The sequence below is a fragment of the Oncorhynchus gorbuscha genome, unplaced genomic scaffold (assembly GCF_021184085.1).
Source record: "Oncorhynchus gorbuscha isolate QuinsamMale2020 ecotype Even-year unplaced genomic scaffold, OgorEven_v1.0 Un_scaffold_2289, whole genome shotgun sequence".
NCBI lineage: Eukaryota > Metazoa > Chordata > Actinopteri > Salmoniformes > Salmonidae > Oncorhynchus > Oncorhynchus gorbuscha.
In genome coordinates this window covers 229-72,317 of record NW_025746842.1, presented here as the reverse complement: position 1 = coordinate 72,317, position 72,089 = coordinate 229, and the positions used below count along the sequence as shown (strand labels likewise).

The 72,089-nt window shown below is 45.2% G+C and overlaps 3 protein-coding genes across 3 annotated transcripts in view; 1 reads left to right on the top strand and 2 right to left on the bottom strand.

Annotated features, from left to right (window-relative positions):
* The window catches only part of LOC124025561 (fibronectin-like), a 34,385-nt gene extending 7,257 nt beyond the window's left edge, over window positions 1-27,128 (top strand). Inside the window, 32 exon segments of the mRNA XM_046338948.1 lie at window positions 1,544-1,687; window positions 3,038-3,159; window positions 4,672-4,840; window positions 5,011-5,190; window positions 5,739-5,855; window positions 9,404-9,688; window positions 10,626-10,904; window positions 11,126-11,389; window positions 12,611-12,874; window positions 13,150-13,236; window positions 13,748-13,939; window positions 15,519-15,800; window positions 17,262-17,283; window positions 17,285-17,451; window positions 17,678-17,767; window positions 18,648-18,914; window positions 19,334-19,615; window positions 20,071-20,226; window positions 20,412-20,528; window positions 20,695-20,964; window positions 21,142-21,329; window positions 21,465-21,552; window positions 21,652-21,831; window positions 22,079-22,360; window positions 22,522-22,615; window positions 23,198-23,663; window positions 24,678-24,816; window positions 25,031-25,195; window positions 25,401-25,526; window positions 26,377-26,483; window positions 26,599-26,700; window positions 26,820-27,128. Of these exon segments, the coding sequence (XP_046194904.1) occupies window positions 1,544-1,687; window positions 3,038-3,159; window positions 4,672-4,840; window positions 5,011-5,190; window positions 5,739-5,855; window positions 9,404-9,688; window positions 10,626-10,904; window positions 11,126-11,389; window positions 12,611-12,874; window positions 13,150-13,236; window positions 13,748-13,939; window positions 15,519-15,800; window positions 17,262-17,283; window positions 17,285-17,451; window positions 17,678-17,767; window positions 18,648-18,914; window positions 19,334-19,615; window positions 20,071-20,226; window positions 20,412-20,528; window positions 20,695-20,964; window positions 21,142-21,329; window positions 21,465-21,552; window positions 21,652-21,831; window positions 22,079-22,360; window positions 22,522-22,615; window positions 23,198-23,663; window positions 24,678-24,816; window positions 25,031-25,195; window positions 25,401-25,526; window positions 26,377-26,483; window positions 26,599-26,700; window positions 26,820-26,909 (5,783 nt within the window). The 3' untranslated portion in view covers window positions 26,910-27,128.
* A 4,460-nt stretch (window positions 27,129-31,588) lies between these two features.
* On the bottom strand, window positions 31,589-37,777 carry LOC124025562 (bifunctional purine biosynthesis protein ATIC-like). Its single transcript, XM_046338949.1, has 14 exons — window positions 37,640-37,777; window positions 37,131-37,257; window positions 36,705-36,848; window positions 35,870-35,958; window positions 35,263-35,414; window positions 34,055-34,211; window positions 33,745-33,870; window positions 33,462-33,655; window positions 33,299-33,388; window positions 33,047-33,172; window positions 32,865-32,957; window positions 32,499-32,681; window positions 32,170-32,325; window positions 31,589-32,036 (listed from the first exon to the last, which is right to left on the bottom strand). Exons 1-14 carry the CDS (start codon window positions 37,656-37,658, stop codon window positions 31,917-31,919), a joined length of 1,776 nt encoding a protein of 591 aa, XP_046194905.1. The 5' UTR covers window positions 37,659-37,777; the 3' UTR covers window positions 31,589-31,916.
* A 6,864-nt stretch (window positions 37,778-44,641) lies between these two features.
* Window positions 44,642-52,793, bottom strand: LOC124025559 (motor neuron and pancreas homeobox protein 1-like). Its single transcript, XM_046338947.1, has 3 exons — window positions 49,964-52,793; window positions 47,706-47,863; window positions 44,642-46,519 (listed from the first exon to the last, which is right to left on the bottom strand). The coding sequence occupies exons 1-3, from the start codon at window positions 50,469-50,471 to the stop codon at window positions 46,133-46,135; spliced, it is 1,053 nt and encodes a 350-aa protein (XP_046194903.1). The 5' UTR covers window positions 50,472-52,793; the 3' UTR covers window positions 44,642-46,132.
* Window positions 52,794-72,089: the final 19,296 nt, after the last annotated feature.

Genomic DNA, 72,089 nt, shown 5'->3' with positions numbered 1-72,089 from the left:
TCTCGGTCTCTCTCTCCCCTCCTCTCTCTCTGTCTCTCTCTCTGTCTCTCTCTGTCTCTCTCTCCCCTCCTCTCTCTCTGTCTCTCTCTGTCTCTCTCTCCCCTCGTCTCTCTCTCCTCTCCTCTCTCTCTGTCTCTCTGTCTCTCTCTCCTCTCTCTCTGTCTCTCTCTCCCTCGTCTCTCCTCTCTCTCTGTCTCTCTCTGTCTCTCTCTGTCTCTGTCTCTCTCTCTCTCTCTCCCTCTCCTCTCTCTCTGTCTCTCTCTGTCTCTGTCTCTCTCTGTCTCTCTCTGTCTCTCTCTCCTCTCTGTCTCTCTCTGTCTCTCTCTGTCTCTCTCTCCCCTCCTCTCTCTCTGTCTCTCTCTGTCTCTCTCTCTCCTCCTCTCTCTGTCTCTCTCTCCCCTCCTCTCTCCCCTCCTCTCTCTCTGTCTCTCTCTGTCTCTCTCTGTCTCTCTCTGTCTCTCTCTCTGTCTCTCTCTGTCTCTCTCTCCCCCTCCTCTCTCTCTGTCTCTCCTCTCTCTCTGTCTCTCTCCCTCTCTCTCTGTCTCTCTCTCCCCTCCTCCCTCTCTGTCTCTCTCTCCCCTCCTCCTCTCTCTGTCTCTCTCTCCCCTCTCTCTCTCTCTGTCTCTCTCTCCCCTCCTCTCTCTCTGTCTCCTCCTCTCTCTCTCCCTCTCTCTGTCTCTGTCTCCCTCTCCTCTCTCCACTCTCTCTCTCTGTCTCTCTCTCCCCTCTGTCTCTCTGTCTCTCTGTCTCTCTGTCTCCTCTCTCTCTCTGTCTCTCTCTCCCCTCCTCTCTCTCTGTCTCTCTCTCTCCCCTCCTCTCTCTCTGTCTCTCTCTGTCTCTCTCTGTCTCTCTCTCCCTCTGTCTCCTCTCCTCTCTCTGTCTCTCTCTCCCCTCCTCTCTCTCTGTCTCTCTCTCCCCTCCTCTCTCTCTCTGTCTCTCTCTCCCCTCCTCTCTCTCTCTGTCTCCCCTCCTCTCTCTCTCTCTGTCTCCCCTCCTCTGTCTCTGTCTCTCTCTCCCCTCTCTCTCTCTCCTCTCTGTCTCTCTCTCTCTCTCTGTCTCTCCTCTCTCTCTCTCTGTCTCTCTCTCTCCCCTCCTCTCTCTCTGTCTCTCTCCTCTCCTCTCTCTCTGTCTCTCTCTCTCCCCTCCTCCGTCTCTGTCTCTCTCTCTCTCCTCTCTCTGTCTCTCTCTCCCCTCTCTCTCCATTTAATTTCAATGTAAGGGCTTTATTGGCATGGAAACCAAAGCAAGTGAAATAGATAACAAACAAAAGTGAAATCAATAATACATGTACAGTAAACATTACACTCACAAGTTACAACGGAATAAAGACATTACAAATGTCATATTATGTACAAATAGTTCAAGTACAAAAGGGAAAATAAATAAACATAAATATAGGTTGTATTTACAATGGTGTTTGTTCTTCACTGGTTGCCCTTTTCTTTTGGAAACGGGTCACAAATCTTGCTGCTGTGATGTCACACTGTAGTATTTCACCCAATAGATATGGGAGTTTATCTCTCTCCTCTCTCTCTCCCTCCAGACCAGTGCCAGGAGCCTGAGAGCAGGGCGTTCTATCAGATTGGAGAGACCTGGGACAAAACCATCCACCAAGTCCTCTACCGCTGCTATTGCTACGGCAACGGTATTGGTGAGATGAGCTGCGAGCCACAGCAGACCTTCCCAGGTAAGGAGAGAAGTCTGATTGGCTAACAGAAGTGTGACCAGTGAAGCAAAAGTGGAACTGTCTGAGTGTGTCCTCTGGGCAGATAACCCAGGTCAGGGCTGTCTTCAGTGGGGTGTTGACATTACCCCTCCCTCTCCGTCTATGCCCACCCCCTTCTCTTTACGCTTGGGACACCTGCTGGGAGTTAATCGTTGTTAGCTCTTCTTTTTAACTCTCCCATTCACTCCCTCCTTTAAATACCCTCCATCCCCCTCTATCGGAAAGGCCCTTTCAAATTATACGAGGGGCGGTGTGTCACCCCTTCACCACCTCTGCAGGGAGGGGGGAAGGGACTGCTAAACGTTGATGTGGGGCAAATGGAGAGGGGTGCGTCCGTTTAGCCCCCCCCCCCTGGGTCTTTGTAGTTTCGGAGGTCTTTGTTGGCTCTCCCCTATTGTTGTTCTACCCAGCTGGGCAGGGAGGGCCGAGAGGTTGGGGGACTTAATTACCTGCGCACACTACCTGTCTCTCTCTCAATCTACTGGGTGGTAACGCGCTTTGGGTGAAACAGTCCCAACTCCACCTCCTAAGAGGCCCCTCACAGCACTGGCTCGTCCTGCACTGAGCCAGTGCTCTATAGGTGACGGTGTCAATCAGAAAAGCTCAGCTGAGCTGTGTTCAGAACACACCAACCAGGAGTTACCAACTGGCCACTTTGATGCAGTGTTCTGAAACACTTTGACCCCAGTCTAAATTCTGAATCCTGCATCCTGTTATCCTGCCCTAGTTTTCCCATGTGGCCTGTTACAGATACAGAGGAATAAATGTATGTTTTGATTGATTAGAGTTATGTTTGGTGCAGGCCAGAGACCTTAAGAGTGCAGGTCAAATGACTCCCCGCTGTTGCTGTGAGTTGCTCACCTGTGACAGGGAGGTGTTTGTATGTATGGTGTGTGTGAGTGAATGTGAGTGAGTGGGGGTGGACATATTGCCCTGGTGCGATTTCAGACACTGAAGACACCTAGTGATTTACAGGCCCAGTGGGTGTCATAGTTGGTTGAGACCAGAGAGTGGAGCGACTTCTGGTTCAGACTAGTTTCCATCCAAGCCACTGTACTGACAAGTTAGTCTAGGATCATTTTTGGTCAGGTCTGTCTGGTGTGAACAGTGAACCAATTGACACTGAAAAGCGAATGTGACTTTTAACAATTGTGTGTTTATTTACAGAACCTTAATATAAAGTTGTTCAAGGAGAATACGTAGCATTTGTTCAGTACCATCTTGTCTGTGACATTTGGCTTGATCGTAGACTACAGACTTCTACTAAAAGATACTCTCTCTTCTTCCTCCTCCTCCTCCTCTCTCCCAAAGGTGGCCACCGCCCAGTCCAGGTGATTATCACAGAGGCAGGGAAGCAGCCTGACTCCCACCCCATCCAGTGGAACGCCCCAGCCTCCTCACACATCACCCAGTATATCCTCAAGTGGAGAGTGGTAAGTGGCTCTCTACATCTCATCCTAGATACTGGTCATTGGTGGTAGTGCAGCCACACTATTTTATTTAACTCGGCAAGTCAGTTGAGAACAAAGTCTTATTTACAGTGACGGCCTACCCCTTCACAGCACTCAGCCAATTGTGCACCGCCCTATGGGACTCCCGATCCCGGCCGGTTGTGATACAGCCCAGGATCAAACCTGAGTCTGTCGTGACGCCTCTAGCACTGCGAGGCAGTGCCTTAGACCGCTGCACCACTCGATAGCCCTTGAAGCCCTATGCCACTAGAGGTGGACTGACTGTCTTATAGGAAGCAGTACCACGAGAGTTGAACATACTCTCTTGAAGTGCTGCACCTGTTTGTAATTCTCCGATATCCAAAGTGGAAACAAGTTATTCCAGGTACTGTTTTTCACATGACGTTCTTTAAAAAAACTCCTGAATCACTTGAAGTGGATGTTCCTATTCCATTCCTGAAAGTGTTGCTGAAAAGTAATGCGTAAACCAGTGCCCAAACTGGAGGTTGCAACATTTAGTTGTCTGTGTGTCAACTCTGAAGAAGAGGACAGGTTTTGAGCACAGAAAAACAAGGTTGTGGGGGGTTCTTGAACTCCTGAAAAACACACACTCACATACACATAGATCCAAATGATATCGGACGGTCACAAACGACCCTCAACATCCTGCTGCAGTACAAATGCTGTGTGTTTCTCTCCTAAAGGAAAAATCCAGTTTCCTCTTGTCTCACACTCTCTCTGAAGGGGCCCTGATCTGCCAAGCTGTTAACCCTTATTTAATTCTAACATATTTCCTGCTAAGTGGTAGTGGTTTGTATGTTTTGGATGGGGGTCCTCTATTCCTTCTCTCTCCCTCTCTCTCTCTCCCTCTCTCTCTCTCTCTCTCTCTCTCTCTCTCTCTCTCTCTCTCTCTCTCTCTCTCTCTCTCTCTCCTCTCTCTCTCTCTCTCTCTCTCTCTCTCTCTCTCTCTCTCTCTCTCTCTCTCTCTCTCTCTCTCTCTCTCTCTCTCTCTCTCTCTCTCTCTCTCTCTCTCTCTCTCTCTCTCTCTCTCTCTCTCTCTCTCTCTCTCTCTCTCTCTCTCTCTCTCTCTCTCTCTCGTGTTGTGAAGAATCTGTAGTTTTCCGATCGTCCGAAGCCAAGTTGAATGTCCCCAGAAGCATAGAGACAGGGTGCCAGAGAGTCAATGGCAGTGACCACATTGGCCATAGGCTGGGCTTGGAGAGAGTGTTGGAATGAGTCTTAGTAGTGTAGACTGTAAATGTTGCCCACCGTTTTTCATTCCATATCATCTCGTTCATTCATAGTCCTGACACTGTAGGTTAAATATATATTTGTACCCATTTGTATCTGAAGTAATGTGTATATATATATACAGTACGTCAGATAGAAATCGGTTCGTATCACCATGATGTATTCAGCACTTTGACCCTTGCTATCTTTGAAGTTCACTCCCTGACCTCTCCCTTCTGTTCTCTGCCCTTTGATCCCTGGTAGAAAAACACCCGTGCCCCCTGGAGAGAGGCCACCATCCCAGGTAACCTGAACTCGTACACCATCGCTGGGCTGCGGCCAGGTATTACCTATGAGGGTCAGCTGATCAGCATCTTGCGCTATGGACGCCGCGAGGTCACCCGGTTTGACTTCACCACCACCTACGGCTCCCGTAAGTCTCCCAACTGGGTGTGTTTTGAGTGTATTAATGTTACACCGACCGTTGATTCCACTGTGTCCGTCTCTTCGGTTCCTCTATATAGCTACACTTTCACAAGCCTGTCTCTTTTTCTCTCCTACAAATCTGAAGTGTTATTAATGTGTTATTCCCCCCTTGTCCAGTTGGGGTGACCTCTGAAGGTGAGACGACCCAGCCTCCTCCCGTGGTGGACACGTCTGAGTCGGTGACAGAGATCACGTCCAGTAGCTTCATCATCTCCTGGGTGTCAGCCTCCGACACCGTGTCAGGCTTCAGAGTGGAGTATGAGCTGAGTGAGAACGGAGCCAAACCTCAGGTCCTGGGTGAGTAGCTCCATTTACTGGACTAACTCCTGCAGTATAGACCCTCCAGAAGAGTTTTCCAGTTTATTCCAGTCTTACTCCTGCAGTATAGACCATCCAGAAGAGTTTTCCAGTTTATTCCAGTCTTACTCCTGCAGTATAGACCATCCAGAAGAGTTTTCCAGTTTATTCCAGTCTTACTCCTGCAGTATAGACCATCCAGAAGAGTTTTCCAGTTTATTCCAGTCTTACTCCTGCAGTATAGACCATCCAGAAGAGTTTTCCAGTTTATTCCAGTCTTACTCCTGCAGTATAGACCCTCCAGAAGAGTTTTCCAGTTTATTCCAGTCTTACTCCTGCAGTATAGACCATCCAGAAGAGTTTTCCAGTTTATTCCAGTCTTACTCCTGCAGCATAGACCACCCAGAACAGTTTTCCAGTTTATTCCAGTCTTACTCCTGCAGTATAGACCATTAGAGTTGGTTGATTGGTTAATGTGTTAGGTTTCTAACCCGATTGGTTGATTGATGTTTTAATTGATTGATTGATTGATTGTCTCTGTCCATCAGACCTGCCCCGCCACCACCTCTGTGATATCAGTGACCTCCTGCCTGGCCGTAGAACAACGTCAGTTTGAGGTTTCCCCTCAGAACCCACCCTCATCCTCACCACCTCTCAGACCACAGGTATTATACCAGCTTTCACACACCCTTCATCACCGTTACTTACATCCCCTTTACCCTTCATAACCCTCACCCTTCATCCCCCTTCACCCTTCATCACCGAAGATCCCCTTTACCCTTCATAACCCTCACTTTATAACCCTCCAGTTCTTACCCTTCATCACCGCCCTTAGACCCTTCATAACCCTCACCCTTCAAACCCTCACCCTTCATCACTGTTTTCCAGTTTATTCCATCACCGTCTTCATCCCCTTTACCCTTCATAACCCTCACATAACCCTCACCCTTCATCAACCCTTTCATCCATCACTTTACTCTTCATCTTTACCCTGCCCTTCATCACCCTCAGATTCACCCTTCATCACCGTTACTCTTCCCCTTTACCCTTCATTACCTTTAACTTTCATCACCCTCACCCTTCATCACCGTTACTCTTCATCCCCTTTAACCTTCATAACCCTCACCCTTCATAACCCTCACCTTTCATCCCCTCACCCTTTTCACCCTTCATCACCCTCACCCTTCACCACCCTTCATAACAATGTGTTCATCACCTTTACCCTTCATAACCCTCACCCTTCATCACCGATTCATCCCCTTAACCTTCATAACCCTTTCATCACCTTCACTCTTCATAACCCTCACCTTTCATCACCCTCACCCTTCATAACCCACCCTCACACCTCACCTTCATCACCCTCACCATCACCCTCTTTCATCACCATTTCATCACCCTGACCTTCATCACCCTCACCCTTCATCACCCTCACCCTTCATCACCGTTACTCTTCATCCCCTTTATCCTTCATAACCCTCACCCTTCATCACCCTCACCCTTCATCACCGTTACTCTTCATCCCCTTTACCCTTCATAACCCTCACCCTTCATAACCTCACCCTTCATCACCAGCTCTTCATCCCCTTTACCCTTCATCACCCTCACCCTTCATCACCGTTACTCTTCATCCCCTTTACCCTTCATAACCCTCACCCTTCATAACCCTCACCCTTCATCACCGTTACTCTTCATCCCCTTTACCCTTCATAACCCTCACCCTTCATCACCCTCTTCATCCCCTTTACCCTTCATAACCCTCACTCTTCATCACCGTTACTCTTCATCCCCTTACCCATAACCCTCACCCTTCATCACCGTTTCATCCCTTCATCACCCTTCATCACCCTCACCCTTCATCACCTTTACCCTTCATAACCCTCACCCTTCATAACCCTTCATCACCGTTACTCTTCATCCCCTTAACCTTCATAACCCTCACCCTTCATCACTGTTACTCTTCATCCCCTTTACCCTTCATCACCCTCACCTTTCATCACCGTTACTCTTCATCCCCTTTACCCTTCATAACCCTCACCCTTCATAACCCTCACCCTTCATCACCCTCACCCTTCATAACCCTCACCCTTCATCACTGTTACTCTTCATCCCCTTTACCCTTCATAACCCTCACCCTTCATCACCCTCACCCTTCATCACCCTCACCCTTCATCACCGTTACTCTCATCCCCTTTACCTTCATTACCTTTAACTTTCATCACCTTTCATCACCGTTACTCTTCATCCCCTTTAACCTTCATAACCCTCACCCTTCATAACCCTTTCATCACCCTCACCCTTCATCACCCTTCATCACCCTCACCCTTCATAACCCTCACCCTTCATCACCTTTACCCTTCATAACCCTCACCCTTCATCACCGTTACTCTTCATCCCCTTAACCTTCATAACCCTCACCCTTCATCACCTTCACTCTTCATAACCCTCACCTTTCATCACCCTCACCCTTCATAACCCTACCTTTCAGCACCCTCACCTTTCATCACCCTCACCTTTCATCACCCTCACCTTTCATCACCCTCACCCTTCATCACCCTCACCCTTCATCACCGTTACTCTTCATCCCCTTTACCCTTCATAACCCCCACACTTCATCACCGTTACTCTTCATCCCCTTTATCCTTCATAACCCTCACCCTTCATCACCCTCACCCTTCATCACCGTTACTCTTCATCCCCTTTACCCTTCATAACCCTCACCCTTCATAACCGTCACCCTTCATCACCGTTACTCTTCATCCCCTTTACCCTTCATAACCCTCACCCTTCATCACCTTCATTCATCCCCTTTACCCTTCATAACCCTTCATCACACCTTTACCCTTCATAACCCTCACCCTTCATCACCGTTACTCTTCATCCCCTTAACCTTCATAACCCTCACCCTTCATCACCTTCACTCTTCATAACCCTCACCTTTCATCACCCTCACCCTTCATAACCCTACCTTTCAGCACCCTCCCTTTCAACCTTCACCTAACCCTCACCTTCATCACCCTCACCCTTCATCACCCTTTCATCACCGTCTCTTCATCCCCTTTACCCTTCATAACCCCCACACTTCATCACCGTTACTCTTCATCCCCTTTATCCTTCATAACCCTCACCCTTCATCACCCTCACCCTTCATCACCGTTACTCTTCATCCCCTTTACCCTTCATAACCCTCACCCTTCATAACCGTCACCCTTCATCACCGTTACTCTTCATCCCCTTTACCCTTCATAACCCTCACCCTTCATCACCGTTACTCTTCATCCCCTTTACCCTTCATAACCCTCACTCTTCATCACCGTTACTCTTCATCCCCTTAACCTTCATAACCCTCACCCTTCATCACCGCTACTCTTCATCCCCTTAACCTTCATAACCCCCACACTTCATCACCGTTACTCTTCATCCCCTTTATCCTTCATAACCCTCACCCTTCATCACCCTCACCCTTCATCACCGTTACTCTTCATCCCCTTTACCCTTCATAACCCTCACCCTTCATAACCCTCACCCTTCATCACCGTTACTCTTCATCCCCTTTACCCTTCATAACCCTCACCCTTCATCACCGTTACTCTTCATCCCCTTTACCCTTCATAACCCTTCTTCATCACCCCCCTTAACCTTCATAACCCTCACCCTTCATCACCGCTACTCTTCATCCCCTTAACCTTCATAACCCTCACCTTTCATCACCCTCATCTTTCATCACCCTCACCCTTCATCCCCTTCACCCTTCATAATCCTCACCTTTCATCACCCTTACCCTTCATAACCCTCACCTTTCATCACCCTTACCCTTCATAACCCTCACCTTTCATCACCCTTACCCTTCATAACCCTCACCTTTCACCATCATAATTCACTCTCTGACAGGAATACATTGACCTCTTCTCTAATCTAATTATTTTTTATTTCTACTGCACATTCTTCCACTGCAAATCTACCATTCCAGTGTTTTACTTGCTATATTGTATTTACTTTGCCACCATGGCCTTTTTTTGCCTTTACCTCCCTTATCTCACCTCATTTGATCACATCGTATATAGACTTATGTTTGTACTGTATTATTGACTGTATGTTTTGTTTATTCCATGTGTAACTCTGTGTTGTTGTATGTGTTGAACTGGCATACCTGGTTAAATAAAGGTGAAATAAAAGAGAAATAAATCAAACTCCAGTGCTCCTTATCCCCCCTCAGCTCCTGATGCCCCTGCTGAACATCAGATCAACCAGGTGGGAGAAACCTCTATCTCCATCAGCTGGTCCAAGCCCCAGGCCCCCATCACAGGCTACCGTTTGGTCTTCACCCCGTCAGTAGAGGGCAGCAGCACCGAGCTCATCCTCCCAGACACTGAGACCTCCGTGACCCTGGTTGACCTTCAACCTGGCCTGCTCTACAACATCAGCATTTACGCTGTGGAGGAGAACCAGGAGAGCGAGCCCATCTTCGTCCAGGTCAACACGGCCGGAGAGCCAGCACCAGGTAGAGAACTGGACAGCATACAGAACAACAGAACCAAACATGACCCTAACCCTACACACACTCTAACCATAACACAACCTAAGACTTGACCTACTTGACTTCAGCCCATGGCTCCTATAAGGAGCATAGGCCATTGACCAATGTCCTCCAGTTGAATTGGCTTGCAGTCATTTCTACCTCAGACTTGGTTTGAACTGACTTAGAGTTGATTTTGGCATGCACTTTATCACCCTTCCAACATTAGAATCAATTATTTCCTATACAGCTACATTCCTATTCAAAGGGTTCTCCTATGGCGACAGCCGAAGAACCCTTTTAGGTTCTAGATCGCATCTTTTCTTCTGAGAGTGTTGGCCCAGGCAGTACAATGATAGTTTGGAGCCATGGAGCCATTTCATGGAGTCAGTCCCTGCTATGAGTGACTGTTGGTAGAGTGTGAGCTTGGAGGAGCCTAGGGCTCTGCGCTAGCCATGTAGGGCCAGATGGAACCTGGGGTAGGGTTTCTCCTCTGTTTGGTTCTGGACTGGGCCTGTCAGACTGGTTCTCTCACCTCCCTCACTGATTTAAGTACTTTTACATGAGAAAGATACAGACTCACACACTTGCACGCGCACAGACACACACATAAAAAACACACTCGCTATCTGGGTCATTCTTGTTGATGTCTTATCCTCCCTTCAGCTCTAAATCCTTCTCATCTTGACAGCAGAGTTTCTCCATTTTCAATTTCCTGTCTGGCATTGTCTTTTCAACTTCCTCTCAGCTGGTAAAGTAGAAGTATGTTCCACATTACAATCCAACACTGACCTTAGATCAGCGTATAGTTTCAACTTCATCTGACTCCTTCTTTCTTGCACCGCAACACAAGGCAATAGGCCATCAACATACAAGATGGCCTCAGTCAACTCACGGACCACTTCCTACTTCCTGTCCACAGAGGAAGTCCGCTCCCCTACCGACCTTCAGTTCTACGAGGTGTCTGACGTGAAAATCATCATCACCTGGACCGGCCCTCCCAGCGAGGTGTCGGGTTACCGCGTGAGCTACGCCCCCGTTACCCCCGGTGACACGCCCCAGAGGCCCCTGCAGCTGCCCATGACGGCCAACGCGTACGCAGAGATCACCCACCTGCAGCCCGGAACCCTGTACCGCTTCAACATCTACGCCATCAACGGAGGAGTGGAGAGCGAGCCGCTGACGGGAGAGAGAGCCACCAGTGAGTATAATACGTTCAGACAATAACAGCGTGTTGAGGGGATCCGTTGAGGTGCATCAGGTTCTAAGTTGTTACTCTATGTGAGAAGGGTTGGTAGATCAGTGATGCTGAGCAGTCCGACTGCAGTGTCGTCCATTTCAAACCTGCAGATAGACTGAGATTCTCATAGATATACTGTGGTTGTACCCATGTTGTGACCCTACGTGTGTTACCCCTGTCAGAGCCCGACGCCCCCACCAACCTGCGTTTCACTGACATCGGCGAGGACGGTGTGATAATGATCTGGGAGGCTCCCAGGGCTAGCATCAGCGGCTACCGTCTGTTCCTGAGCGTGGAAGGCTCCAGCCCAACCCAGAAGAGAATCCCCGGCGGTCAGACCCAGTTCCCTCTGCGAGGCCTCCGCCCCGACACAGACTACACCGTCAAACTGCACTCTGAGCAGGACAACGTGTTGAGTGAGGAAGTCAATGGCATCTTCACCACCTGTGAGTACTGTAGTCTTCTGTTGAGTACTGTAGTCTTCTGTTGAGTACTGTAGTCTTCTGTTGAGTACTGTAGTCTTCTGTTGAGTACTGTAGTCTTCTGTTGAGTACTGTAGTCTTCTGTTGAGTACTGTAGTCTTCTGTTGAGTACTGTAGTCTTCTGTTGAGTACTGTAGTCTTCTGTTGAGTACTGTCGTCTTCTGTTGAGTACTGTCGTCTTCTGTTGAGTACTGTCGTCTTCTGTTGAGTACTGTCGTCTTCTGTTGAGTACTGTAGTCTTCTGTTGAGTACTGTAGTCTTCTGTTGAGTACTGTAGTCTTCTGTTGAGTACTGTAGTCTTCTGTTGAGTACTGTAGTCTTCTGTTGAGGACTGTAGTCTTCTGTTGAGGACTGTCGTCTTCTGTTGAGGACTGTCGTCTTCTGTTGAGGACTGTCGTCTTCTGTTGAGGACTGTCGTCTACTGTTGAGGACTGTCGTCTTCTGTTGAGGACTGTCGTCTTCTGTTGAGGACTGTCGTCTTCTGTTGAGGACTGTCGTCTTCTGTTGAGGACTGTCGTCTTCTGTTGAGGACTGTCGTCTTCTGTTGAGGACTGTCGTCTTCTGTTGAGGACTGTCGTCTTCTGTTGAGGACTGTCGTCTTCTGTTGAGGACTGTCGTCTTCTGTTGAGGACTGTCGTCTTCTGTTGAGGACTGTCGTCTTCTGTTGAGGACTGTCGTCTTCTGTTGAGGACTGTAGTCTTCTGTTCTGCTGAGCTTGTGGCAAGGTGTTTAAATGGTATTGATCAATTCAACTCCAGATTTGAGTTTATTTGAATTATGAAGCAGAAAAAGGAAAGACACTGATGTTATATTCTCTCCCCCTCTGTCTCTCTCCACCCACCCCCTTCTGTCTCTCTCCACCCCCTAAATGTCTCTCTCCACCCCCCTCTGTCTCTCTCCAGATCTGTCTCTCTCCACCCACCCCCTCTGTCTCTCTCCATTCCCCTCTGTCTCTCTCCACCCCCCTCTGTCTCTCTCCACCCCCTCTGTCTCTCTCCACCCCCCCAGATCTGTCTCTCTCCACCCACCCACCCTCTCTCTCTCTCACCTCCCCATCTCTCTCTTTTTTTCTGTCTCTCACTCCCTGTCTCTCTCTCTCTCTCTCTCTCTCTCTCTCTCTCTCTCTCTCTCTCTCTCTCTCTCTCTCTCTCTCTCTCTCTCTCTCTCTCTCTCTCCTCCCCTCAGCCCCAAAGATGGGTAATGCCCCTCGCTTCACCACTGATGTGACCGACACCTCCATCATCATCTCCTGGACCCCTGTCAGCAGGTTCAGCTTCAGGCTGTCTGTGAGGCCCAGTCAGGGAGGAGAGTCACCCAGGGAAGTGACCTCTGACTCAGGAAGTATCTTTGTGTCAGGCCTGACCCCTGGGACTGAGTACACTTACAGTGTACAGCCCATTATCAACGGACGTGACCGCGGCAACCCCATCACTAAAAACGTTGTCACTCGTAAGTAACCAAGAAAGAGAGAGAGACTCCGGTCAACGATTTATTTTATTGAGGTCAGAATGCCTTTTGTCCAAGGAAGACGTGTTGTTGCTGCAGGCATTTTGGGGTAAAAAACTAATCTATATAGATGTTGTACAGTCAGGGAGTAATGAGTTGTTTCAAGGTTTCTGCAGTCAGTTTACTTAAACCATGTAAGGTAGTCTGTCGTTTTTTAAATGTGCCACAGGGTGTTATTTTACCACATATAGACTTAAGTGATGTTTCTTCCCCTCCAGAACTGTCTCCCCCCACTGACCTCAGTACGCAGTCCAACGCGGACACGGGTGAGCTGACTGTCCTGTGGGGCGGCGCCAACACGCCAGGTAAATATTGACTCTGCTCCCTCCTACAGCCCACGCCACAGACACACTGCCCAAGGCCCAGGATCCAGGACAGGCTCACTGTGGCTCTGGATCACTCTGTCTGGACCTTGTCTTTCCTCAGAACGTTGTGCCAGCAGGAACAAGGCTTCTCTCTGTCTCTGTCTCTCTCTTTTGAATGGTTACAAGTACTTCCATGAAATCCTGGCAGATCTAAGTTGCTCACTTCCCTGTCTCCGCTGCTCACTTCCCTGTCTCCTCTGCCCTCCTGTCCCCTCCCCCAACAGACCCAGGCCGTGACCCCACTCTCTGAGGTTGTCTCAGGGGGAGATGGGATGTGCAAAAAACACATTTCCAATTTACACATGCGTATAATTCGTACTTGTACATATATGAAAGCACCCACCAAATTATAAGTGTATTATTATTGTTATTATTGTTATTATTATTGTTATTTGGATTGTTGTTGTTGTTATTATTATTATTATGATTATTATTATGATTATTATTACAGACATCACAGGCTACAGAGTGACATGCACCCCGACCAATGGGCAGCGAGGAAACTCCCTGGAGGAGTTAGTCCAGCCGGTCCAGAACCAGTTAATCCTGGAGAACCTGAGTCCAGGAGTGGAGTACAACGTCTCTGTCTACACTGTCAAGGACAACCTGGAGAGTGTCCCTGTGTCCACCACTGTCACCCAAGGTAGGACTCAGATCAGTGGACCTGAGCATGGGCTGAGGTTGAGCTGTGCTGTGTTGAAGGGTTAGACTGATTCTGGATCAGGTAGTGTCTGTTTGCTGTGGAGCTGGTGGTTCTGTTGCTCCGACAGATAGAAAGACACACAAAGATATAAACACACACACAGATTCAACACAAACACAGACACAGATTAAACACAAACACACACACAGATTCAACACAAACACAGACACAGATTAAACACAAACACACACACAGATTAAACACAAACACACACACACACAGATTCAACACAAACACAGACACAGATTAAACACAAACACACACACACACAGATTCAACACAAACATAGACACAGATTAAACACAAACACACACACACACAGATTCAACACAAACACAGACACAGATTAAACACAAACACACACACACACAGATTCAACACAAACACAAACACACACACACACACAGATTCAACACAAACATAGACACAGATTAAACACAAACACAAACACAGATTCAACAGACACAGATTAAACACAAACACACACACACACACACACAGACACAGATTAAACACAAACATACACACATTCAATGGTTTTGTCTTCGCTATTGGTTGATTTTAAGGGGAGTGTTTGAATGTGTGTGTGTGTGTGTTCACTATGGTGTGTTGCACAAGTGTGTGTGTGTGTGTGTGTGTGTGTGTGTGTGTGTGTGTGTGTGTGTGTGTGTGTGTGTGTGTGTGTGTGTGTGTGTGTGTGTGTGTGTGTGTGTGTGTGTGTGTGTGTGTGTGTGTGTGTGTGTGTGTGTGTGTGTGCTTATTGGATAGCTTTCCTTCTCAATCCGTGGCCTGGAAAGGTTGAAGCACGATTGGATACTTCTGCCACCCCTTCTTATATTCACCGTTCCCAACTCCGATTTATTCCCACGTCACACTCCGGTACACGTTCCATAAAAGTGGTATACCTGGACAGGCCCAGCTTCCCCTAAACCTCCCAGTCTGGCTTCTCTCTGAAGTACAGAATCTCCCTGCCAGCAAAACACACTGTCACGGCTGATCACGCTGAAAGCACTTTTCACTGAAGGATAATTCCTAAAATCACTCTTAATTTCAGTACAAATCCCCAGTTGTTCATTCTGCATTACCATTGCAGTACATGTTTGTCTTTTGTCCGTTGTGATGCCTCAATTGCACACTGTCCGGCTAACATGGTCATTGGCTGAACTGTAATTATGTTCCATGGCTGTTTGTTTGTAAGATATGCATGGAGAAGGTAGAGCTCTTAATTCATTGAGGATATCATGTGAATATGCCGGTTGAAAAACCATTTCTCTGAAAACCCATGAGCATCCTTTCCTGTCATTGATCTAGTCAACGTAATTAATGGGTCTGATAATCTAACTGTTACCAGCATGGCTACTGTTGTTCTGCTACAGGGTGTTGTGCTGTCTGTCCCACTGTATGGCTATGCATCACCAGGAACATTCATTCATCTGCTTTGATTCTGTCTGTCTGCTATGGTTTCTGTGTCTGTATGTCTTATTCTGCCTGCGCCTCGCTCTGCACTCAAACCTCTCAGACGTGCCCAAGCTAAACGACCTGGACTTTGTCGACGTCACCGACACCACTGTGGGCCTGCGCTGGACCGCCCTGGTAAACGTTAGCGCCATCACCAGTTACCGGGTAACGGTTATGGCGTCGGGCGAGAGTTTGCCCATCATCATGGATACGGTGGACTCGTCGACGGGCCATTATACGGTGCGCGGGCTGGAGCCCGGTGTGGATTATGACATCAGTGTCACTACGATAACGGAGGAAGGGGAGAGCGAGCCGGCCACACGCAGAACGCAAACCCAGACTGGTGATTTGAACCTTCAACTTTACAAGGGGAGGTGGTCGTTAGACAGGGTGGGTGGGGGGCTATGAGAGAAGCTAAATACTGAATATACTGCCTCACAAACCTTACATACTCACCATGTTGTAGATATATTCTCTGATCATAGCAGTAATGTCATTGTTGATTGCGTCCAGGTTTTTATTTCATACCTGTCATGCTCTCTAGTGTGTCCTCTCTTGTCTGGTTGACTTGTCCCATCTGGACATGCCACAGAAGGCCTGGAGGTAACTGTGAGGAGCTCCCTCTCCTTGGCATGCTCTTATATTACTTCTCATTGTAAATACCTGTTGGTTATGCTTTACTTTACAGTCAGCTATATATTACATGGTCAGATGGTAATAACCTGGTCATTACGTGGTCAGATGGTAATAACCTGGTCATTACGTGGTCAGATGGTAATAACCTGGTCATTACGTGGTCAGATGGTAATAACCTGGTCATTACGTGGTCAGATGGTAATAACCTGGTCATTACGTGGTCAGATGGTAATAACCTGGTCATTACGTGGTCAGATGGTAATAACCTGGTCATTACGTGGTCAGATGGTAATAACCTGGTCATTACGTGGTCAGATGGTAATAACCTGGTCATTACGTGGTCAGATGGTAATAACCTGGTCATTACGTGGTCAGATGGTAATAACCTGGTCATTACGTGGTCAGATGGTAATAACCTGGTCATTACGTGGTCAGATGGTAATAACCTGGTCATTACGTGGTCAGATGGTAATAACCTGGTCATTACGTGGTCAGATGGTAATAACCTGGTCATTACGTGGTCAGATGGTAATAACCTGGTCATTACGTGGTCAGATGGTAATAACCTGGTCATTGCGTGGTCAGATGGTAATAACCTGGTCATTGCGTGGTCAGATGGTAATAACCTGGTCATTGCGTGGTCAGATGGTAATAACCTGGTCATTGCGTGGTCAGATGGTAATAACCTGGTCATTGCGTGGTCAGATGGTAATAACCTGGTCATTGCGTGGTCAGATGGTAATAACCTGGTCATTGCGTGGTCAGATGGTAATAACCTGGTCATTGCGTGGTCAGATGGTAATAACCTGGTCATTGCGTGGTCAGATGGTAATAACCTGGTCATTGCGTGGTCAGATGGTAATAACCTGGTCATTGCGTGGTCAGATGGTAATAACCTGGTCATTGCGTGGTCAGATGGTAATAACCTGGTCATTGCGTGGTCAGATGGTAATAACCTGGTCATTGCGTGGTCAGATGGTAATAACCTGGTCATTACGTGGTCAGATGGTAATAACCTGGTCATTACGTGGTCATTAATCATTATCAAATACTATAATTTTGGTCTTCTTGGGAATAGAAGCAATCAAGTTAAATTCGTTAAAGGTATCTATTGTTACCACATCATTTCCTAGTTAGTATCCTAATTATCTCCCCTCTCCCACCCCAGCCGTCCCCGCCCCCACCAACCTGAACTGGAGGGGTGGGCCCCGATCACATGAGGGTCAGCTGGACCGTCCCCAACGTCCCCACGCCCAGTGACATCACACGCTTTGTCATCCGCTTCCACCCCAGCAGCAACGACGACGATGTCAAGGAGCTCAACGTGGGCGGAGCCACCAACACCTTCCTGCTGCAGAGTGAGTGACATCATCATGACCTATGACCTACCCCTGAACTAATATAATAATATAATATATGCCATTTAGCAGACGCTTTTATCCAAAGCGACTTACAGTCATGTGTGCAGTATTATTACCGTTGTATGTATTGTGTCATACACCTCACTGGTTCATGCAGTGTGTTGTGGCGTCGGACTAACTATGAGGTAACTAACAAGTGTTTTCCTGTCCATCTCTCCTCCAGACCTGCTGCCCAACACAGAGTACAGGGTGAGCGTGGTGTGTGTTTACGAGGAGAGAGAAAGCGCACCAGTCACTGGCACTCAGAGAACAAGTGAGTATGGACAGACACAGGACAGTTTGTCAGGCTAAATGTCTTCAAAAGAGAGATAAATGCACATGTATTTTTGCACAAATAGTAAATAATATGTATGCCTACAGGATGTAGTCAGTGATATGTATGCCTACAGGATGTAGTCAGTGATATGTATGCCTACAGGATGTAGTCAGTGATATGTATGCCTACAGGATGTAGTCAGTGATATGTATGCCTACAGGATGTAGTAAGTGATATGTATGCCTACAGGATGTGTAGTAAGTGATATGTATGCCTACAGGATGTGATATGTATGCCTACAGGATGTAGTAAGGATGTAGTAAGTGATGTGTAAGCATACAGGATGTAGTAAGTGATATGTATGCCTACAGGATGTAGTAAGTGATATGTATGCCTACAGGATGTAGTAAGTGATATGTATGCCTACAGGATGTAGTAAGTGATATGTATGCCTACAGGATGTAGTAAGTGATGTGTATGCCTACAGGATGTAGTAAGTGATGTGTATGCCTACAGGATGTAGTAAGTGATATGTATGCCTACAGGATGTAGTAAGTGATATGTATGCCTACAGGATGTAGTAAGTGATATGTATGCCTACAGGATGTAGTAAGTGATGTGTAAGTGGATGTAGTAGTATATGTATGCCTACAGGATGTAGTAAGTGATATGTATGCCTACAGGATGTAGTAAGTGATATGTATGCCTACAGGATGTAGTAAGTGATATGTATGCCTACAGGATGTAGTAAGTGATATGTATGCCTACAGGATGTAGTAAGTGATATGTATGCCTACAGGATGTAGTAAGTGATATGTATGCCTACAGCGTGTGTATCATGTAGATCATGGCTGTGTGTCTCTCTTCTCCTCCGTAGCCCTGGACTCTCCCACTGGCCTGGACTTTGCTGACGTCCTGACCAACTCCTTCACCATCCACTGGCTGGCCCCCAGCGCCGTGATCACCGGCTACCGTATCCATTACCAGATGACCAGCGGAGGCAGGGCCAAGGACGAGAGACTGCCCCCGACCAGGAGCCACTTCACCCTGACTGGCCTGGCTCCCGAGACAGAGTACAGTGTTGAGGTCTACGCTGTCAGCGGGAACCAGGAGAGTCTGCCTCTCACTGGCACTCAGGCTACTAGTGAGTAGTATTGACTGGTTTCATTTTTTAATTAACCTTTATTTAACTAGGCAAGTCAGTTAAGAAAAAAAATCTTATTTACAATGACGGCCTACCCCGGCCAAACCCAAAACCAGACGATGCTGAGTCAGTTGTGCGCCGCCCTATCGGACTCCCAATCACAGCCGGTTGTGATACAGCCTCATGTCTCTGTCTTTATCTGTTATCGTTCTATGCTTTCAGTCTCTCTGTCTGTCTGTCTGTCTGTCGCTCGCTCGTCTGTCTGTCTTTCTCACTCTCTCTCTCTTACTCTCTCTCACTCTCTGTCGGTCTGTCTGTCTCTGTCTGTCTCTCTCTCTCTCTGTCTGTCTCTCACCCTCCCTTCTCTTTGTTCTTACTAATCTGTCGAGGCTTATTTCCTGATCTCCTCTCTCCACTAGTCTCTGACGCCCCCACCGACCTGGAAGTGACCTCAACCAGCCCCACCAGCATCACCATCCGCTGGGACGCCCCCTCCGTCACCGTGAGGTACTACAGAATCACCCACGGAGAGACAGGTGGAGAAAGCCCTGCTAAGGAGTTCACTGTCCCCGGCTCCCAGTCCGAGGCCACCATCTCTAACCTGAACCCAGGGACAGACTACACCATCACCGTCTACGCTGTGACAGGGAGAGGGGACAGCCCGGCCTCCAGCACACCCATCTACGTCAGTCACAAGACTGGTACGGGGCTGATGGTTGAATGCACCTTTATTACATCAACATGTTGGTCATTTAGCAGACACAATTATCCACAGAGACTTACAGGAGGAGTTTGGGTTAAGTGTCATGCTCATGTTAATTACAGGTGATCAACTACATGTTTATAGACATGTTCATGTCTGGGACAGGCTCTGATCTGGTGTCGCCATCTAGTGTCCATTATTACAATTTCAGATTTCATATGTATTTGGTTATCTGGAAATGATGCCTTGATCTACCAGTAGTGAGGAATGATCAGATGAAGAAAATAGTTTTAGATTCATGTGTAGATCATTTGTAATGTATCTTCCTCCCATACCACAAGCATTTCACTACACTCGCATTAACATCTGCTAACCATGTGTATGTGACAAATAAAATTTGATTTGATTTATCTCCCTCGTTCACTCTCTCCCTCCCTCTTCCTTTCTCCGTAGACGTGGAGGGCCCCACCAACATGGACGTGACTGATGTGAAGGACAACACCATCACAGTGCGCTGGTCCGCGGCCCAGGGCCCCATCAAGGGCTACAGGGTCACCAGCGTCCCCAAGAATGGACAGGGCCCCTCTTTCTCTGAGGTGGTGGCCCCTGGTAAGACCTGCCCCTGCTCTCTCCCCTGCCCTCTGCCCGTCTGTGATCATTTGTATGGCAGCCATTTTGTGACTGTGTTGTGAGACATTGATAAAAAGGAGCTTTAGCCTCTGTTGTTCTACAGCTATACTCCTGTGCTCAACCTCTCTCTGTCTCTGTCTCTCTTTCTCTTGCCGTGGATCTAGATCAGACCGAGATTACGTTTACTGGCTTGATGCCCACGGTGGAGTACGTTCTGAGTGTGACCGCTCTGGGAACCGATGGAGAACCTTCCACACCTCTGGTAGAGAACGCCATCACAGGTGCGTGTGTGTGTGTACATGCGTGTATGCATGCATTCGGATTGTAAAATAGTTTAAAACATTGATCTGCCATGATAACAAAGGAAATAAATGTTCAAATGTATGTTACTCTGATGTTCCTTTCTTTCTGGCCTTCATCCGCCCCCGCCCCCCCATTTCCTTGCAGCAATGGACCATCCCAAGGCCCTATCCTTCTCTGAGGTGGACTCCACCTCCCTGAGGATCACATGGGACAGTCCGGACGGCACGGTGACATCATACCGCGTGCTGTACTCCAGCCCTGAGGAGGGCGAGAGAGAGCTGCGCCCGGCGCCCAGAGGGACAGACGATACCGTGGTACTGAGGAATCTCCGCCCCGGCACAGAGTACACTGTTAAGGTCATCGCTCTGCACGGACGCACCCCCAGCACCCCACTGGTGGGCACACAGGCCACAGGTAGGAGATACCAGACACACACACATACAGACACACACACACACACACACACACACACACACACACACACACACACACACACACACACACACACACACACACACACACACACACACACACACACACACACACACACACACACACACACAAATACTTAATGTCCATCTCTGCCCCCAGCTATCCCTGCTCCCACCAATCTGGACATCTCTGAGGTTGGTGACACCTCCTTCATTGTCTCGTGGCGCTCCCCCAGCTCCGGGCTGTCTGGGTACCGTGTGGTTGTCAACCCCAAGAACAACAATGGACCCACCAAGGAGATGACCATCGCCCCAGACACCACGCGCGCCGTGGTCCCAGGACTCATGGTAAATAACAGACTACAGTATTCTGAATGTATGTCATAACTGTGTTCTAGATAAAGGTGTCTGTTAAACGGTCTAAATTCAGGTCATGTATTGTCACTGTATTTATGTGTCTGTCAACATGTGTTTCTTGTGTAGGTGGCCACTCTGTACACAGTGCACGTTTACGCCCTGAAGAACTCTGTGACCAGCCGACCCCTGGAGGGAGAGGTCACCACGCTGGACAGTAAGCAGCTTTCACAGAGTTTTAACTCGACTGGCCACTGGTTTACTCACTGTAAACTCACCCTCTCTTTCTCCCTCTCCCTTCCTCTCTCTCTCCCAGACATCAGTCCTCCTCGGCGTGTGCGTATCTCTGACGTGAAGGACTCGGCCATCACGCTGACCTGGCGTGCTAAGGTTGAGACCATCACCGGGTACCTTATCGAAGCTCAGCCCCTCGGCGGCAGCCGCCCCGCCATCAAGAAGACAATCCCCGGAGAGCAACGCACCTACACCATCACTGGTACTGTACAGTAGACTACATTACCCAGCTATCACCACTCTCATCTACAGTAGACTACATCACACAACTCACCACTCTCATCTATAAATGAACTACATTACCTATTATCGCCCCATCTACATTCAACTACATTATCCATCCTCACTTTCACCTAAACTATCGTAGTAATAGTAAACTACATAACCCATGTACAGTACAGAGTGGGCTCTTGACTGACTGACAGTGTGTTGTGTTTGATGTCCCTCAGGTCTGGAGCCAGGCACCTCCTACACTATCCACATCTACACCATCAACGGCGATGCACGCAGCGCCCCCTTCACCCTCACGGCCACCACAGCCAAACCAGCGGTGCATTCCCCCACCAACCTCCAGTTCACCTCCCTGACCCCCAACTCCATCTCCTTCAGCTGGGAACCCCCCGCCACGCGCATCACAGGATATTACATCACCTACGAGGAGGCAGGCAGGGCGCAGCCCCGTGAGCTTACCCCCCGCCCCCACGCTGGCCAGAACTACGCCACCATCTCTGGTAAACGTCAAACTCTGCTCTCTCTCAAGTTACCCTGCCCTCTTAAACTCCACCCCTTCCTCTTCACCCTCTGAAAGCTCAAGCCTCTCAACACGTCCAGTTTATGGAAAACACCTGAATCGACTCAAATCGATTTTGTTGATGTTGTTGGATGTTTTCAGGTTTGAGACCAGGTACCGAGTACATCATCAAGATCATCGCTCTTCAGAATGTCCAGAGAAGCACCCCATTGGTGGGAACGGCCAGGACTCGTGAGTACAGCACATACACACACTTTACTCATACGTCTACATACACACATGGCCCAAAACCAGATTTTTTTTGTACCTGAATGGTGATGTTACAAAGAAAGGTTTGGGAAGCCTGCATATGTGCTTAGCTGCAGTAGAATATTGTAAGAACAGCGTAGCAACTCATAGGCCGAGATGTTAGATTTGGTTTGTAGTCGTGCCAGCATCTGTTACAAACAGCTGTGTCTTTTAAAACAATAATACTGCTCACTCACTTTGAATACGTTTTGAATAAACAAGCGATTCAAAAGGTATTGACGGCAGTGGCAGGCTTTGGAGTAGATATTTGCCCAAACCACTGATACAGGGTCAGATATTTTCCCACTCCCCTTAATGGTTAAAACTAAAACGGGGGTAGGGTAATCTGATCTTAGATCTGTGCTTAGGGCTAACTTCTACTTCAAGTGCAGTGCTTTGCAGTACAGTAGTGGCTCTAGTATGCAGACTTACTGCCACCCCCTGCTGGCGGCGTCATGCTACTGCAGCTCCTCTAACTCCCTACTCCCTCCCTAACTCGCTTGCTTCCTAACCCCTCTCTCCCGGCCAGAACGTGAATCCCTGCTTACACTGCCACTCCCCAACCGCCCGGAGGCTACGACCACCTGGACGTGCCTGAAGAAAAGGAGAGCCGTGTCCCAACAGTAGTAGGTAACAACGGCCTAGACACCCTGGGGGGCCAGGGCCAGAACGTGGAGTACACTGAGTACAACAACCAGAACCCCCAGACACCCTATGGGAATGGCCAGACACCCTATGGGAACGGCCAGACACCCTATGGGAACGGCCAGACACCCCTGGTGTTTGTGCCCCTTCCGGACGCGGAGGGGCGCAGGGTGCCGGTGGTGAGCGTGAACGTGCCTGGTGGCTCTCCCTTTGGTTTTCCAGAGAAGGACACAGGAATCCCTCAGGAGGCCCAGACCCAGACCACCATCGCCTGGAAGCCTTACAAGCAGAGTTCAGAGTACCTGGTGTCCTGCAACCCACTGACACACGTCAACGAGAAGATGTTCCAGGTGAGAGGGCACGACACACATACACACACATATAAAGACACATCTAAGAGACACATTTATAATGACGGTCTACACCTCTCATTCCCATTCATCTCTCCCAATCTCTCTATCCTTCCATCTCTCTCTCTTTCCTTTTATCTCTCTCTCTCTTTCCTTTTATCTCTCTCTCTCTTTCCTTCCATCTCTTTCTCTGTCCCTCCTTTCCTCTCCTTCCCTCTCTCTCTCCATCTCCTCTCTCTCCCTCCATATCTCTCCCTCTCCTCTCTCTCCCTCCATATCTCTCCCTCTCCTCTCTCTCCCTCTCTCTCCTTACATCTCCTCTCTCTCCTCTCTCTCCTCTCTCCCTCTCTCTCCTCTCTCCCTCTCTCTCCCTCCATCTCTCTCCCTCTCTCCTTCCATCTCCTCTCTCCCTCCATCTCTCTCCCTCTCTCCTTCCATCTCCTCTCTCCCTCCCTCCATCTCTCTCCCTCTCTCTCCTTCCATCTCCTCTCTCCCTCCCTCCATCTCTCTCCCTCTCTCTCCTTCCATCTCTCTCTCTGTCCCTCCTTTCCTCTCCTTCCCTCTCTCTCTCCATCTCCTCTCTCTCCCTGCATATCTCTCCCTCTCCTCTCTCTCCCTCCATATCTCTCCCTCTCCTCTCTCTCCCTCTCTCTCCTTCCATCTCCTCTCTCTCTCCCTCTCTCCTTCCATCTCCTCTCTCCCTCCCTCCATCTCTCTCCCTCTCTCTCCTTCCATCTCCTCTCTCCCTCCCTCCATCTCTCTCCCTCTCTCTCCTTCCATCTCCTCTCTCCCTCCCTCCATCTCTCTCCCTCTCTCTCCTTCCATCTCCTCTCTCCCTCTCCATCTCCTTCCATCTCCTTCCATCTCCTCTCTCCCTCCATCCATCTCTCCCCTCTCTCTCCTTCCATCTCTCTCTCCCTCCCTCTCTCTCCTTCCATCTCTCTCCCCCTCTCCTTCCATCTTCTCTCTCTCTCTCTCTCTCCTTCCATCTCCTCTCTCTCCCTCCTGTCTCAGATGCGTCTGCCTGGTACCTCCACCAGTGCCACTCTGATCGGCCTGACCAGCGGAGCCTCCTACAACGTTATCGTAGAGGCCCTGAAGGGGGCACTCAAACACAAGATCCTGGAGGAGATTGTCACCGCCGGCAACACCCGTAAGGAACCAGCAGTGACTATGACAACTGATCTAGGATCAGTACTAACATTTAACCTATAGAATAGATGGTATGAGTGAATCCTGATGTTGTTTTGAGTCATGCTTTTCCACGGTCAGATAACATAGTTCAGAAAGTTCATAGATAGGCGTTTACTTACACAGCTTAGCCTGTGATTCTGTGGTGAAATGAACCCCCTCTCTTCCGCCTGTAGTGACAGAGGGTTCCACCGGCACAGATAAGGACTCGTGCTACGACACCTTCACAGCGACCTACCATGACGTTGGGACCGAGTGGGAGCGCATGTCTGAGACGGGCTTCAAGCTGTGGTGCAGGTGTCTGGGACTAGGCAGTGGACACTTCCGATGTGACTCCTCTAGTGAGTATTTAACTACCTCTTCAATGCAATTTAAGAAACTGTATTGATCCCTTGCCACCTGACTGGCTGGGTGTAATGGTTGCCATATTGGTTACACCAATCAGATCTAGGGGCTGGGAGACAGTGTCGGATGTTATGAAACAGGTCTGACCTTTTTTTGTTCTCTATATCTCCCCCCTCTCTCGCGCTCCCTGTCCATCAACAGAGTGGTGTCATGATGGAGGTAACAACTACCGTATCGGGGAGAAATGGGAGCGTCAGGAGGAGAAGGGCCCCATGATGAGCTGCACCTGCCTGGGCAACGGGAAGGGAGAGTTCAAGTGTGAACCACGTAAGTAGCACTTTAACATCAGTCACCTCCTGCACTTGTTTGGATATTAAAGGAAGAACACAGAACTTCTCTGGCAGCATGTCAGAATACAACACAATACAGTTCCAATGTCTGCCTGTGTGACCTCATCAATGTCTGCCTGTGTGACCTCATCAATGTCTGTCTGTGTGACCTCATCAATGTCTGTCTGTGTGACCTCATCAATGTCTGTCTGTGTGACCTCATCAATGTCTGTCTGTGTGACCTCATCAATGTCTGTCTGTGTGACCTCATCAATGTCTGTTTGTGTGACCTCATCAATGTCTGTCTGTGTGACCTCATCAATGTCTGTCTGTGTGACCTCATCAATGTCTGTCTGTGTGACCTCATCAATGTCTGCCTGTGTGACCTCATCAATGTCTGTCTGTGTGACTTCATCAATGTCTGTCTGTGTGACCTCATCAATGTCTGTCTGTGTGACCTCATCAATGTCTGCCTGTGTGACTTCATCAATGTCTGTCTGTGTGACTTCATCAATGTCTGCCTGTGTGACTTCATCAATGTCTGTCTGTGTGACTTCATCAATGTCTGTCTGTGTGACTTCATCAATGTCTGTCTGTGTGACTTCATCAATGTCTGTCTGTGAGGCTTCATCAATGTCTGCCTGTGTGACTTCATCAATGTCTGCCTGTGTGACCTCCTCCATGTCTGCCTGTGTGACCTCCTCCATGTCTGCCTGTGTGACCTCCTCCATGTCTGCCTGTGTGACCTCATCCATGTCTGCCTGTGTGACCTCATCCATGTCTGCCTGTGTGACCTCATCCATGTCTGCCTGTGTGTGTGATTCCCTCTCCTGCGTGTGTGTTTACAGATGAGTCCACCTGCTATGACGATGGGAAGATGTACCAGATTGGTAACCAGTGGCAGAAAGAATACCTGGGAGCCATCTGTACCTGCACCTGCTACGGAGGACAACAGGTCACTTTTACTGCTAATGGCTATGCTTGTCTTACCGACCTTAGTTGAATGCAACTTGGACAAGCACCTGCTGAATGACCAACGTGTGTAAATGTAATGCTTGTCCTCCTCTCAGGGCTGGCGTTGTGAGAACTGTCGTAGACCAGGTGCTGAGGTGGACTCTAGTCTGCTGCAGCCCGTCCGATACAGGGACCCCACCAACACACTACGCAAAGTGGTGAGTCATAGACTACGCTCTCAAAAGACAACTGAGAAAATGTGTTGGATTAGAACTTGAAATCCCCATGCTGAGGTTGGACCCATACTGACCTCTTGTCTGTCTGTCTCCTTCTGCAGAACATCCAGTGCCCCATCGAATGCCTTCGACCTGAACTACTGGCAGACGCACTGGCAGAAGGACACATCCCCCAGAATCCCCTGGAGTAAAAGATCAATCTCCTCTTCCTTACCCATGGTCTGTCAAGTCTCCTTGAAGAGGAGGTCGCCCTGTCCAGTTAGAGACAGACCTGAACTAACACATCGGTGCCTTACTGATCAGCTTAACCATATCTAAACACCTACATACTGTAGGTCCATGCCTTCCTAGTCTTAAGAGAACCCCCTACACACTGTAGGTCCATGCCTTCCTAGTCTTAAGAGAACCCCCTACACCCATGCCTTCCTAGTCTTAAGAGAACCCCCTGCACTGTAGGTCCATGCCTTCCTAGTCTTAAGAGAACCCCTGCACACTGTAGGTCCATGCCTTCCTAGTCTTAAGAGAACCCCTGCACACTGTAGGTCCATGCCTTCCTAGTCTTAAGAGAACCCCCTGCACACTGTAGGTCCATGCCTTCCTAGTCTTAAGAGAACCCCTGCACACTGTAGGTCCATGCCTTCCTAGTCTTAAGAGAACCCCCTACACACTGTAGGTCCATGCCTTCCTAGTCTTAAGAGAACCCCCTGCACACTGTAGGTCCATGCCTTCCTAGTCTTAAGAGAACCCCCTGCACACTGTAGGTCCATGCCTTCCTAGTCTTAAGAGAACCCCCTGCACACTGTAGGTCCATGCCTTCCTAGTCTTAAGAGAACCCCCTGCACACTGTAGGTCCATGCCTTCCTAGTCTTAAGAGAACCCCCTGCACACTGTCAGAATGTTGGTTAAGTTGTCTGTTGCCATTTCCCTTTGAGACACTTAAGAGGTCAAAAGGAACATTCCTTGTGTTCGTGCCTTAAAGAGATTAAAATCTTCCCCTGTCCCTGAAGGTATGTGTTTGAAGTGCTTGTTAACAGTTCAGATGTGCTTGTCTTTTACAAATGATACATTTCCAAGGCTACCTGTCCAGTATTACCGTTTGTCCTAATCATTTATTATTCTTTTTTTTTTACTTCTATAAAATCTAAAACCGTCTGAAATCAAAAGCACTGTTTTGAGAGAATGTTGGTGTAGTTGCCATGTCGACAAGTGTTTGAAATCATTTTGCTTTTTCTGTAGCCTCTGTGTAGACAGGGGTAGCACTGCCTGTGTGATGGACACTGAGTTGTTGTAATTTTGAAACTCTTTAATGCATTTTATTTATCCCTTTAATCACAGCATTGTTGTGTGAATGTGAGACCTGGGGTGTCGACTTTGTTCTGGTTTTTTTTGTACTAAAAGGTGCCAAAGTTTGATGGAGATTCCCTTGTTTTGATGAAGTTGAAAAGAACATCATGAATTGCCTTTGTTTCTTGAATAACTGTTCATACATAGATTGATGCACCAGTGTAAATCTACGTAACATAATAAAATAAATCCCCATCAAAATCTGTCAGTATAAACTAGAGATCAGTTGTTTTTGTGTGGGCTGCGTCTGAATCCCTGCAGTGCCTTCAGAATGTATTCATACCCCTGGACTTATTCCAACAGAATGTATTCATACCCCTGGACGTATTCCAACAGAATGTATTCATACCCCTGGACTTATTCCATCAGAATGTATTCATACCCCTGGACTTATTCCATCAGAATGTATTCATACCCCTGGACTTATTCCATCAGAATGTATTCATACCCCTGGACTTATTCCAACAGAATGTATTCATACCCCTGGACTTATTCCAACAGAATGTATTCATACCCCTGGACGTATTCCAACAGAATGTATTCATACCCCTGGACTTATTCCAACAGAATGTATTCATACCCCTGGACTTATTCCATCAGAATGTATTCATACCTCTGGACTTATTCCAACAGAATGTATTCATACCCCTGGACTTATTCCAACAGAATGTATTCATACCCCTGGACGTATTCCTTCAGAATGTATTCATACCCCTGGACTTATTCCATCAGAATGTATTCATACCCCTGGACTTATTCCTTCAGAATGTATTCATACCCCTGGACTTATTCCATCAGAATGTATTCATACCCCTGGACTTATTCCATCAGAATGTATTCATACCCCTGGACTTATTCCAACAGAATGTATTCATACCCCTGGACTTATTCCAACAGAATGTATTCATACCCCTGGACGTATTCCAACAGAATGTATTCATACCCCTGGACTTATTCCAACAGAATGTATTCATACCCCTGGACTTATTCCATCAGAATGTATTCATACCTCTGGACTTATTCCAACAGAATGTATTCATACCCCTGGACGTATTCCAACAGAATGTATTCATACCCCTGGACTTATTCCATCAGAATGTATTCATACCCCTGGACTTATTCCATCAGAATGTATTCATACCCCTGGACTTATTCCATCAGAATGTATTCATACCCCTGGACTTATTCCAACAGAATGTATTCATACCCCTGGACTTATTCCAACAGAATGTATTCATACCCCTGGACGTATTCCAACAGAATGTATTCATACCCCTGGACTTATTCCAACAGAATGTATTCATACCCCTGGACTTATTCCAACAGAATGTATTCATACCCCTGGACTTATTCCATCAGAATGTATTCATACCTCTGGACTTATTCCAACAGAATGTATTCATACCCCTGGACGTATTCCTTCAGAATGTATTCATACCCCTGGACTTATTCCATCAGAATGTATTCATACCCCTGGACTTATTCCTTCAGAATGTATTCATACCCCTGGACTTATTCCATCAGAATGTATTCATACCCCTAGACTTATTCCTTCAGAATGTATTCATACCCCTGGACTTATTCCTTCAGAATGTATTCATACCCCTGGACTTATTCCAACAGAATGTATTCATACCCCTGGACTTATTCCTTCAGAATGTATTCATACCCCTGGACTTATTCCACACGTGTTACAGCCTGAATTCAACACAGATTAGATGTCTCACCCATCTACACACAAATACCCCAGAACGACAAAGTGAAAACGTTTTTTTTCCCACAAGTATTCCCACCCGAGTCAATACACGTTAGAATCACCTTTAGCAGCAATTTACAGCTGTAAGTCTCTAAGTGCTTTCCATACCTGGATTGTATGACATTTACACTTTTTTTTTTTTTCTCCAAGCTCTGACAAGTTGGTTGTTGATCATTGCTAGACAACCATTTACATCTTGAAAAAGATCTTCAAGTAGATTTGTCAAATCTGTAACTCGATCATTCAGGAACATTCACTGTCTTCTTGGTAAGCAACTCCAGTGTAGACTTGGCCTTGTGTTTTAGGTTATAGTCCTGCTGAAAGGTGAATTCATCTCCCAGTGTCTGGTGGAAAGCAGACAACCAGGTTAAGGATTTTCCCTGTGCTTTAGCTCCCGTCTTTATCCTGAAAAACTCCCCAGTCCTTAACAATTACAAGCATAACCAGACCATGATGTATCCACCACTATGCTTGAAAATATGGAGAGTGGTACTCAGTAATGTGTTGGATTTGCCCCAAATATAGCACTTTGTATTCAGGGCCAAAATTTACTGCAGTATTACTGGTGGAAACAGGATGCATGTTTTGGAGAGAAAAAAATATTCCTGTACAGGCTTCCTTTTCACGCCATCAACAATGTTGATCCGTCCCCAGTTCTTATCACAGCCAATAAACTGTAGAAAAGTCCCAGTTGACCTCGAGGTGAAATCTTGAGCGGTTTCCTTCCTCTCCAACAACTGAGTTAGGAAGGACGCCTGTATCTTTGTAGTGACTGGGTGTATTGATACACCATCCAAAGTGTAATTAAGAACGTCACCATGCTCAGAGATATTCAAGTCTTGGAATTGTATTTACCAATAGGTGCCCTTAGCAAAGCATTGGAAAACCTCCTGGTCTTTCTGGTTGAATCTGTTGGAAATTCAATGCGCGACCATTCAATGTACGTGGGGTACGGAGATGAGGTAGTCATTCAGAAATCATGTTAGGCACTATTAGTGCACTCAAAGTCCATGCCACTAGTGCATATTTTTACTCCTGAACTTCCATAAGTGGTTCAATACTCTACTCAATATATCGCTCCTTTTTAAATTTGTAAAATATATAATTGAAAAACAATTCCACTTCAACATTTTAGGGTATTGTGTGTAGGCCAGTGACAACAACAAAAAACACGTCAATTTAATCCATTTTAAATTCAGGCTGTAACAAAATGTGGGAAGGTACAGGGGTGTGAATACTTTCTGAAGGCATTATGTCAACCATCTGCAGTGGAAGGTGTTCTCTACGACCCCCACAAGTGTCACAGGACTCGTCTAAAGGTAACACATACAAATTAATTAAAGTATGGAGGTAGTTTAAAAAGGTGTTAATCTCCCAAAATATATTTTCTGCACTTAAACCACTTCAAACCTATCTTACCTTTTATCTATTATGCGTGGGAATACTTGGAAACATTTCTTAGATTAAAATCACTTGGAGCAGATTCTGGTGTTTTACGGTCTTCTGGCCAACAATGAAAAGCGGTCTAAGACTGTCTAAGCCATTTATGTGTTACTCAATGTGTTTCTATGAGCTATAATAGTAAGGGGCAATTTCAAAACTTTAAATATTTTTGATATCTAGAAGCATCGTAAAATTCAAATAGCTAAATGGTCCATGGTATGACCATCATAAAACAATACCATGTTAGTGTAGTAGTCAGTCCCCGACTTTCAGCTTAATATTGATATAACGTAAAATAGTGTTTGCATATACACACACTCCACAGGATTTCTGAAGAAACAGTTTATTTCATGGTAAAACGTGACCTTCCAGACAGTAACATTGTAACTTAGATACAACTATGAAAGCAAGCTGGGAATGTAACGGAATCTGAATGACCCTCAGCATGACTCATGCCGTTTGTCCATGATAACCGTAGGACAGGAATGTCTCAGTGGAAATAATACTATGTTAGTACCTTTGTTGATCACTATTCTAGAGCAGTTAGTGGACCTCCAACATGTAGACAGACATGGCTACATATTACTCAGGGCCATAATAGTGTGTGGCGTGTCAAATGTGTCAGGCAGCGTTGTATGACAGCCACTCCAGGTATTCAGTGGTGGAAGAGTCTCAGGTTGGTGTGCACCAGGGTGATGCCCTGCTCATTACAGGCATTGATCACCACCTCGTCAGCTGTGGACCCAGCCGGGGCAGCAATGTACTCCACACCACTCTACAGAGACAGACACCTCAGAATAATCAGTCCATGTGGGCGACAAACAGAAAAGACCTTGGAAGGCACTAGAAGGCTAGAGACCAACTAAAGAACCAAAAGCAGTGAAAAGTAATAATTCAGCAGTGTTTACCCGTTTGGCACGGTCCACGTTGTCTCTGAAGGGGAAGAAGGCGTCAGAGCTGAGGGCTACAGCCTGTAGAGAGCTCAGCCAGTTCCTCTTCTCAGTCTCATCCAGAGGCTCTGGGACCTCCTCATACATGGCCTTCCATACTGCCAGGTCTGGACCCTGAACACAGAGGAGTTAGAGAGCAGGACAGACTCATCTGGAATTTGATTTTTTAAATAGACAGACACCTACAGTAGGAACCTACACAAAACATACAGCAGAACTGTACATCCGACAACAACCATTTCAGATGCGTAGAGTGCATGTCCCTAATTGACCTCTGACCCCCTCACCTCTCCGATGGTGCCGCTGACATACTGATCGATGGCATTGGCCATCTCCGCCCGCTTCACTCCACTCCTGAACCTCATGCCCAACACCCGCGGGTGGTGCCTCAGCCACCAGTTATCAGCCTTGTCCCCTGCCAGCCGCGTGCAGTGGATACGAGACTGCTGACCCGCACCGATCCCAATCACCTGGTACACAGGGAGAGGAGACGGATTGTGACCCAGAAAAACCACAGTACATAGTGTTGAATGTTTCAAAATTCCTTCAGAAAAAGGTAAACAAGGATGTAGGTGACAACAAGGGGAAACTCAGTGCCCAAACACTATTTCAACAGGAACCTCCCATGTCTCCTCCCTCTCCAGGTTGGTTACCTGTCCATCCTTGGCGTAGCAGACAGAGTTGGACTGGGTGTACTTCACTGTGATGCTGGCCACGATCAGGTCACGCAGCGCCTCCACCGACAGCTTAAACAGGAGACCGACAAAAGGTCAGAACAGGTCATCAGTGAGCATCTCACACACTATCAAGACACGCACAAACCACAAAGACTCACCGCGCCCTTGGAGACGACATTGCTGAAGAGATCCTTGTCAATGACAGCTCCATTCCTCTTCTGTTTGAGGTGGAGGCCAAAGAGAACTCTGACCTCTGGCTCGTCTGGCTCATAGGCTGGGTCCATCTGACAGATTTAGACATGCAGCACCCCCAACCGGTGAGAAGATTCAAATAAACTTCAAACTTATTTTTTCTAGGAAAGGATGCAACATAGGATGATCACCAACTGCTTTTCCATGTCCAACCATACCTGGAGAACACAGTAGTTTCCATTCTTCTTCTTGGACAGGATCCTGAGGGCCTCTTCTTCGTAACCAGGGGCGATGATGCCATCAGAAACCTGAGAATGATAGACAGGGGTTGGAAATGCAGGAAACACACAGGACAGACACACAACACCTGGGAAGCCCTACCTCTCTGGATATGATCTTGGCAGTGGGGACGTCACACACGTCAGACAGAGCGATGAAGTCGCCGAAGGAGGACATCCTGTCTGACCCTCTAGCCCGGGCGTAGGCTGTAGCCAGTGGGGTCAGGTTCTTCAGCATGTCATTCACCATACACACCTTGGCCTCCTCATCACTCAGAGGAACACCCACCGCAGCCCCTAGAGAGGGAGAAGACAGCCTAGGTCAATGTTACTGGGATTCCTTGCAATCTTGTTGGAATATGCATTGGAAGGTCTGCGTGTCTGACCTGCAGGGCTGACGTGTTTGAAGGAGGTGGCAGAGGGCATGCCCAGGGCACTCTTCAGCTCTCGGACCAGCTGCCAGGCGTTCAGGGCATCACAAAGGTTAATGAACCCAGGAGAACCATTTACCACTGACAGAGGCAGGAATGGAAAGGAGAGAAGGGAGGGTCAATACAGTTAGTCTACCCAGACAGGACAAGGTCCCCCTGGACGGTTTCAGTTGAACATATGGCACCAATTAAAATTAGGGTTGACAATGTTTCCCTATTGTCATTTCTGAGACTGCTGGCTACACAATGAGGGGGTGAAGCCTACCTGTGAGGGGGAGAGTGGGGCGCAGGGTGTAGAGCTGGGCGGGGGCTTGGTGGGGGTTCATGCCGTAGCGCAGGGGCAGCTGGGATACCCCACGGCTGTACTGGCCCCGGAAGTAGTCCGCGATGGCCTCATCATACTGAGCCGTGTGAGTAAAGGCCTGGGAGAGAGAATGAGGACAACTAGATAGACACCAGGATCCTGTTCATTAGGCAACACATGGAAGAAAAGGGACTGAAACAGGAAAGGAAAACATTGATGTCCAATAGGAAATGCACATCTGTTTACTGCAAAACGTTTTTCTACGGTGTGCCTTAATGAACATAGCCCAGGGTAAACAGCTGAACCAGACAGCGTTGTAACCTATTCCATGATCAAAGCCAACATGGGCATCTATAGTTTTATCTGGAGGCAGCTTTAATACAAACTATCACTGTAAGATTTGTAATGCCTTCACAAGAGACACCATGTGCTAAATGTATCCATTCTACTCCATGTAGTCTCAAGACTCAATGTCAAATGCACAAGTACAGTGAAATGATTTTTGCAAGCTGACCAACAATGCAGTAATCAATAACAATGTAATATTAAAACAACAAGGTAGAACAAAAACAATCAAGTAAGCAAACTATATAAAGGGGCAGTTCCAGTAGCATATTTACAATGTCCAGGGATACTGGATCAATAGAATACTGAGGGCTGACCTGAACAACATGGCCCCAAGGACAAGAGAGGGCAACATGGGAGGTTGTGGACTCTGAGCTTTACCTCGCATTAACCAACAAACAATCAATTAAACAAAAACCCAATGACCTGATTGCAATTGTGCTTTTTGACTATAGACTCCATGGTATCTGGTCTACAATTGTACAAATTGATCCTTTTAACAGAGGGTCAATAATCTGTCAAAGACACAGTATGAGGCCTTCCCCAGTTGTTTTGAGATGTCCGATTTGCTACTACTGAAGAGTCTCTTAAGACTTCAGTTGTGTCTATGTCCAGTTTGGTTCCTGATAGCATCATTTCTCTATCACTCAACATTCTCTCTGTTCACAGTCGAGGTTGACAGACATGTCTCAACAGGAAGGCAGAAGGAGATCTCCACACATGGAAGTTACACTAGATCTCACCATTCCCAACTTGTCCAGAAAGTAGATTGATATACACGAGACAAAAAAAGTCAACCTGTGCTTTCAAGTTGCCCTAGTTACCTTCAGGGCCAGAGTCTTGCGGGTGTCCAGGGTCGTGTCTTTACCCTCGGAACCCTCCATCTCCACAGCGACCAGCTGGTAGTCGGCAGGGTCGCACACAATGGTTACGCGGGTGTGGTTCTTGGCCGCTGCTCGGAGCAGGGTTACCCCACCTGAGGACACAGCCAGGGTCAAACAGGGTAATCACCATGGCAACCTAGGGCATTTCAGGTTATAGAACAGACTTCAGAAAGTCAAATGTAGAGCTGGCCTTAAAAGGTGCAATATGAATGAATTGCGCCACCATTTCCTGGTTGCTAAAATTCTATTTGTTCACCTAAATTCAGTTTGTGTGCCAAAAGAAGCAAGTATATGGTAGAGAATCATTGTACCATCTAAACCGCTGTGAATTATTTTCCATAACCCCAAATATTTATTTTCAGCTGGTGTACAAAACTGAAAGTAAAAGCAACAAAAGCAAAACTTCACAGAAAGCATAGAAATAGTGCCCATAGAACAGATCTACCGCTTCTTATACTTGCTTTCAATGACAACAATTCTATGTGAATTTGGTCAGGTCGGACAAAAAAACAAAAAAAAGTTATTGCAACTTTAACATTCCACTCACCAATATCAATCTGTTCCACTGCATCTTCCACGGTCACATTAGTGTTGGAGATAGTCTTCACAAACGGGTAAAGGTTACACACCACCACCCTGGTCAAAGACCGGCAAAGGAAAGCAATACAAATGCAATGCATTTCACTATGTTTTTCTAACCATCTAGGCAATTTGAAATAATGAGTAGCATGGCTGTTCAATCCCCCACATAGCGTGTGCCCTAGATGACTCAACGAGAAACAATATCTTACAAAGAAAAAAAGGGTTTTGACTTTTGTAAATGGGAACATGTGTCAATTAAGCAGGTCACATTTGGTCGCCTTGAACCCAAATTGTTAAACATACGTGCCCATAGGATCCAAAGAGAATTCATGGTTTATTTCGGAGGCTGTATGCATTGCACACTTTCTCCTCAAAGCCAATCATATTCCATGAATGTCAAATAGGCAGCTTAAACAGCCAATCAGACTCCCAAAAAATGTAAAGTGTGTAACACGATCAGATGTGTGCAGATGCAGCAGCATTTGAGTCAGCCGGTTATTAGATTGGCAACGCATACTTCGAAGTTTTCCCACTTTACAACCGTACTGCCCTGCATTAGGGCTAAATCTAACAGTCTTGTGCCCGATCACATGCATGGTGTTTTAGGTCTGCTCATTTACACAAAGGCTGTTTTTCAAAGACCCCTAAAAACCACATTAAAGCAGTAGTGGCTCTGGAAAAAAAAAAGTATAGAAAAGTTGACTGAGATGGACAAGTCCTACTCTTAACTATTGAGGAAAACAGATCTGAGCTTAGATCAATGTCTAGAGCCTAATTTAACAGACTTCCCTGTCTCTTACCTAACCAGACTGTAGCCCAGTTTCTCCATGTCAGCCTTGTCTGAAGGGGTGTGCCGGGCCAGGATGCCCCCGTGTACAGCAGGATGCAGAGTCTTCACCCTCCCACCAAGCATCTCTGGATGGCCAGTCAGCTCAGACACATCCCTGGAACAAAAGGGAGATGGATGTTTGGTGATTCAGTGGCACACATTCTCAATTGCATTTAGAGGCTGGGAATGCCTCTCATCTGAAAGGTGGTCAATGACTGCAGAATACTAGATAGACCTACTCTTTGAAGTTCCAAACAGTAAGGTGACTTAAAGGAATACACTGTTATCAGCATAACATTGAATCGTTTGAGCATTAGCGCAAGAGAACGTTGGTGGCTGAACACTATCAACGAGGATAGATGAGATATTGGAAATGTATGCAAACGGTTACACCTACCGAACAGCCAGTCCTGCATCGCGCAGGGTTTTGGCGGTGCCACCTGATGCGACGAGTGACAGTCCCACGTTCACCAGCCTTTTGGCAAAGTCCAGAAGTCCAGACTTGTCGGACACGCTCAACAGTGCTGTGTGTGTAGAATTAAGAGACAAAACGGTGACAAAGTTATAGAGATTGATTGAATGGCACCACTGTGGAAAGAAGCTTGCTTTTCAAATATCGGTAAATATGTTGACTCCACTGAGACGTCATCGATAGGTTATTGCTCCTTTGTAGCCACCGGTTGCTAACTAAAATGGAAGCATGTTTTTGTGGCATGCTAGTTGTAGCTAGCCTACCTAGCCTGTCTAGCACGACGCAAGAAACAATTTAATTGGATATTGACCACGCAGCATAAACACTATACTCAAACTTATGCTTCAACATAAACTACTCAGTCTCTAAACTACATTAGCTAAAGCTAGCTAAAATATATATATTTTTAATTTAAAAAGAAGGAGAAAGTTTACCCAGTTCTGAGCAGGCCATGGTTTTGGGTAACGTTCTCTGTCTGGGAATGAGAGACGAGAAGCATGTGTATAGTTGTATCAATTCATGGCATGATGGGAACTTTGTGATTTGACAGGACCGCCCCTTTGACCGGTTTTGACTAAACGGGATACAGCTTTTGTCAGATGTGACTTTTCGTTGCAGTCTAGGAGAATTTACGCAGCAGGTTAGGAAAATTAACGTGCAGGTTAGAATTAGATTACGGTTAGAAAATATACTTAGGGTTTGCTAGCCATGACCCATGTATACCCCCCAAACAACCTCTTCGTTGCCTTCTGCGCAGTAAAATTCAAATTCGCTGACTTCTATCCTGAGTCCCAGTAAAAAACACGTTTTGGAATTTTTATATATATATATATGTAAACATCAGATAACGGTTTGAGGTGCAAAAAAACATGTTACAAAGGAAAAAATGTGAACACATATATTGTTTTTTTTGACTGTATCTGGACTGTAGTGGCCATTAAAACTCGGTTGACAGGAAATATATAAAAAGTTAACATTACAGTAAACATAACAGATTACAAGTAATTAACCAGCTTTTATGTAGCTCTTATTTCATGTATTTATTACACTGCTCTAAAAATTGACCTATAAGAAACCATTTGAATATCAAACTGTCAAAAATGATCATTACACAATTACACCATAAGATGTGCTAATTGGGATGGGGGCTATTTTGATTATCAGGGTGACACCCCCACACATGATATCATTGAAAAGCCCAGAATGTCCTCTCATATGTACTTCATGACCTAACCCTGTATCTCTAATGGCATTAGAGATACAGACCAAAAACACATGTCCATTTGAGACAAAAATGATTTGCTGGGGATATGACTATGGGTCAAATAAATGGATCCCACAAATGATCTTGACCACATGCCACCACCACACAATTAGGCCAGAGAGATTTAGGCTATTTGAAATGATAACAATGTGAGATTTTAGACTCTCGCTCTGCCACTGGAGGGTGAGTTTACACCACTATAGAAGGACCATATGGGCAAATAGTGGTGCTGTTGATCTGAGAGAACTAAACACACTAAAGTGAATGCTCAGTAGACATCCACCATTTGACTTTAATAAATCCATTATTTACAGACCAGTAGGGATGAAAGAAAGGAGAAAAGGTGAAGAAGCATTTGTGGACTACTACCATACACCAAGCCACTGGAGGGGTACTGATACACACCAAGCCACTGGAGGGGTACTGATACACACCAAGCCACTGGAGGGCTACTGATACACACCAAGCCACTGGAGGGGTACTGATACACACCAAGCCACTGGAGGGGTACTGATACACACCAAGCCACTGGAGGGGTACTGATACACACCAAGCCACTGGAGGGGTACTGATACACACCAAGCCACTGGAGGGGTACTGATACACACCAAGCACCTGGAGGGGTACTGATACACACCAAGCCCCTGGAGGGTACTGATACACACCAAGCCACTGGAGGGGTACTGATACACACCAAGCCACTGGAGGGGTACTGATACACATCAAGCCACTGGAGGGGTACTGATACACATCAAGCCACTGGAGGTGTACTGATACACACCAAGCCACTGGAGGGGTACTGATACACACCAAGCCACTGGAGGGGTACTGATACACACCAAGCCACTGGAGGGGTACTGATACACACCAAGCCACTGGAGGGGTACTGATACACACCAAGCCACTGGAGGTGTACTGATACACACCAAGCCACTGGAGGGGTACTGATACACACCAAGCCACTGGAGGGGTACTGATACACACCAAGCCACTGGAGGGGTACTGATACACACCAAGCCACTGGAGGGGTACTGATACACACCAAGCCACTGGAGGGGTACTGATACACACCAAGCCACTGGAGGGGTACTGATACACACCAAGCCACTGGAGGGGACATACTGATACACACCAAGCCACTGGAGGGGTACTGATACACACCAAGCCACTGGAGGGGTACTGATACACACCAAGCCACTGGAGGGGTACTGACATACACCAAGCCACTGGAGGGGTACTGATACACATCAAGCCCCTGGAGGGGTACTGATACACACCAAGCCACTGGAGGGGTACTGATACACACCAAGCCACTGGAGGGGTACTGATACACACCAAGCCACTGGAGGGGTACTGATACACACCAAGCCACTGGAGGGGTACTGACATACACCGAGCCACTGGAGGGGTACTGACATACACCAAGCCACTGGAGGGGTACTGATACACACCAAGCCACTGGAGGGGAACTGAATAATAGAGCCTTAGTAGGCCTATAGCATGGTTATGTTTTGAGATATTAATAGGATCCCAGCCTATCTAAGCTGTTTGTTCTGTATATATACACGATATACACGTCCCCAGGTCTGTATCCATGACAGTGAGTCTTGTCTGCCTGTCTGCCTGCCTGTCTGTCTGTCTGTCTGTCTGTCTGTCTGTCTGTCTGTCCTGTCTGTCTGTCTGTCTGTCCGTCCGTCCGTCCGTCCGTCCGTCCGTCCGTCCGTCCGTCCGTCCGTCTGTCTGTCTTGAGAATGACATTGGGACAAGCACAATTACCAAAGCTTTGTTGTGTCACGATCATTGCTTTTCTGAGCACCTGTAACATAGATTTCCTGCAACAATAAAAGCCTCTCATGATTACATTCCCCATTGTTCTGACGGAGGGCCAACCCTTTTCAATAAACTTTATTACCCAAAACTTGGCCTTTTTCATGCATTTGAACAGCGGTTAAATTCTGACAGATGTGAATTTACAGCCCCTGTCCCTCATTCCCTTACCTAGCTACCCATTAGCTTAAGTAACACGACAGGGCCAAGGGAAACCTAAACCAATATGGGTGATTACTTTAAAAGATCAGACAATCTGTTCATATTTCCGTAATGAGGCCGACATTTTGCTGATTGATTAAACTACAGGATGTAAATATTTTACAGGGTCTTGCCGCTTAAGTTATTGATCCTGATTTACCATCTGACAAAGTGAAAGAAAACTGCATTTATTTATTTAACTATGAAAATGGTCTTTCTGGTAACCATTTTCCCTATTGGAGGACTCTACGGGTTGCACTGATGTCTTGGCGAGTCGCTTGAGTGATTGTGACACTGTAATAGACAGGACAAAATGTTATACATCTACATAAACACACACTCACACTCACACACATACACACACATTCACACACATACACACACATACACATTCACACACATACACACACTCACACACACACACACACACACACATACACACACTCACACACATACACATTCACACACACACACACACTCATACACACACACACAGACACACATACACACACAGACACACATACACACACAAATACAGGCACACACATACACACACATACATGGATGCACACACACACACACACACACACACACACACATACACACACAAACACACACACAATGAGGCGATTACATTATTGGTATAGAAAAAGCATAGGGCCGTCAGCAATTCTGTCAGACCAGGCTGTTGAGAAATCACTATTGACAGCGTTATCACCAGTGGATGGAATTTACACCAATCATTTTTTATCCGTATGACAGGTGAGTTCAGATTAAATTAGAATTGAGAAACTGAATCAATGATCTCTATATTTCGCTCAGCCTGCTTATCAATTTACTATGATTTTAGTTGTGTTTGTCAGGCGGCCCTGTATCATAAAACAGACCGAATGGCATTAGTCACACATCTAAATAAACTCTTATTGATTGATATGATTTTTCATCAGCCAAATTAAATGCTGCATTGAGGGAGACATAGTGGTTAGGTATGAGACATAGTGGTTAGGTCTGAGACATAGTGGTTAGGTCTGAGACATAGTGGTTAGGTCTGAGACATAGTGGTTAGGTATGAGACATAGTGGTTAGGTATGAGACATAGTGGTTAGGTATGAGACATAGTGGTTAGGTCTGAGACATAGTGGTTAGGTATGAGACATAATGGTTAGGTCTGAGACATAGTGGTTAGTTCTGAGACATAGTGGTTAGGTCTGAGACATAGTGGTTAGGTCTGAGACATAGTGGTTAGGTATGAGACATAGTGGTTAGGTATGAGACATAGTGGTTAGGTCTGAGACATAGTGGTTAGGTCTGAGACATAGTGGTTAGGTCTGAGACATAGTGGTTAGGTATGAGACATAGTGGTTAGGTATGAGACATAGTGGTTAGGTATGAGACATAGTGGTTAGGTCTGAGACATAGTGGTTAGGTATGAGACATAATGGTTAGGTCTGAGACATAGTGGTTAGTTCTGAGACATAGTGGTTAGGTCTGAGACATAGTGGTTAGGTCTGAGACATAGTGGTTAGGTATGAGACATAGTGGTTAGGTATGAGACATAGTGGTTAGGTCTGAGACATAGTGGTTAGGTCTGAGACATAGTGGTTAGGTCTGAGACATAGTGGTTAGGTCTGAGACATAGTGGTTAGGTATGTGGTTAGGTATGAGACATAGTGGTTAGGTATGAGACATAGTGGTTAGGTCTGAGACATAGTGGTTAGGTATGAGACATAGTGGTTAGGTCTGAGACATAGTGGTTAGGTCTGAGACATAGTGGTTAGGTTCTGAGACATAGTGGTTAGGTCTGAGACATAGTGGTTAGGTCTGAGACATAGTGGTTAGGTATGAGACATAGTGGTTAGGTCTGAGACATAGTGGTTAGGTCTGAGACATAGTGGTTAGGTCTGAGACATAGTGGTTAGGTCTGAGACATAGTGGTTAGGTATGAGACATAGTGGTTAGGTATGAGACATAGTGGTTAGGTATGAGACATAGTGGTTAGGTCTGAGACATAGTGGTTAGGTATGAGACATAATGGTTAGGTCTGAGACATAGTGGTTAGGTCTGAGACATAGTGGTTAGGTCTGAGACATAGTGGTTAGGTCTGAGACATAGTGGTTAGGTCTGAGACATAGTGGTTAGGTATGAGACATAGTGGTTAGGTCTGAGACATAGTGGTTAGGTCTGAGACATAGTGGTTAGGTATGAGACATAGTGGTTAGGTCTGAGACATAGTGGTTAGGTATGAGACATAATGGTTAGGTCTGAGACATAGTGGTTAGGTCTGAGACATAGTGGTTAGGTCTGAGACATAGTGGTTAGGTATGAGACATAGTGGTTAGGTATGAGACATAGTGGTTAGGTATGAGACATAGTGCTTTAAGGCCTATAAGCACTGTTTACTCTACAGTGAACTGCTTTTGAGGCCCTGATTGTGAGCCACAAGGAGTAGGATGGGGTCACTAGACACTAAATCCTATCCACCACACTGTCAAACACATTCAAAACCTTGGACACTAAATCCAATCCACCACACTGTCAAACACATTCAAAACCTCGGACACTAAATCCAATCCACTACACTGTCAAACACATTCAAAACCTTGGACACTAAATCCAATCCACCACACTGTCAAACACATTCAAAACCTTGGACACTAAATCCAATCCACCACACTGTCAAACACATTCAAAACCTTGGACACTAAATCCAATCCACCACACTGTCAAACACATTCAAAACCTTGGACACTAAATCCAATCCACCACACTGTCAAACACATTCAAAACCTTGGACACTAAATCCAATCCACCACACTGTCAAACACATGCAAAACCTTGGACACTAAATCCAATCCACCACACTGTCAAACACATTCAAAACCTTGGACACTAAATCCAATCCACGACACTGTCAAACACATGCAAAACCTTGGACACTAAATCCAATCCACTACACTGTCAAACACATTCAATAACTCCAATCATTGTCTTCCACCTTGTTCCATAACTATCTATTACTGCATTTGTCCGGCTCTCAGTTTCTGAGCACCCAGCCGTCTCCAAACAGAAAAGAACGTATCTAGGACTAGTGCCCCTTGACTCCATACTGCCCTCCACCACCACCAAAATTAAGACTAAACTGACTCCAGATCTGTAGCTGTGCAGAAAGGCCCCTTTCTGTCTCAAGTTCATGTAGCAGAACCATCCCGGCTTCGTTTCAGGAGACAGGCCAGCGTCTTGCCCGGCCAGTTAAAAATGCATTTAATCACTATATAAGCATGATGTTGTGGCCGGCTGGGTGGGAGGAGACGAGTTATGCCGCGTGTGTCCTCTAGTCCGGTTTTTAATCACCGCCCGTACTTTGGACGGCCAATAAAAACGTCCCGTTTCGGTCAGACACACATCATCTTCTGTTTCTTCTTGCAAATGAAAATGTAGCCTGGGTGACATCACCATCAGGCACTGATTACTTTGTGTGCGCACCAAATGGCACCCTATTCCCTAAATAGTGCACTACCAGATCCCTAAAAAGTAGTGCACTATATAGGTAATAGGGAGCCACTTGGAACATAAGCCTTTACCTCTCCTTCATTAACTTAATTATTTCACTATCAGTAAAACCCGCCTGAGTAATTCATATTTCAAAGCCCCAGGGTTGTAAATTAAGGGGCTCTGCTGGTTTAATATGCAGTGCTGGATTATCTTCCTTTCTCTTTGCCATCTGGTCATCTGTTATCTGTGACAACAAGGTGGCTGAAATAGACAGGAAACAAGGGAAGGACGTGTGATACAGAAAAAAAAGTTGCGTCCATTTGAGAGATTTCCATTAAGTGGGATTGGAAGTAGAAATTTGGCCAATATGTCTGTTTTAGCTGGATTTATAGTTGGACCTCTCTACCCTATTGTTACCATCCCTGTGTGATTGCAGAAGACTCACAAGGTCATTATGAAGGCTCCACACACTAATAACTTTCTTAAAGAAATGCTCAGCTTTGCCTGCTTAATGTGTTTATGTAACTCCCCCTCATTGATCTCCACTAAACCCACTTTTAAAATACTTTAGATTACTTATACATGTTCTAAATGTTCTCCACAAATCAATCCCTCATTTTAATGAGTTAACTTTGCATAAATCCTACATTTCTCAAGTTATTTGAACAATTTTAATTTCTGTTTTTTTATTTCACGCAGTTGACATCAACACAGACCAGTTTCAGATAAACACATTAACTTTTTCCCTGTCATTTACCTGTCAATTCAAATAAATTAGATACATTTAAATGTGGTTAAATAACAACAATAAACAAACAAACAACAATAACAACAGAAATCTGAATTGACATGACAACAATGTTCAATTGCACATACAAGATAGAGTACATGAGACATCATAGAAAGTCTGTAAATCCAAGATGTCTGACATTCATGGGGGCACATTCACAACATCACTCAACATTCTGCAACACTTTGCAACACTTTCCCCTTCGTTTTCAGCTAATGCAAACTGCTCAGGGTTTGTTCACTCCTGCCAGTGTAAGTTGCAGTTTGCAACAGTCCAACGGTTCAGAACGTAACTTGGTTGTATCACATCCTTTAGCATTGCTGGTGGGAGGAGCCACATCTGTCAGTCAGCCTGTCAGGGGGCGGGGTTTAGCTGAGATGGATGACAAGGTAATAGAGGTCAGTGGTGTTCACTGCTTCACTGCTGCTACAGTACTTCTCAGTCCAATTGGATGAAAAACACAGGAGTCTTACAGCCGGTGAATGTCCTGTGTAAAAACATTTTTTTGGAGTTGCATGCCATGAAAAAATACAGAGGAGAGAGACAGGGTTCAGTGTCTTATTCAGCCTTATTTGATGTGATGATGAATATAAAATGCTTTATATTCCCTCATCCTTAGAGATGCAAGTCCAACCTAAAGAACACCTATACCTTAAACCAGGGGTACCAGCATTGGGGAACACCCCTTCCAGCATTGGGGAACATCCCACACCCCCCTGCGCACGAGGCATGTCTATTTCTATGGGCACAAGCACTGTTCGTGACAGACTGTTCACACCCTTCTTGTTGGTGGAGAGAATTTTGCAGGTTTAAAGCTTATTTCCTACAATTCTGTACATTTTGCCATGCCTAATGTGTATTCATGTGATATGTGACAAAAACATGACTCCAACATCTATGAGCTGAAAAACAAAATAAATAAAAACATTAGCAGACATGGGCTTGTGGATCTGGACATTTCTAACAAGTTATAAATAGCTCTCTAAGGTATGTAATGACTGACAGGACAAGAGGAACTGATGATGCAATACCCAATATAGAAATGACACCGTGTGCATTCTACTAGTACAACTTTCAAGAATAAGTTTAAAGCTGGATTGAGTTCCTTTAAAACATTTTTTTGGGTGTGGGGGGCGACCCACAGTTTGGAAACCCCTGCCTTAAACAACTCCATCAGGGTCACAGAAACATTACATTGCGTTGAGCATTATGTACACAAAAAACACTGTCATAGGCTTTTGAAATGGCACGTCATTTTTTTCTCTTTTTACACTATAGACCCCCACTTTCCCAGAGCCAGTGTCAAGCAGCAGTGTCTCTGGCGTTTTCCTTTCTGGGTGTGTCTTTGTCTTTTCACAACCCTGCGCCTATCTTCCTGTCCCCCCCTGTCACCCCCACTAAGTCGTCCTCAGAGAAGGGACTGTGGGGGTTGTAACCAAGCTCCGCTGTGAGCTTCAGAAAGTCTGCTGAACGCTGCAACCCCACGGCGCCACCCATGGTAACATCAAACTTGTGTCGCGTCTCCTCCTCTTCCTCCTCTTCCTCCTCTGCTTCTTCTAGGTCTAGCTCTGCCTCGTCATCCTGAGTGGAAGCTGGTTTATTCTCAGCTGGTTTGCCATTGGTCGGTTTTCCCCCGGTGCGTAGTCGCTCCGCCTCAGACTGGGCAGACGCAGATGCCTGCTCCTTGGCCTTGCGGCTGCGCTTCCACTTCATCCGGCGGTTCTGGAACCAGATCTTCACCTGAGGACAGACAGAACGCAGGCCTGTCAGACACACGAATGCAGGAGGTCTCTCACCTGCAGTCTCTATCTCTCTATCCCCACACTCAGTTTAGTAGATTTGGGATGCCATTTCCTGTCTACGAAACCGGGCTGAAATGTCAACAACAACCGTTACTCACTTGCAGAAAGATTTATCTGAAGAAGTCATTCCAAAACGTGCTGAATATGTTCCAACACAGAGGAGTTGATCTTTTAAATCAACATGTCAACTGCTTCGTTAGGGGTGGTATTTGGGACTAGATGAGGCAGGTGAAACAAGAGAGCTGTAATATATTAGCTAAATAAAGAACTGCCGGTCTGATTGCTACTGTCTGACATCACATTACGCTCCAGCGACTAACAGAGCATGCCATAGCAGACAGTCTATCTCAAGGACAAACACACCAGGGATCATTTGTACAGGTTCTTCCCAGAGGAACATAGGATAAGAGGCCAGCGCTGGAATAGCCTGCCAGGTGGGAATCAACACACATACACATATATACATGCTCACACAGACACACATATACACGCTCACACAGACACATATATACACGCTCACACAGACACACATATACACGCTCACACAGACACACATATACACGCTCACACAGACACATATATACACGCTCACACAGACACACATATACACGCTCACACAGACACATATATACACACTCACACAGACACACATATACACGCTCACACATATACACACTCACACAGACACACATATACACGTTCACACAGACACATATATACACGCTCACACAGGCACATATATACACGCTCACACAGACACATATATACACGCTCACACAGACACACATATACACGCTCACACAGACACACATATACACCCTCACACAGACACACATATACACCCTCACACAGACACATATATACACGCTCACACAGACACATATATACACGCTCACACAGACACACATATACACGCTCACACAGACACACATATACACACTCACACAGGCACATATATACACGCTCACACAGACACATATATACACGCTCACACAGACACACATATACACCCTCACACAGACACATATATACACCCTCACACAGACACACATATACACCCTCACACAGACACATATATACACCCTCACACAGACACACATAGAATGACACCTTTTCTCCCTCACCTGTGTTTCAGTCAGCATGAGAGAGGTGGCCACCTCAAAGCGTTTGGGTCTGGACAGGTACTTGTTGAGTTTAAATTGGTTCTCCAGCTCAAGGAGCTGCTGACTGGTGAACGCCGTCCGGGGCCTACGACACTTCCCCAGGAGTCCTGCCTGGGGTGCTGAGAGGGGGAGAGAGAGGGGGGGCTTAGTACAGTACAATATTCTTCATTGTGGATCATTTTTAGTGAACAACTGGGTAGAAAGTTACAATGACTCTGGCCTAATCAATAGCTTAATTCTCCCCAACTATGTTCTTCCCAAATGGAATGAGATGTGTAGGCTACTAAGCCTGTGTTCTTGTCAATTCAAGCTATTGGACAATGCATGTGAGTAGATTTAATCTCAGACTGTTTCAATGGTCTTATTTCTGCAATACCAAGGACATAGGAAGTCCAATATAATGTTGAGGGAGGAACACACACACACATGCCCGCACTCTCTCGCCATCATTAACTATAATAGCTTTACTCCAGTTTATTGTTGACAAGAGGACACGGCAGAAGCTGGGCGCTAGAACCATAAAAAGCGCGAGCACCATTAACTTAATGAAAATTCGATGAAGCTTTAGTGATTTTATTGGTGAACTAGCAGAATGTTTTAGGTGTTTGTTTATAGTTTGCTCCTCAGTACAAAGACAATGTTCATCGAGTTGACGTTTATAGCGAAATGAAAAGGCCAAAAATAAAAACATGATATTACAGTTAGCAGTAAATCGATCGAAGACTTTTCATGAGTCTACACTTAAACAATATTTAGGCCTATACTCTACATGATACTTAAATAGCCTATATTTTTCAGACGTTGTGTATTAATGACTGAACAAAGAACACAACCGTTCTACCATTAAGATTGAATGTGCAATATTATATGTTCAGAAAGCAGTTAAAAAGATATGTTTAAATATTGCAATAAAGGTGGATTAATATAAGCATGTAATTAATATATAGCATGATATAATACACATGAAAATATTACAATTCTATGATAATACCTTGCATGTGGCCCTATTGTTCTTGCTCTTATATTGAAATAAAAATGTTTTGAAACAGATCTTGCCTGATTGGTAAAAATGTTAGCAATAGTTAGAAATAATATGAATACAATTAGTAACACAATATTATTATAAGAAATATATAATAACACGTATTATTAACCAATAACCTTCGTATTAGATGTATTCATTATTTACAAATTGAAATGTATGATTATTGTTATTATTGTTGTTGTTGGTGTTATTCCTCAGATTATTAGTATTTTCTACTTTTTTGTCAAATGTGTTATGAGAGATGTTATAATATATTGAGTTTTGTTATCAATACTGGTATCAAATACGTTTAAGTTTTGCACACCTAGATAAAGTTAATTGCAACATTTAGCCTAATCTTAGAACATATATTTGATTATGTTTACAACATTTGTGTGTGTGTGTGTGTGTGTGTGTGTGTGTGTGTGTGTGTGTGTGTGTGTGTGTGTGTGTGTGTGTGTGTGTGTGTGTGTGTGTGTGCATGCGTGCGTGTGTGCGTGTGTGTGTGTGTGTGTGTGTGTGTGTGTGTGTGTGTGTGTGTGTGTGTGTGTGTGTGTGTGTGTGTGTGTGTGTGTGTGTGTGTGTGTGTGTGTGTGTGTGTGTGTGTGTGTGTGTGTGTGTGTGTGTGTGTGTGTGTGTGTGTGTGTGTGTGTGTGTGTGTGTGTGTGTGTGTGTGTGTGTGTGTGTGTGTGTGTGTGTGTGTGTGTGTGTGTGTGTGTGTGTGTGTGTACCTGTATTTGCTTTCCCTCACCTTTGGATTACATGCAATGAGGAACAATAAGTGATTTTACGACACCTCTAGGCGGTTGGGTTCAATGCTTTGGAAGTGGTTGTTAAGTGATCAAACGATCCTTCCCTACCAATAAACCTCCGGTATCTGGGCGTAAGTTCATTTCTGCTTGATACCCGCCACACCTATTTGAAAAACATGATTGATTACAGCAATTAGGCTTAGCTTTGTGTCTGCTTGGGTATATGAATTATATTGCCTATGTGTTCTGAACAAGCACAAAAACACATCACCAACAGACAGTTCAACTCCATTTACTACATCCCCGATTTGAAAAGAAACCCCATGGGCCTAGCGCATAATGCCTCTCTTTTAAAAATATGTTTCGTTTGTTGATATATTTGTGACAAGAGTATATATAGCCTATTGAGTGTGCTGCCTAGTCCACATGTGTACTATACTTACAACTGTAGTCTGGGAGACGTGGTATCATCATTCCAGCACGGATCCAGTGCTCCAGGGGGAGAGACCCTGCCATGGCAGCCGCCTTCAGGTGTTCTGGGTACGACTGGGTAAGGTGTGTGAAGCCGGAGTAGGCGAAGGCAGGGTGATGTCCACCCAAAGCCGATATTGGGTACATAGGGGCAGGGTACATTTGGGGTAGCGAGGCGAGTCCCGTGTGAGGGAGGTTCAGCAGTCCCGGTTTGGGGATTATCCCGGGTTGAAGATGGATGGGCGTCCTGCGCGGGGACGGGGTGTCCGCTCGCCGACAGGACACAGGGCTGCCCGCAGGGCTGTCACTGCTCAGACCTGGGGAGAGGTCTCGGTTCGCCCGGTGAGTCTCGTCGGCCAGCAGAGCATCGATTCGAAAATTATTCGATTTCTCCATACCGACTCTCATCAGGAAAACTGCCGCGAGCTGCTCAAAGGTCAGACCTGCCAATGTACACTTGTTCTGTGCGTCAGAGCGCATACAGCTCCAACTCCAATCTTCTGTATAAATGTTTCAGTTTGTTATAAAAGTCACTCTGAGGATGCCAGTGCAACCCTCTCGTAACCAAAATAAGTCAGAGCAATGATAAATACATGAGAGGATGTACTTTTAGTATGCGTTTCGATAGCAGGCTCCTTAGTTTTGTTCACCCCCTCGCTATCACCTACCTGTAACAGTTCTGGTAAAATATTCTCTGAAGAACCCTGAAGAGCTTAAATTATTAGCAAATAAAATGATACAACAAAATATTAAATTGCAATGCTTTCCGAGTGTCCATTTGGTTTCTGTAGTCCTCTATCCGCGTATTCACATCACATGTGATGACTAACAGCCAGGTCTTGGTGTTTAATAGCAACTTAACCAACTAAAGCAAGTGTTTCACTCCTTCAGACGCCGTCTCCCCCACCCCTGTGGCTGTCTGAGCTGTGATTGGCTAATGCAGGTACTCGAGGGGTGAGTTTAGTCGACCGTTTTCTAATTAACTAATTACTCTCTCATTTCCACGCGACTCAAGAAACCTCTGAACGCGCCTCACACGTCTCCTGCGTGAGAAATGTCCAACCTCTTTCCCTCTGTCTGTCAGCAACACTTTCTGCTGTGTTTAATTGTGACGTGAGACTGTGAGAGCTGGTAGCAATATCAGCCTTTTCTACTGTATGTGTTGTTGCGTTATGAACGCGCCTGAATCAGATAACAAGATACAAGTGGTCTAGATTATAATATAACAAATACTGTAGTTATAGTTATTACATAGCTTTTAGTACAAATTGATACAATATTTATAATAATGATGATGATTATTTAAACATGACTTACCACATTGTGATTATAATAATAACAGTGATGATGAATATAATAAAACTATGTTACAGATTTGTAGTTTTTTCACATTTGTATGTCAAGCCATATCTTGGACATCTATTTACAGCCTGAATCACATACATCCTGCTGTCATTATCTGTTCTGCGTGTCTATTCAGAGGAAATATTGGCAAGAGATTTATATTTCAATTAGCACAATATTAACGATTTGCTTATTTTAAAACCCATGGGTTCTCCAGGTTGAAATACTAATGTAATTCATCTTTATGAGCTAGAATTATACATCAGCCGAAGAGAAAAAAAATAGTCCATTAATAAAGGTGATTTAGCATAGAATAGCTAGGTCACACTCCAGGTGTCTTTTTTTCCATGTCCAAGACTCATCTACGTAATTAGGCCTATTTACATAGGCCCACAGCATATCGGTAATCATGTCAAAACATAATAAATTAAGGAAATCAGAAAAACAACATGATTAAAATAATAATTTGTCAGTTATTAGTCTGTCATATTCCTAGTTAGGCTTTTACAACTCGTTTTAAATCAGCACCGTTAGTTTTAGACGAGAAATAGGCTTATATCGGTATGTGTCATAACGTTTTAAGATATATGCAGCAATGAGAAGCAGAATAACAATTGCTTTGGTCTCTATATGTTTGTATGTGGTGCAACAACACTGCGTCCTGCCTCCCGGCTCCGGTCAGTGAACTATGGGGAATCTCCCTGTTGTCGCCCACCTTTAACAACCGCATTCTGCCTGATCTGCCTGACCCCTGAGGAGGAATGCGCGCAGGTGTGTGAACGAAAGCAGACATAGTCCTACTGTAGGTGGTCCTCACCTCAGGTCATGTGAACATTGTTGGGCCGTAAGCACTTCAAAAAATAACAAATATCCCGTTTCTAAAAGGTCAAGCAGGTGACGCAGAATACGTAGTCGTCATGGCATTAACTCCTGAGATACTATTGTAATTACTACCCCCAGACCAAATCTACCACGAGTCCAATAATTACTAGCAACTGTTATAAGGTCCCAAGTGATAGTTATTTTGACATTTAAACATATAAAGCCCACTTGCTCATAGTTGTATCACAATGGCCAATAGGTTACTGAACATGATACATTATTTGATGAACTCATATGTATTTACCCATGATGCTTCACTCAGCAACAATCTTTGAAAACCATAGTTTAAAGGCCTGAAAATGCCATGGTAACCTATACACAACACATGTTCGATTTGCATTTGAATAAACATGAATGAATAATATAATGAAAGTAATTTAATATTTGTTATTTAACAATAACGTCATATTTTCAAACTCTTTTCGAAAGCAGTAATATTTGCAAAAAATTACTTTTACTATTATCCTGTGCATTTATTCTTGCAATATATATTTTTTTAACAAACTGGTAGATTTGAGTAAAAACAGACTAGTTATGTTGTGAAAACAGGCATACAATATTTTGATTAGATAATTTACTTAAAAATTATCGGAAAGGATACAGGAATATTTCAAGGATACAAAACATCATCCACAAATCACTTTTTGTGATTTATTTAGCCTAATTGTGAAAAGGTTGACAATAGAAAATAAATCCTAGAGGGATTTTTGTATTTTTATAATAACTGTCAAAGACTTATAATGATTATTCCAATATTATAAAATATATTAGTATAAGTACTCAGATGTAGGCAATAGCACTTATGACTTGAAGCACAGTTGAATAATCAAATAGTGAATGAGCCCCACGAATTGGAAGAGTAGTGGACTAGGCCCATAAAATCCAAAGGGCAGGCGGCCTAATCCGAAAGGCTCTAAATTATATCTCAAGAAATTGAAATCAGGCCTAGGAAGATGCATAAAACGCTTAAATGGTCACCTCTCCCAACTGTAGACCGTCGCTCACAGCGAGGTGGTGTATGTGGTTATTGTTGTTGCGTCCGACCCCTAGAAGATTGAAGCAGTGACACTCAGGGGGGCTGCCGCCCTCCTCCCTCCACCCCCTCTCTGCTCCCTATCACCCAGAATACCGCCTGTCGCCAGGTCTGATATAGAGCTAATTTGCTCCAGGGAAATCAGCCGCCGCCACGCGAGTGCTTTCTGCCTATTCCTCCCAACCTCTTCCCCTCGCGCCTCGTTTCTTTGCTTTTATGATTTAAAAGTAATTTAAATAGCCCGGCCGCGGGTAAATCCGTCATCCGCACCCCGTGTCTGAGGTGCACAAATTAAATTAAATCAATGATCGAAATGGCACCGCTGCCCCGATGTCAGGTCCCTAGGTTTGAACACTTAGCAACGCGCGGCTTCTACGGTGGCACGCACCCTACCGCGCACCCACCACCCATCCACCTTCAAACAACACAGGAGAACAAACATTCACATCATCACCGCTCGTTCCTCAGTAGCAAAACCCTTCCTGCTGCTGTTGCATCCGATGGAATTCTGTCTCGGCCGCTGCCGTAGACTCACTGGGCCGAATCCTATCCTGACATCTGTGTGCGTAAAATTACATTTACACGAAATCAATAGTCATGCACACAATCTCAAATTACGATTTGCTCTGTGTTTGTTTTGTGTCAATATTGTCAGCAGGTTTAAAGGCCCTAGAAACTGTATAGGACTATTTCAGTACATTTAGCCTGCACTCTTGGTTAGATGTATCTCCTAACAGCACAGGGGTGTCTGAATAGTTTTTAATAAGAAGCCCAGAGTGTCCTGCTGGCCATGTAGGGCGAGATGGACTCACAAACACACCCTGGCATGCCTACTCACAAAGACAGTACTTGCAGAGCTGCCCTTGTCTTGAACACACCACACACACGTAACGCACACACACACCACACACACGCCACACACGCGCGCACACACACACACGCACGCACACACACGCACGCACGCACACACACACACACACACACACACACACACACACACACACACACACACACACACACACACACACACACACACACACACACACACACACACACACACACACACACACTGCAAGTCCCCACGGGCAGGTGCTTGAGTCGTTCTGAGAGAGCGGTCCGCATTGCACTACAAAGTCAAAGTTGATCAGTTAATTAATTAGATTTACATTTACATTTAAGTCATTTAGCAGACGCTCTTATCCAGAGCGACTTACAAAGATCTCTGGCCTTAAACGTTAGTGCCGGCGGAGTTTAGGAAACATTAAAGAGCTTATCGTCATTACAGGCATATTTTCCAATCATTACCACGGCTCTGGGCTGTGATCTACATGACAGGAGTCATAAAGGTTGGGGTTGGTTCTCATGCCATGTGTTCCCTGTGTGATCTAGACCTGGGTTCAATTAGTATTCAAAATAATTTACAATACATTATCTCCGCTTCATTAAGCTTACCTGGTGCAATGGAACCAATAGAATAGTCCCAAAAGTGCACATCTGTATCACCTGGCACTCCAGGTTCAGTAAAACAAACGCTTAAAGTATTTGAAAAGTGGCACAGATGAAGGAACATTCCTCCATTCCACTTGGCAGTGTTCAAAACTACACGGTTTCTGTCAGGGGGTATGCGATACCATATCCTCAATTCACGGGGTTGCATTCCCTTTAGACCCGGAGGTCTGTCTACTGGGTAACTTTACTAACACCAATCTTAGGCAAAGCCATACTATAAAGCTAACATAAATATTGCTAGCGATTGCCAAGAAATGTATTGCCTTGAAATGGAAATTGGATTCCTCCCTGCCAGTTGCAATGTGGCTTTTGGAAGTTAATAGTTGTATCCCTTTGGAGAAAATCACTTACTGCTTGAGGAATAAGTTAAAGACATTTTACAGAATTTGGCAACCTTTTATTGACTATATGGAGAATCTCCCCCACATCTCATTGATTGAATCTATATATAATTCTCACATAATGTTTCACACGTAATGTATAATATGTAGCCTACGGCAGGTGATCCAATGTCTCGTTATTATTTTTTTTCTTATTGTATGTTTGTTTATATAATTATTTCTAATTTTTTGTTACACTCGTCTGTTACTGTCACTTTGTCCTATCGTTGTCTAATATCTTTTCACGTTTGTTTTGAATGTTCTTAATTGGAAAATGCTAAAATAAAATATTTAAAAAATATATATATATATTTGAAAAGATTTTGAGTAGTGTTTGAACGCAGGTCTGCAGTGATCTGCTGTCCCTGTCAGTCAGCTGTTTATTGACTCTCTCTGGGTTACTGGTCCTCAGGGTTTGTTCAACCTGCTGATAAGGACCTGCATGTCTGATCTCGCAGAGGTGCATTCAAGAGCAAAATCAGTCAAATAAAGTCAAGCACACACACACACACACACACACACACACACACACACACACACACACACACACACACACACACACACACACACACACACACACACACACACACACACACACACACACACACACACACACACACACACACACACACACACACACACACACACACACACACACACACACACACACACACACACACACACACACACACACACACACACACACACACACACACACACACACACACACACACACACACACACACACACACACACACACACACACACACACACACACACACACACACACACACACACACACACACACACACACACACACACACACACACACACACACACACACACACACACACACACACACACACACACACACACACACACACACACACACACACACACACACACACACACACACACACACACACACACACACACACACACACACACACACACACACACACACACACACACACACACACACACACACACACACACACACACACACACACACACACACACACACACACACACACACACACACACACACACACACACACACACACACACACACACACACACACACACACACACACACACACACACACACACACACACACACACACACACCTGTTGACTGATAATGTTCCTGGAATGCACATACATGAATAGAGAGCCACCCTCACTTTAGGCAGTCTCTTATTTCTATAAAACAGTTATTTCTACCAAACAGTTGCTTATTTCTACCAAACAGTCGCTTATTTCTACAAAACAGTTGCTTATTTCTACAAAACAGTTGCTTATTTATACAAAACAGTTGCTTATATTTCTACAAAAGAGCCGCTTATTTCTACGAAACAGTCGCTTATTTCTACGAAACAGTTGCATAATTCTACAAAACAACATGTGCATCTCCTTCTCCAGAAAATGTATCCTCCTGAACTTGAGACTCTGATAACATTCTGGATACAGGACATGTTGCTTCACACACACAGTCTTTGGTTACTCTGAGAGGAATCACTGCCAAGAGCAGGTCAGACACAATGCTAAACACTACACATCATTTGATCACCCTGTTGATGAAGGACATTTCCAGGAAATGCAAACTTGAAGTGTATTCAAGGTTTAAAAAGGCTTCTAAAGTTTATAACACATTAAAATGTCAGACTTGACCTAACTAAAACATGTATCAACCCCAACAAAAATGTCTATTAATTATAATCCAAATAATAATAATATTTTCCTGCTGTGAGAAAATGCTCAAATGAAGACCCTACATCTGTACTGACAAACTATGTGTAAAACTATAGTACTACTGTAGGATAGCTATAATACAACTGTCACCCTGGTACCTTTGGTGCCAACATAGAGTAGATGTACATCTATGGTTGTCTGGCCAACATGACGACTGTCTCTAAGTCTGATCCTTCATTTCAGGTTTCCTTTCCTTGAATCCTCTGATGTTTTCAATTGGAAGTAAGTGAAGGGTGTGAGGATAGGACACAAGGATTCAAGGAAATACAATTGACATTCCGCCAAAGATCCACAGACAAGTACACCACCTGGACGGTGTGTGAGCTCCCAGTTCTTCCTGTACTCACGTCTCAGCCGGTCAACCCTGGTTCTGATAAATGGTTTGGGTTCAACAATGGTCTTTTTATGAAGTGAAAATCAGCTCTCCATCTCTTTCCTAATTAGACTAATTCCCACACTGTTAGAGCTGCTCAATAAATCACCCTGCTCTCCGCCAGACCTTGAGACCCTAATTAATGTCGTCTCATTAAGGAGATAACGGTAATTTATTTGAGTTTTTTTCCTATTCCAGCTCTCTCTCTCTCTCCCTTTTTTCTTCTCTAATTTATTAATTAATATTAAGCTTTGCTTTATGTTATGCACACTGGACATGGGAATGTCTCTGTCTACCCATCTCTGTCTCCCTCTGTCTCCCCATCTCTGTCTCCCTCTGTCTCCCCATCTCTGTCTCCCCATCTCTGTCTCCCTCTGTCTCCCCATCTCTGTCTCCCTCTGTCTCCCTCTGTCTCCCCATCTCTGTCTCCCTCTGTCTCCCCATCTCTGTCTCCCCATCTCTGTCTCCCTCTGTCTCCCCATCTCTGTCTCCCTCTGTCTCCCCATCTCTGTCTCCCTCTGTCTCCCCATCTCTGTCTCCCTCTGTCTCCCCATCTCTGTCTCCCTCTGTCTCCCCATCTCTGTCTCCCTCTGTCTCCCCATCTCTGTCTCCCTCTGTCTCCCCATCTCTGTCTCCCTCTGTCTCCCCATCTCTGTCTCCCTCTGTCTCCCCATCTCTGTCTCCCTCTGTCTCCCCATCTCTGTCTCCCTCTGTCTCCCCATCTCTGTCTCCCTCTGTCTCCCCATCTCTGTCTCCCTCTGTCTCCCCATCTCTGTCTCCCTCTGTCTCCCCATCTCTGTCTCCCTCTGTCTCCCCATCTCTGTCTCCCTCTGTCTCCCCATCTCTGTCTCCCTCTGTCTCCCCATCTCTGTCTCCCTCTGTCTCCCCATCTCTGTCTCCCTCTGTCTCCCCATCTCTGTCTCCCTCTGTCTCCCCATCTCTGTCTCCCTCTGTCTCCCCATCTCTGTCTCCCTCTGTCTCCCCATCTCTGTCTCCCTCTGTCTCCCCATCTCTGTCTCCCTCTGTCTCCCCATCTCTGTCTCCCTCTGTCTCCCCATCTCTGTCTCCCTCTGTCTCCCCATCTCTGTCTCCCTCTGTCTCCCCATCTCTGTCTCCCTCTGTCTCCCCATCTCTGTCTCCCTCTGTCTCCCTCTGTCTCCCCATCTCTGTCTCCCCATCTCTGTCTCCCTCTGTCTCCCCATCTCTGTCTCCCTCTGTCTCCCTCTGTCTCCCCATCTCTGTCTCCCTCTGTCTCCCCATCTCTGTCTCCCCATCTCTGTCTCCCCATCTCTGTCTCCCTCTGTCTCCCCATCTCTGTCTCCCTCTGTCTCCCCATCTCTGTCTCCCTCTGTCTCCCCATCTCTGTCTCCCTCTGTCTCCCCATCTCTGTCTCCCTCTGTCTCCCTCTCTTCTCTTTCTTAGTTAAAGGTGTTGGTGGGTCTTCAGCAGATGTGTATCAGCATTCTTTAAAAATCTGTGACCTCACAAACACTAAATGAGGACAGGCGATATGGCATGATTCCCTGATGTGTCATCACAAAGCATGAGCTAATTAGGAGATTGTTTGCTTGTTACTAAATTGGACAAAACCAGGTTGCCTTAACTGGATGTGAATGAAATGACCAAATAGACAGATGAATCTCAACGAGAGAGAAAACACATTAGTGGGCCGACTGGAAAACTTGTCGCATCAGCATTTTTTTGTACAAGCTCATCAAATGAAGGTTATTATCACAGCGGTAGCTACATCACATAGTTTCAAATCAGCAGTGAAACCAAGGTTGAACATCCAATCAGCTCTCACAGTCTCACGTCAGAATTAGACGCTCATCCGTGTTTCTCAAAGTCAAATTTTGATGTGGTTCCAAACGTCACATTTCAAAGTGTTTAAGGTGAGACATTAACTCTGAATTTTTAAGGTTAGAGTTAAGTTTAGGCATTAACTCAGAATGGTTAAGGTAAGGCATTAACTCAGAATGGTTTAGGTAAGGCATTAACTCAGAATGGTTTAGGTAAGGCATTAACTCAGAATGGTTTAGGTAAGGCATTAACTCAGAATGGTTAAGGTAAGGCATTAACTCAGAATGGTTAAGATTAGGCATTAACTCAGAATGGTTTAGGTAAGGCATTAACTCAGAATGGTTAAGGTAAGGCATTAACTCAGAATGGTTAAGATTAGGCATTAACTCAGAATGGTTTAGGTAAGGCATTAACTCAGAATGGTTAAGGTAAGGCATTAACTCAGAATGGTTAAGGTAAGGCATTAACTCAGAATGGTTAAGGTAAGGCATTAACTCAGAATGGTTAAGGTAAGGGTTAAGATTAGGCATTAACTCAGAATGGTTAAGATAAGGGTTACGTTTAGGCATTAACTCAGAATGGTTAAGATTAGGCATTAACTCAGAATGGTTTAGGTAAGGCATTAACTCAGAATGGTTAAGATAAGGGTTACGTTTAGGCATTAACTCAGAATGGTTAAGGTAAGGCATTAACTCAGAATGGTTAAGGTAAGGCATTAACTCAGAATGGTTAAGGTAAGGGTTAAGATTAGGCATTAACTCAGAATGGTTAAGATAAGGGTTACGTTTAGGCATTAACTCAGAATGGTTAAGATTAGGCATTAACTCAGAATGGTTTAGGTAAGGCATTAACTCAGAATGGTTAAGATAAGGGTTACGTTTAGGCATTAACTCAGAATGGTTAAGATTAGGCATTAACTCAGAATGGTTTAGGTAAGGCATTAACTCAGAATGGTTAAGATAAGGCATTAACTCAGAATGGTTTAGGTAAGGCATTAACTCAGAATGGTTAAGATAAGGCATTAACTCAGAATGGTTAAGATAAGGGTTAAGATTAGGCATTAACTCAGAATGGTTTAGGTAAGGCATTAACTCAGAATGGTTAAGATAAGGCATTAACTCAGAATGGTTTAGGTAAGGCATTAACTCAGAATGGTTAAGGTAAGGCATTAACTCAGAATGGTTAAGGTAAGGCATTAACTCAGAATGGTTAAGGTAAGGCATTAACTCAGAATGGTTAAGGTAAGGGTTAAGATTAGGCATTAACTCAGAATGGTTAAGATAAGGGTTACGTTTAGGCATTAACTCAGAATGGTTAAGATTAGGCATTAACTCAGAATGGTTTAGGTAAGGCATTAACTCAGAATGGTTAAGATAAGGGTTACGTTTAGGCATTAACTCAGAATGGTTAAGGTAAGGCATTAACTCAGAATGGTTAAGGTAAGGCATTAACTCAGAATGGTTAAGGTAAGGGTTAAGATTAGGCATTAACTCAGAATGGTTAAGATAAGGGTTACGTTTAGGCATTAACTCAGAATGGTTAAGATTAGGCATTAACTCAGAATGGTTTAGGTAAGGCATTAACTCAGAATGGTTAAGATAAGGGTTACGTTTAGGCATTAACTCAGAATGGTTAAGATTAGGCATTAACTCAGAATGGTTTAGGTAAGGCATTAACTCAGAATGGTTAAGATAAGGCATTAACTCAGAATGGTTTAGGTAAGGCATTAACTCAGAATGGTTAAGATAAGGCATTAACTCAGAATGGTTAAGATAAGGGTTAAGATTAGGCATTAACTCAGAATGGTTAAGGTAAGGCATTAACTCAGAATGGTTAAGATTAGGCATTAACTCAGAATGGTTAAGATTAGGCATTAACTCAGAATGGTTAAGATTAGGCATTAACTCAGAATGGTTAAGGTAAGGCATTAACTCAGAATGGTTAAGGTAAGGCATTAACTCAGAATGGTTAAGATTAGGCATTAACTCAGAATGGTTAAGATTAGGCATTAACTCAGAATGGTTAAGATTAGGCATTAACTCAGAATGGTTAAGATTAGGCATTAACTCAGAATGGTTAAGATTAGGCATTAACTCAGAATGGTTAAGATAAGGGTTAAGTTTAGGCATTAACTCAGAATGGTTAAGATTAGGCATTAACTCAGAATGGTTAAGATTAGGCATTAACTCAGAATGGTTAAGATTAGGCATTAACTCAGAATGGTTAAGATAAGGGTTAAGTTTAGGCATTAACTCAGAATGGTTAAGATTAGGCATTAACTCAGAATGGTTAAGATTAGGCATTAACTCAGAATGGTTAAGATTAGGCATTAACTCAGAATGGTTAAGGTAAGGGTTAAGATTAGGCATTAACTCAGAATGGTTAAGGTAAGGGTTAAGATTAGGCATTAACTCAGAATGGTTAAGATTAGGCATTAACTCAGAATGGTTAAGATTAGGCATTAACTCAGAATGGTTAAGATTAGGCATTAACTCAGAATGGTTAAGATTAGGCATTAACTCAGAATGGTTAAGATAAGGGTTAAGTTTAGGCATTAACTCAGAATGGTTAAGATTAGGCATTAACTCAGAATGGTTAAGATTAGGCATTAACTCAGAATGGTTAAGATTAGGCATTAACTCAGAATGGTTAAGATTAGGCATTAACTCAGAATGGTTAAGATTAGGCATTAACTCAGAATGGTTAAGATTAGGCATTAACTCAGAATGGTTAAGATTAGGCATTAACTCAGAATGGTTAAGATTAGGCATTAACTCAGAATGGTTAAGGTAAGGGTTAAGATTAGGCATTAACTCAGAATGGTTAAGGTAAGGCATTAACTCAGAATGGTTAAGATTAGGCATTAACTCAGAATGGTTAAGGTAAGGCATTAACTCAGAATGGTTAAGATTAGGCATTAACTCAGAATGGTTAAGGTAAGGGTTAAGATTAGGCATTAACTCAGAATGGTTAAGGTAAGGGTTAAGATTAGGCATTAACTCAGAATGGTTAAGATTAGGCATTAACTCAGAATGGTTAAGATTAGGCATTAACTCAGAATGGTTAAGGTAAGGCATTAACTCAGAATGGTTAAGGTAAGGGTTAAGATTAGGCATTAACTCAGAATGGTTAAGATTAGGCATTAACTCAGAATGGTTAAGGTAAGGGTTAAGATTAGGCATTAACTCAGAATGGTTACGGTAAGGGTTAAGGTTTGGTATAGGCTTATAACAAAAATATAAGAAACAAACTGTTTTTTTTTCAAACTTGCAAACTTTGGAATCAGAGACAGATGCTTACGCCCACAACGCCCACAACGCCCTCGCAAAACCCAAACCTACAGCGCTTACTGTTGCCCCATAGTGGCCAGTTTTCACGTCATCTCCCGACATCCTCAGACATAGACAGACTTTGAATACTGACTTGTATAACAGTGATATGCTTGGAATATCTCATAATGGGTACTATACATAGCCTGAAGAATAATCTCATAGTAAAATGGTGAACGCAGGACTGAGTACCCAATCATATAAGACTTGAGAGAGGGAACTGGTTGATAACATTTTCCCACAATCGTTACATAGCTGTTTCTCTATCATATCGATTCAGGGAAAGCATATGTTTGCCCCAGACAAACAAACAGTTATAAAGTTCAGATTCCTTCTCAAAAATGGTCTAATCTACGCCTTGATTGGGATACACTGCTCTATCCTCCCTCTCTCTGTTCAACACCTCCTTCTCTCTCCCACACCACCTCCCTCTCTCCCACACCACCTCCCTCTCTCCCACATGACCTCCCTCTCTCCCACACTGACTCCATCTCTCCCACACTGTCTCCCTCTCTCCCACACTGTCTCCCTCTCTCCCACACTACCTACCTCTCTCCCACACTGTCTCCCTCTCTCCCACATGACCTCCCTCTCTCCCACACTGTCTCCCTCTCTCCCACACTGTCTCCCTCTCTCCCACACTGTCTCCCTCTCTCCCAAACGACCTCCCTCTCCCTCACACTACCTCCCTATCTCCCACACTACCTCCCTCTCTCCCACACTACCTACCTCTCTTCTACACTACCTCCCTCTCTCCCACACGACCTCCCTCTCCCCCACACTACTTCCCTCTCTCCCACATGACCTCCCTTTGACCCACACTACCTCCCTCTCTCCCACACTACCTCCCTCTCTCCCACACTACCTCCCTCTCTCCCACACTACCTCCCTCTCTCCCACATCACCTCCCTCTCTCCCACATGACCTCCCTCTCCCTCACACTACCTCCCTATCTCCCACACTACCTCCCTCTCTCCCACACTACCTACCTCTCTTCTACACTACCTCCCTCTCTCCCACACGACCTCCCTCTCCCCCACACTACTTCCCTCTCTCCCACATGACCTCCCTCTGACCCACACTACCTCCCTCTCTCCCACACTACCTCCCTCTCTCCCACACTACCTCCCTCTCTCCCACACTAGCTCCCTCTCTCCCACACTACCTCCCTCTCTCCCACACTATCTCCCTCTCTTCTACACTACCTCCCTCTCTCCCACACGACCTCCCTCTCTCTCACACTACCTCCCTCTCTCCCACACGACCTCCCTCTCTCCCACACTACCTCCCTCTCTCCCACACTACCTCCCTCTCTCTCATACTGCCTCACTCTCTCCCACACTACCTCCCTCTCTCTCACACTACCTCCCTCTCCCCCACACTATTTCCCTCTCTCCCACATGACCTCCCTCTGACCCACACTACCTCCCTCTCTCCCACACTACCTCCCTCTCTCCCACACTACCTCCCTCTCTCCCACACTACCTCCCTCTCTCCCATACTAGCTCCTTCTCTCCCACACTACCTCCCTCTCTCCCACACTACCTCCCTCTCTCCCACACTACCTCCCTCTCTCCCACATCACCTCCCTCTCTCCCACACTACCTCCCTCTCTCCCACACTACCTCCCTCTCTCCCATATCTGCTCCCCTCCTTCCCTTCCTCTTGCCCTCCTTCCTTTTCTCTTGCCGTCCTCTCTCCTGGGGTTTTTTCCCAGGTAACAAAAGCTCCTTTCAGCCTATCAGGGCAGCTGGTGATCTTTATGGCCATTTAATGGGTTCTTCCAGCTAACAGTCTGTATTTTACGGCTCCCTATACAAGGGCCCCATTGTGTGCAGCGGCACTGATAGCAGATAAACACTTGTCATCAGGCACAATAAGACATCATTACTTTCACCCTGGTATCTCCCCATCCCTCTCCTCGCTGCATTATCTCACCACTTAGGAGGGAGAGAACCATCAAGCTCTTTGAAGATCTCCGTCGCGGCAACGCCATCTCCTTCACTTGTTCTCTGTTTCATTCGTTCTCTCACACACTCGAGAGGCGCATATACTCTCTCACCCTTTTATTTATTTAACCTTAATTTAACCTTTATTTAACTAGGCAAATCAGTTAAGAACAAATTCTTATTTACAATGATGCCCTCCCAAAGGGCTAAAGGACACCTGAGACGGGGGCTGGGATTAAAAAATAAATAAATATAGGACATAACACACATCATGACAAGAGAGACAACACAACACTACATAAAGAGAGACTTAAGACAACAACATAGCATGGCAGCAACACATAACAACACAGCATGATAGCAACACAACATGGCAGCAGCACAACATGGTAGCAGCACAAAACATGGTACAAACTTTATAGGGCGCAGACAACAGCACAAAGGGGAAGAAGGTAACGACAACAATGCATTGTGCAAAGCAGCCACAACTGTCAGTAAGAGGGTCCATGATTGAGTCTTTGAATGAAGAGATTGAGATTGAGAAAGGGTGCCATCGGGTGGGCCTGGCTCTCAAGAGAAGTCAGGCTATGTGCCCACTGCCCACAAAATGAGGTGGAAACCAAACTGCACTTCCTAACCTCCTGCCAACTGTATGACCATCAGAGACACACATTTCCCTCAGATTACACAGACCCACAAAGAATTTGAAAACAAATCCAATCTTGATAAACTCCCATATCTATTAGGTGAAATAGCAGTATTCCATCACAGCAGCAAGATGTGTGACCTGTTACCACGAGAAAAGGGCAACTAGTGAAGAACAAACACCATGTAAATATTATTATTTTCCCTTTCCACTATTTGCACAGTGTTACAACACTGAATTTTCACTCTCAGAAGAAAGGGTCCCAAAAGGGTTACAACCCCCAAAGGAGAACCCTTTTAGGTTCCAGGTTAAAAACCTCTGTGAAAAGGGTTCTACCTGGAACCCTAAAGGGTCCTTCAAAGCGTTCTCCTATGGGGACAGCCGAAGAACCCTTTTAAGTTCTAGATAGCTCCTTTTTTTGTAGCCAATATTATAGCATTTGAAATGTCTTTATTCTTTTAAAGCTCTTGGGAGTGTAATGTTCACTGTTAAATTCTCATTGTTCATTTCCCTTGTTCATTTTCCTTTTGTTTCTTGTCTATTTCACTTGCTTTGGCAATGTTAACATATGTTTCCCAGGCCAATAAAGCCCTTCAATTGAGAGAGACAGAGAGACCTAAGTCTCAACCTCTGTCAATGATTGAAAATGATTACTGCTAATTAGTTTGACAGAGTATCAGTCTACTGTTGAGTCAGTGACATCAAATAAAACATAGAAGCTATGTCATGATGAAATCTTATTTCTGGGAAGCCTTGGCAGCTGGTCTGCTGGATGGCTACACTGAACACACACACTAACACACGCATGCCACACGCACACGCACACACACACACACAAACACACGCTCGCTCGCACACACACACACACACAAACACACACACACATACACACACACACACACAAACACACGCGCGCACACACACACACACACACACACACACACACACACACACACACACACACACACACACACACACACACACACACACACACACACACACACACACACACACACACACACACACACACACACACACACACACGCTCGCTCGCACACAAACACACACACACAGGGGACAATGTGCCACCCAGACTCTCTATTCTGTCATTGTTTCGTTCACACGTTCTTTCTAAAGATGAGAGCGAATTGAAAACTTCCTCCACAACAAAGGCAATAGAGTTGACCCCCAGATGACTTGATGACAGGAGAGATAAACATATGTCTCAACAATGGAGGGTGTGTGTGTGTATGTGTGTGTGTGTATGTGTGTGTGTGTGTGTGTTTGTGCTCCTGAAACAGAGACACACATACACCTAGTTGATTGAGTCATTCGTGAACATCTGTCACACCTTGGACAATGCAAACTAGTTCATCTAATCCAGCCACTGAGTGCCGGAGGCATAAGAGTACAGTTCCATCCTCTAGGATTAGAGTTACGGTTAGGGTCAGGTTTACTGTTAGGGTTACGGTTTGGGCTAGGGTTCGGGTTAGGGTCAGGGTCAGAGTTACTGGAAATGTTCCCTACATTTTGGGGGGCACTGAGCAAATTTGAGGTCTTGTGAGTGAAAACTTGAATGTTGTCAGAATTTTATGCACCTTCCGGCGCGCCTTTACAGTGAACAATGAGGTTGTACCCTGTCAGTTTTAGACAGTAGCCAATAGGCTGTACCCTGTCAGTTTTAAGCAGTAGCCAATAGGCTGTACCCTTACAGTTTTAGACAGTAGCCAATAGGCTGTACCCTTACAGTTTTAGACAGTAGCCAATAGGCTGTACCCTTACAGTTTTAGACAGTAGCCAATAGGCTGTACCCTGTCAGTTTTAGACAGTAGCCAACAGGCTGTACCCTGTCAGTTTTAAGCAGTAGCCAATAGGCTGTACCCTTACAGTTTTAGACAGTAGCCAATAGGCTGTACCCTTACAGTTTTAGACAGTAGCCAATAGGCTATTCTGGGGATTGGAGCATAATGTAGGCCTACCAACAAAACCAAATGGAGCAAATCCCATAACATTTTCACATGGAAATAACTTTAGATTTCTATGATACTGTCACGCCCTGACCTTAGTTATCTTTGTTTTCTTTATTATTTTGGTTAGGTCAAGGTGTGACAACGGTGGTTTGTTTAGTTTTGTATTTTCTAGGGTTTTTTGTATGTCTAGGAGTTTATGTCTATGGTTGCCTAGATTGGTTCTCAATCAGAGGCAGCTGTTTATCGTTGTCTCTGATTGGGGACCATATTTAGGTAGCCATATTCCTTGGGTATTTTGTGGGTTGTTATCCTATGTTTAGTTGCCTGTTCTGCACTAGCCATATAGTGTCACGGTTTGTTTTGTTCAGTGTTTGTTCTTTAATTAAATCAGTTATATACGCTTACCACGCTGCGCCTTGGTCTCCTCATTATGACGGCCGTGATAGATATAGCATACAGTTTTATTTTTTATTTTATTTCACCTTTATTTAACCAGGTAGGCTAGTTGAGAACAAGTTCTCATTTGCAACTGCGACCTGGCCAAGATAAAAGCATAGCAGTGTGAACAGACAACACAGAGTTACACATGGAATAAACAATTAACAAGTCAATAACACAGTAGAAAAAAAATGGGCAGTCTATATACAATGTGTGCAAAAGGCATGAGGAGGTAGGCGAATAATACAGTTTTGCAGATTAACACTGGAGTGATAAATGATCAGGTCATGTACAGGTAGAGATATTGGTGTGCAAAAGAGCAGAAAAATAAATAAATAAAAACAGTATAAAAAAAAAGTATGGGAATGAGGTAGGTGAAAATGGGTGGGCTATTTTCCTATAGACTATGTACAGCTGCAGCGATCGGTTAGCTGCTCGGATAGCTGATGTTTGAAGTTGGTGAGGGAGATAAAAGTCTCCAACTTCAGCGATTTTTGCAATTCGTTCCAGTCACAGGCAGCAGAGTACTGGAACGAAAGGCGGCCAAATGATGTGTTGGCTTTAGGGATGATCAGTGAGATACACCTGCTGGAGCGCGTGCTACGGATGGGTGTTGCCATCGTGACCAGTGAACTGAGATAAGGCGGAGCTTTACCTAGCATGGACTTGTAGATGACCTGGAGCCAGTGGGTCTGGCGACGAATATGTAGTGAGGGCTAGCCGACTAGAGCATACAAGTCGCAGTGGTGGGTGGTATAAGATGCTTTAGTGACAAAACGGATGGCACTGTGATAGACTGCATCCAGTTTGCTGAGTAGAGTGTTGGAAGCCATTTTGTAGATGACATCGCCGAAGTCGAGGATCGGTAGGATAGTCAGTTTAACTAGGGTAAGCTTGGCAGCGTGAGTGAAGGAGGCTTTGTTGCGGAATAGAAAGCCGACTCTTGATTTGATTTTCGATTGGAGATGTTTGATGTGGGTCTGGAAGGAGAGTTTGCAGTCTAGCCAGACACCTAGGTACTTATAGATGTCCACATATTCAAGGTCGGAACCATCCAGGGTGGTGATGCTAGTCGGGCAGTAGTCTATATGTGGTGTTCAATGCAGGCCTAAATTGCTTGAGACTTTTACAAATATTTTGAAGGGCTTGAATTAATATTTTTTTACGTGGTCTGTAACACCATGGGCCAAATAGGTGACTTTACATTGCATTGTGTTGTATGATGCAAGATATCACTTTACAAAATAAAATGAATTGTTATTACCATACAGAGAATTAGACAATGTAGACTACCCCTCTGCCTATTGGCATTATTGCATATTCAAGTCTGTCTCAAAATACCACACTGTCCCTTTAACTAAGACATAAACGTTTTACCCTGACTGGCTTTTCAAAGACAGCTTAAAATGAAACCTACAGGTTTTGTGCTCTTGTAGGGAGCAGGAACTCCACATTTCTGACCTATACTTATCTATAACTGGGCTAATAACTCGTTAAATAGCAAAGAATATCAACAAATGTGAACACGCGCGGCTCTGCGCACTGATCTGAACTGATATGAAAAGCGCATTCTCTCTCCCTTGATTAAAAGTCCACTCTTAGTTACCCCTGCCAATAGAATTCTACTCGGTTGCGCTCTGACTCTGCCTACAACAAAATCATGTTTTGGTTTGTTGCATTGAAAAGGGACTGATATAATGTTGATTCAATCACAAAGTGCAGGCTAATGGGGCGAACTCAGTGAAGTTCAATATCTTGCGTCTCTGCACAGTCTGGCATTTATTTTGGCAGTCCTGGAGGAGGTGCGCAATTTAGAGGAACATTGGTTACTGGTGTAGATGAAAGAGTCCTTCAAAGTGATAAATATTGTTCTTTGGACGAAAGCAAACCAATCATTGGCTAGTGTTAACTTCCAGAAAATGTCACCTCATATTCAATCCATCTCAATCCATCCCAAAATGGGTAGAGAATTGCAGGGTAAAATGTGAAAATCAATCGCTTAATCAATTGGTTTATCAATAGTTGACCAGTGAAGTTTTGTCGATTCTATGAAATTGTTGAATGGGTAAATCAAGGCTTTGGTGCTTTTGTGATGGCTTGGAATTGATCGATGAGGATAACATTACCTTAGCTGTGACAAGATTGGGTCACAGCGACTTTGTTATTCTGTTATCAGGAGACCTTGCCCCTGATCAGGACGGCCCAACGTTCCAGAACATTCTGAGTCAGAGACATGTATTATATAGAACTGATATGATGTGATGTAGAGTCTATCATCTACATGCTCTTGAACCCATTTGGTCTCTACTGCTTAAAGTGTATTCTGAGGAAAATGGCTGACGATACCAGTGTGAGTAATGTTTATGTAGTGTCTGTTACTGGAGGTCAATGATAGATGATGTCACAGTGTGTCTCAGCTCCTGATCCAATCATCTCCATGCCTAATTAACCCTTCAGACAGGCTGTCCATCTGACTGTGTGTGTGTGTCCTCCTCGTGAATCTTTACATATCTGTCATTCCTCTGCCCTCCCTCCCTTCCTCTCTCCCTCCTTACCCTTCCTCCTTCCCTGTAGAAGATGACCTGTTTAAAAGGCGAAAGGTCAATGAGCTCATCTCTCTCAGACCTGGAGTCCAATTGGTTTAACTGAGCGACCCGTCCCCCCGATACAGCAGGTAGGTTTAATCAACAGGGTCATCTAACTAAAGGAGACTGGAAAAGCATCGATATGTTAATGGCTGTAAGTAACAAATGGGGCAAAGACATCAGACCAACATCCACATTTGGTTGATATTTGATTGAATTGTCAACCAACGTGAATTCAACCTGCAAATTTAACACAATGGTAGTGATGGAGATTGTTATTATGGTAAGACTAGTACAGGGCACTGCTATAATGCTGCTATAACGCTGCTATAACACTGCTATAACGCTTCTATAACGCTGCTATAACGCTGCTATAACGCTTCTATAACGCTGCTATAACACTTCTATAACGCTTCTATAACGCTGCTATAACACTGCTATAACACTGCTATAACGCCTCTATAACGCTGCTATAACACTGCTATAACGCCTCTATAACGCTGCTATAACACTTCTATAACGCTTCTATAACACTGCTATAACACTTCTATAACGCTTCTATAACACTGCTATAAGACTGCTATAACACTGCTATAACGCCTCTATAACGATGCTATAACACTGCTATAACACTGCTATAACACTGCTATAACACTGCTATAACGCTTCTATAACGCTGCTATAACACTGCTATAACACTTCTATAACGCTGCTATAACACTTCTATAACGCTTCTATAACGCTGCTATAACACTGCTATAACGCTTCTATAACGCTGCTATAACACTGCTATAACACTGCTATAACGCCTCTATAACGCTGCTATAACACTGCTATAACACTGCTATAACAGTCACTACCTGTGGCTGCTGAATCTCTATTTAATGCCTATTTGTCCTGTGTCACCTCTAGCTTCACTACACCTCTCCTCTCTGTCCAGGCCGAGCCGGTGTTGTGTTACTATGTGTTTCTGTTCAGGGTACCAGTCCTTCTGTAGCTCAGTTGGTAGAGCATGGCGCTTGTAACGCCAGGGTAGTGGTTCGATTCCCGGGACCACCCATACGTAGAATGTATGCACACATGACTGTAAGTCGCTTTGGATAAAAGCGTCTGCTAAATGGCATATATTATATTATTATTATTAGGGCAGGACGGGACCGGAGCGAGGAGTGGAGCTAACTGAGGAATTAGAAATCCTAGAATTGCCCGTTCTGTCAGGCCTGGTGACAAGCTGAAAGGCTGCAGCTGTCAATAGAAGATGTATCTCCCTCCCTGTCCCGCTCCTCGCCCAACATGAAACTTCAATAGCTAATTAAAACTCTGTTCCCCTTTTGTCTCCTTCCTCCCCCTGCCACCTCTCTGTCCTGTTCATTCTCCTTATGTCACTCTCTGACCCTTCCTCCTTCTTCTTTCTCTCATCCCTCACATCAAACCCCAACCTTGTGCTCTCATCCCTCACATCAAACCCCAACGTTGTGCTCTCATCCCTCACCTCAAACCCCAACCTTGTGCTCTCATCCCTCACCTCAAACCCCAACCTTGTGCTCTCATCCCTCACCTCAAACCCCAACCTTGTGTTCTCATCCCACACCTCAAACCCCAACCTTATGCTCTCATCCCTCACCTCAAACCCCAACCTTGTGTTCTCATCCTACACCTCAAACCCCAACCTTGTGCTCTCATCCCTCACCTCAAACCCCAACCTTGTGCTCTCATCCCTCACCTCAAACCCCAACCTTGTGTTCTCATCCCACACCTCAAACCCCAACCTTGTGCTCTCATCCCTTACCTCAAACCCCAACCTTGTGTTCTCATCCCACACCTCAAACCCCAACCTTGTGCTCTCATCCCTCACTTCAAACCCCAACCTTGTGTTCTCATCCCACACCTCAAACCCCAACCTTGTGTTCTCATCCCACACCTCAAATCCCAACCTTGTGCTCTCATCCCTCACCCCAAACCCCAACCTTGTGCTCTCATCCCACACCTCAAACCCCAACCTTGTGCTCTCATCCCACACCTCAAACCCCAACCTTGTGCTCTCATCCCTCACCTCAAACCACAACCTTGTGCTCTCATCCCACACCTCAAACCCCAACCTTGTGTTT

Bases quoted from the DNA above. Each gene is read 5' to 3' on its own strand.
- LOC124025562 (XM_046338949.1), bottom strand. The intron at 32,958-33,046 runs GTGAGTCTTTGT...CTCCTGTTTAAG, and splicing joins ATGTCGTCTCCAAGGGCGCG to CTGTCGGTGGAGGCGCTGCG. The intron at 32,326-32,498 runs GTGAGGGGGTCA...CTCTGTGTTCAG, and splicing joins TCAGCGGCACCATCGGAGAG to GGTCCAGACCTGGCAGTATG.
- LOC124025559 (XM_046338947.1), bottom strand. From the start codon at position 50,471: ATGCGCTCTGACGCACAGAACAAGTGTACATTGGCAGGTCTGACCTTT. The intron at 47,864-49,963 runs GTAAGTATAGTA...TCCCCCTCTCAG, and splicing joins ACGTCTCCCAGACTACAGTT to CACCCCAGGCAGGACTCCTG. The intron at 46,520-47,705 runs GTGAGGGAGAAA...GTCTGTCCTCAG, and splicing joins TCATGCTGACTGAAACACAG to GTGAAGATCTGGTTCCAGAA.